The sequence below is a fragment of the Coptis chinensis genome, chromosome 2, assembly GCF_015680905.1.
Source record: "Coptis chinensis isolate HL-2020 chromosome 2, ASM1568090v1, whole genome shotgun sequence".
NCBI lineage: Eukaryota > Viridiplantae > Streptophyta > Magnoliopsida > Ranunculales > Ranunculaceae > Coptis > Coptis chinensis.
Genome location: NC_141457.1, coordinates 68,566,206 through 68,638,294, shown reverse-complemented (window position 1 = coordinate 68,638,294; position 72,089 = coordinate 68,566,206). Strand labels below are relative to the sequence as shown.

Below are 72,089 nucleotides of genomic sequence, written 5' to 3'. Positions count from 1 at the left end.
GTCTCTTGTGCTGCCTCCTTGACCGCGGGGGGTTCAACAACCTCTGGGGCCTTGGTTGCTGGAGCCACTCCTTTGACTGCACCCCCAGCATTCTGCCTTTTCAGGTTGCGCTGAGGATTTGTTGTTAGGGATTTGACTTCAGAGATGAAGTCCTCTGCAAATTTTTCCTTATAGATCTCCCCTTTGTTGCTGACTGAAGCCCTAACGGGCTTGTTGACTAAGGAGATCTGATTGCAATTGTGAGCATCGAGCTGGTTGTTGCTTCGAAGCTCCATCATGCCTCTGGGGCCAGGGAAGTGTAGCACCTGATGGAGTGTTGATGGCACTGCTTGCATCTTATGTATCCAATGGCGTCCTAAAATAGCAGTGTAAGACGAGTTGACATCCAGAATGGTGAAGTGTGTGTTGATGCTAACTTTGTCTTCACATGACCCAACTGAGACAGGTAGGATAATGTCACCAATTGGGTCAACTAGAGATCCATTGAAGCCATAGAGGGGAGCTATTAGATCTATCAGTATTGACTTGGGCAGGTTCATCTACTTGATAGCTAGTATTATAGAACATGATATCACATGAGCTACCTGGGTCAATCAGGACGCGCTTTACTATCCAGTCACTGATTTTGACATAGATAACTAGAGCGTCGTTATGTGGGAGGCACACCTTGCTAAGGTAGGCTTCAGTAAAGGTGATGTCTCCTGAGCGGCGGCCAGTTGTGCGTGGGGTGGGGGCCACTTGTGAGGAGAACTGGTAAACTTCTTGTAGAGCGCCTACCCGTCTCCTTTTCTCCCTTGTAGACGTGATAGAGTCGTCCTGGAAGGTGATCATGTTGATCATCCTGTTATTATCTCTGTCAGATGAGTGCTAGCGGCGCTCATGACGAGATCGATCCATTGAGCGTCCTCAAGCCTGGGAGCGCTCTCTGTTGTTGTTGCGTGGTGGAGTTCGGCTTCACTCTTTGTGAGCCATGAGCTTGTGGTGCATGTCACCATCGGCAACATCAATATAGTGCTTGATATGCCCTGCCTCAATGAGGTCTTGGAGGTAATGCTTGAGCCCCCGGCATTTGTTGGTCTCATGGTACTTAGCTTTATGGAAAGCGCAGTATGGCTTTCCTAGTGTGTCTTCTGGCCGTTTTACCTCAAGTCGGTAATAGGTTGTTTTTTTTTATCTTCACCAGTATGTACACTATGTAGCTTGGAGATTTTGTAAGCACAGTAAACTCGCGTTTCGTGTGCATCCTGGTACCAGACTATTGTCCTTGTTGTCTAGGTCACTTCTTTGAGGATGGGACAGTGTCTGAGATTGCTGGGACTTTCTCTTGTTCGCCTGCGTGGTCTAAAACTTCCTATAGCTTTATATACTTGTACACGCGAGTGTACAGGTCTTCCAATTTCTCAGGACGCTCCTTCATTAGCGACATGTATAACCACGTGTGTTTCTGGATAGCCTTGGTGAAGGCCAAGGTGGTGAAGGACTCCTTAAGGTTGTTATCCATGGATAGCAACTCGGTCTTGAATCGTCCTAAGAAGGAGCGGATTGACTCATCGCTCTTCTTGGACAGCAGGAAGAGTGAGTCGAGGTCGGCTTTTTTACGTCTATTGTGGATGTAATGGCTAATGAACTGATCGGTTAGCTTCTCAAAGCTATCAATGGAGTTCGGTTCCAGTGAGTAGAACCAATCGAGAGCTCTGTCTTTCAGGCTTGTAGGAAACAAGCGACATTGCAAGTGGTCGAACTCCTGTGCACTATAGAGTGCAAGGCTTTGAATATATCGAGCTACATACTGATCAGGGCACGTGTTGCCATCATATATTGTGAATCGTGGTTGGATGAAATCTTGGGGGGAAGGTTTGCTGAGTACATATGTTGTGAAGGGGGAAGCTCGATATGTCTTCAGCATCTTCTGGATTATCTGAGTGGCGTCTTTCTTCATAGTACTTTGATCAATCCTCTAGGAGAGGTTGTTGATCTGTTAATTGACCTCGTTTATGTCGTCTTCTGCAATGGCACCATTTGGGTTGTGCGTAGCGATCTAATCTTTTAATGCAACATTTTCTTGTTGGAGCAGGGTGATGTTGTCGTTCATCTTGCCCATCTGGGTGGCTAGGTTCTTCACTTGATCTTAGAGGCTTTCCATGCTTCGTGAGCTTGAGATTTTGTTTGAAGGTTTTATTTGAGGGTTTTGTGAACTCAAGAAATTGAGCTACAAATGGCACCAATGTAAAGGTTGGATTTGGATTAACCTTACAAACGTAGGCAATTAGGGAGAGATGGGATTGATGGGTTGGATTTGACCGAGTTCGTGTGGACGAACTGCCTACGTATCAAGTTCTCTCTACTAGGGGGAAACTTGAATCAGGTCAGACGTAGTTCCTCATCCTCTTTATATAGGCAAAGTGCCCGTACCTCTTCCTCTCCCGTGTCAGGTCAGATCCAGGTCTTCAGGTCACTCACGAACCATGATGGCAAGTTAAGGACATTTATTGTGAATTGTGCCTGAAGCTTCGGCCTTGATGGTTGTAATAAAGACATACGTTACGAGCCATTGTGGAACTAGAGGATTGAGTGCTATGGAGGTCGGTTCTGGGTGAGATCATTTACTCAACTCGAGTCACTTCGAAGCGAGCTCGCAAGATGAGTACGTGAGATCGGTTGGTGGTGACATCGCACTGGGCGCGAGTTGAATAGGTTGTTTGCCTTAGTCGAGTCACTATGAAGCGAGCTCTGAGGACGAGGATATGAGGTCGGTTAGTAGTTTTGTATATGCTGGACACATGTGTGATATTCATTGGATGTGAATATTACTCCCTCACAGGGGTGACTTCAGATTGGATTAAGAGGTGACTTCAATATATATATATTGATGGCTAATATCCTTTCTAATTCCAATCCAATTTTTTATTCGGATGCGCAATTTCTTTTCTGAATTTAGAAATTTTAGAAAATCAATAAATATTCAAAAATTTTGGAATCGGCAAAATTCAAAAGGAAACCGGAAATTTGAATTATATAATCGGATTCACTTTTAGGGGAACCATTTTTATCTAGTTAATACATTCATTTAGCAATAATCATTTTGAACCTGCTAATGTATTAATTTAATATATCAAAATATTTTAATTCATCATTCATCAAACGTCCAAAAGACATAATCACTTCCTCTAGATTAGTTGGGTGGTGGTAAACTTACCTTGTTAGTGTCTACCATTAACAAAATCCAAATTGAAGTTTTTTTTGTCATTTTTCTTAATTCCTAAAAGGTGGCAAAATATATGGATGAGATACCCATAAGATTTGTTCGGGGTGGAAAACGTTCCTTCTTGATTTATTGACTGAAATGTGAGAGATTGTACATGCATATTGTAACTTCCCCAAAAGTAAGGTGGTCTAAGGTGTAAGTTATTTGTCACTTATCATTTGTAGTCGTGTAGAGTTAATACATTTATTTAGGAATAATCATTTTGAACCTGCTAATGTATTAATATAATATATCAAAATATTTTAATTCGTCATTCATCAAAATATTATTCTATACGAGTTTGGTTGGAAAAAATGAATAACACGTTAATTTCCTTTTACTTTCGAAAATTCAATGTATCCAATTTCACAATCACTTCCATGATATATGTTCAAACTTAAGTACACATGCAATATATATCAAATATAATATCATAATACATTTCATATATTGTTTGTTAAATTTCAACAACAAATATATATATTTACGAAGCCGAACAGAAATACGTCCAAAAGACATAATCACTTCCTCTAGATTAGTTGGGTGGTGGTAGACTTATCATGCTAGTGTCTACCATTAACAAAATCCAAATTTAAGTTTCTCTGTCTTTTTTCTTGATTCCTAAAGGATGGCAAAATATATGGATGAGATACCCATAAGATTTGTTCTGGGTGGGAAACGATCCTTCTTGATTTATTGAGTGAAATGTGAGAGATTGTAACTATTGTACTTTCCCCAAAAGCAAGGTGGTCTAAGGGCATCTCCAATGGAGGGTGTAAACCGTATAGAGTGGAAATTTTACACTCCAAATATCAAAAAACTCTCTCTAATGGGGGTGCTATACTGTAGGTAATAGTGTATTAGCTAACAGAGAGGGTGGGGAATTCTCCCTCTCGCTATTAGTTAATAAAAAACCGGGGCGACACTCGAACTGACGTCTGAGTGAAATAATTTTCGGACGTCACTTGGAGTAACGTCCCTTTCTAATTCTAAAGTAATTTTTTAACTCAGAGAGTGACGTCCAGTTTAAATTAAAGAGGGACGTCATTTGGAATGACGTCCGAGTTTAAAATCTATTTTTTTTTACACTCTTCTATTGGAGAGTATAGAGTGTGGATATTTATAAGCTATACAATATTATACAATTAGAAGTGTAAAATCCTAATAGCACCTACGTGAAGCCTAGGTGGAGATGTAATTTTACACCCCCTATTGGAGATGCCCTAAGATGTAAGTTATATGTCACTTGTCATTTGTAACAAATAATGTATCAAATAATATGTAATGACAAATAATGTATCAAATAACTTACACATATAATCTACAGCAGCAGGGGGTATTTTAATTGTTTCTCTCTCAAATTTCATTTCTATTATGCGATAAAAAATCCTTAACTTCACGCTCTCTCTCTCTTTCTCTCTCCTCCACTATTGGAAATCGAAAATTGGAATAACCCAAAATTTCCACCCCAAAATCAAACCCAGCTAGGTTAACACCAAGCGAAACCCATCTCCCATTCGTTGTTCTTCAAAACGAGTCAAATCTGATAAAGATCAAGTCTTTGGACTCTCAAAGACGTGCCACCAGGTAAATTGATTTGTTGAGGTTTCATTTGTTAATTTAATGATTTTGATCTAATTGATTGATTGGTTGATGTAGTGTCGACAAAGAACATCTTGTTTGTTGGCTAACTGCAAGAACCAGACAAATAATAATAAGCCTTGTTGTATCAAATATTGCCAACAATGCCTCTTGAATAGGTTTGATTCCAACTTCATTTTTTTTTCATTTCCTTGTTGCAAGATTTGTTTCGATTTATTTACATTCTGTCTTAAAATAAATTGTTTGTTCACTCATTAGTTGTTAAATAAATTTATTTACAAAAGCACAATCTTTTTCGGTGGATTTTATTGGAAATCAAAAGAACAAAGTAACCAGGTTTGTCTCTCTCATTAAAGCACGATTTTTCTTCCTTCAAACCTTCACAGTTCCATTTAATTTTATCATAAATCACTTGTTAGTTCTATTAAAATTTTAGAGGTTTTCAATTTCTGCTATAATTAAAAAGTCAAAGCAATTTCTGTAATGAATATGTAGTATTTTTGTCCTGTCTATAAGGGAGTGACATGTTAGAATATTCTTTAACTATATTGGAATCAATAGCTTGGAATTGTATAAAATATCTCATTCCACGTTGGTCATACAAGCGATATATGTGTTCAGTGTGATTCAAGTGTTATTGCTTTAACAGTACGTGATATTACTTGATGGTAGATGGAATTTGCCTTTAGATACAATGACGAACCTGCATCAAGAAGCAGTATAGTTTGTATCTCGCTTGCAGAATGGGATGACTCCCTTGCGCCATGCGGTTCAGCACTCACTTCAAACAGTTTCAACTGTAAAGACATTACTCAAGTACAATGCTAGTTGTAGTGTCAATGACAACGTAAGAATATCTATGATTTATTTCTACTATGACAAATGTGGACAATATTCGTTTAAGATCTCTTATAAGAAACCCCTTGAGCTGCAGGATGGATTGACTCCAATAAACCATCTCTCAAATGGTACTGGCAGTGAGGATTTGCATGAACTTCTCCATTTGCATCTTGAGGAGCAGAAACAATGCAGAGCTGATGAAGTGTGTGGGGAACTGAAAGCCAAGATGGCTGAAATTGAAGATATAATATCTACTACTACAGGTCTGGATGATCTCAAGTTACAACTCAGAGCATGGACAAAAGAAATGTTTTTGGTTGAGAAGCGCAAGGCTCTTGGGCTCAAGATTAGTGAACTAAGAACACCTCATATAGTGTTTCTTGGTAATCCTAAAGCAGGTAATTGACTTGACATAATATTTGAATGTTTCCATAATAAAGCACCCTTCCAAGTTCCAACTACATAATGTTCTTCCTTCCATCTAAAAGAACTTAATGTTGTGCATGAAAATTTTGGCTTCTTAAGATTTCTTGCAGTAAATTCAATCCCTAGTCCCTACAATAAAATTTATCCATAAGCATTTTTTGAGTTGCAAAATTATACACGGATAATTAATTTAATTGTAGTCCTTCATCTAAATGCAAAATCATCGTACTTGGAAGTTCTAATGTTAAACTAGTCAATATGATTTGTAATAAACCCCAAATAAACTAAAAAAAATTCACATTATTGATTAATCATATTTGTTTTTAAGATTGTTTCTAGTAGGCTAACAGTTGTCATTTTGCACGATAGGAAAATTAGAGGTGGCTCGAACAGTCAGAAGACTAATAAATTTTCTTGAAATTTTACCTACGGACAAAGTAACAGAACTGCGAAATACAAATATCGAGGAAAAGGTATATGAATTTTGTTTTCGTTAGTGTATGTCTGTCATTTCTTAGCAAGATTTATTTAATAGTATTAATTGCAGATAAAAGAAGCAGAAGGAGGAATTCTTTTTGTGGACTTATTATCAGAGGGGAGGCGCTTAGAGTATTGGTTGGAACGTATAGTAAGGGAGTGCATGTCTGCTATTGATAGCGAAAAAATGGTGGTCATATTGGCTGGGTTTAATTAGTGAGGAAATGAAGCATTTGATTTCGTCAAACAAGGAGTTAAGCAGAAGAGCAACCAAATTTTTCGTCTTTAGTGACCACAACAGTGCTGGACTAGCCCAGACTCTTCATCTCAAGATGAATACTCAAGTGAAGGACAGTCCTCTCTATGGATTCAATTGGACCCACTATGTAGTGTGGGTGCCATCACGAAACTCATAGAGAGCGAAGCAACAGAAAAACAGAGAGAAGAATTGAATGGAGTGGATCACATTCTTGCGGATGCCAGACAAAATTTGGATTTTAGACTCAATCTATACACTACAAATGTGGAAGAACTATGCACCATTTCAGTGTTGATTTGCTTGTATGTATAGAAGGACGTTTGTGTCTGAGATCGAGAATTTACTTGTAAAGAATTTGGGTGGTTGTTTCTCAATAACTTCTGACAGTGCTCGAAACAATGTCTATAACTTCTGACAATGTCTCAATATCTATTTCAACTAATGAACATAAGATCACAACGCTATCAATGCCAAAGCAAGAGTTCTCACAAAACTTACAGATACCAAAGAAATGCATTCAAAAAGAAACATAGATTTTCAGTGACAACAAGAACTCCATCCCATCGAGGTATCTTCAGTAATAACAAAAGATGATACTATAAAGAACATCTAATATAAAGAACAAAATGAAAAATATGTTACCATAAAGAAATCCATTACAAGAGGCCAGTACTCATGAGGCCTTGAATTGATTTCATCAGAGGACCACAAGAACTCCACCCCATTCAGGTTCATTCTTGCAGCTTTCCAAATTTCTATCAAATATTCCCCAATTGTCCGTATCTTCTTAAAATCACCTCCCATTTTATTGTTTAGTTGTGCAAACCAATCTGTAACCCAAATCTTCACTCGACAACTGGCAGAAACCAGTTTGTTAACATTTATTGTCTTTAAAATACCCTGGTGAAAAACAATCAATTAAAACTTATGATCATTGTCGTACATGTAGACAAAAAAAATGAAAAAAATAATAATCAAAGAAATAGATTCACAAGCACTGAACTACGGTGGATAATTCACACACAAATACAAACATTAGTTCCCAAATATCAAGCTCCGCAAAATACTAATCACTTAACTAAAATCAGAGGAAATGACAAACAAACGCCCATACTATATTTCACAACAAGAAAAAGAAGAAAATAAGGAATGAAGCATTCATCATTAAAACTCTCACAAAAAAAAAATTAATAACTAGGCAGTCACCAATCAAGACAATTTCATAAACATACTTAAAGACACCTAGTAATATAAAAACACATCTTGAATATATGGCCAAGTTAGCCACTCAAATCAATAATTGTAAATGTTGAACTAGTTCAGACCACAACTTTGAAAATATGGTCAAGTTAGCCACTCAAATCAATAATTGTAAATGTTGAACTAGTCCAGACCACAACTATAGATGCACAACTGCACAAGTCGAGGGTACATCTACATCTACATACAATGCCCACTTAGCAGGCCAAAAACCCAAAAAAGATAATAAAACTAAAGAACTAGAATTATAAGACATATATAATTCTAATCTGCAATTAAAAAAACAGTACAATGACACATTCTATGATATTAAGGATGAAGCATTACTTTGTAAGCAGAAGAATTAACAGTTGAAGAATCCCCAGTGACCGAATCAAAATACAACATATCCAACACAAAGTACCCCGAAGTCCCACTCCCATCTCCATACTGGAATGAATAACTGCATTGAGAGTCTTGAGATGTGCATCCAGCTTCAGCAGTTTGAATAGTCTAATTACATAGACTATCCGCACAAGACACTAATGACGCTGATCCAGAGCTTTGAGGATTATAAAACTCGAGAAGGATCTGCAACACACAAAATACGCTTTCCTTAATACCAACAACAATAACACAATAAAAATTGGAAAAAAAAAAATGAGGTTAATGGAAAGAAAACTTAACACCAAGTCCACTGGATTTGGGGCAACCTTGACATGAATCACAAGTAACCCACAAGATATCACTTCCACTATCAATCTGTACGTAAAATTCTTTAGCTTGAGACCCTAACTTAACTCTTGTGAAGTACAACCTATAAAACCAACCCACCAACAAGTCAAAATTTCCAAAAGTCAACTACCCATTACATTACATAACATGAACAAATAAACCCATGAATACAAAAACGAAACATAATTTATTCAAGAAAATGTTGTAAAGATTACCCAACAGTTAAGGGGTCAAAAGAACCATCAACAGGGAAATCAACAATACCATTTTTGTTATTAACATTAGAACTTTGAAGCATTCTACCATGACGTAAACGATTTTTAGGTTTGAACACTAGTCTTGGGTAATCAAACCCAACAATACTAGTCTTGGGTTTGATTTTTGGGTTATTCCAATTTTCGATTTCCAGAGAGAGAGAGGTAACGGTTTTTTATCGTATAATAGAAATAAAATTTGGAAGAGAAACAATTCAATTTACCAAAATACTCCTACTCTGTTTAGATTTGGGCCTTTGATTTCTGATTTAGATTTGGTGATCCAGGCCTAAATTTTGTTGTTTGATTGCTGTCTACAAAATTGATGTCTGCCTAACCGTGTGTTTGTATATATATATATATACGGTTTGGCTATAGTGACACTCTTAAGGTGACATCCCTATCTTACACCTTTCCTTAACCGTCGGATTACATCATGATCTTAAACAATCTAAAAGCTAAAAACCTTTGGCCTAATACAAAAACAAGTGGGGGTATATCGGTTCTTTTGTACCAAAATCCAAAATTTTGGTCGACTTCTTCTCCACCAACCCTTCTTCTCTCCAGCAAACTTGATCTCTACTTACTAGTTAGCTCAAAATGTTTCTTCTCAAAGCCAAAATTAGATCGACTTTTTCTCCAGCAAACCTTCTTTTCTCCAGCAAACCTGATCGAAAATTTGAAGAACCAATTTGTTTATCGAACTTTACAGGGATTAATGGAAACAAGAGAAGTAATTCTTAATTACCACAAAACAATGGAAACAAGATAAGTAACTCTTAATATTATTAACTCAAACCAAAACTGAAAACCCACCAAAACTGAAAACCCTAATACAAACTACCAGCATTTATATAGACAAAATACCCTAATTACCACAAAACTCGAAATTTTCCAAAAATGAAAAGTTTTGAGATAACCACATATTAAGAAACTACTAACCAAAATAGAACTAACCCAACTGACCAAATTGAAAATGAACTCTCTTATTAAAAGATATAGCAAAAACAAAACTTTCCTAAAACGGCAAAAAACGTGATTTTGAATGCCTAAACGATGGATTTAGGGCCCGAGAGGGTAGTGCCCACATCAAAAGCTGTGGGTTATGCTTATTTTGACGTTTCCAATCAAATATGGCTACGTCCATGTCTTTCCAACTTTGTTGCCCGCTTTTCCAGTTCATTGACATATGCATTGGCAAACTGTACTGCATCAACTATGAACACTAAATGTTCATAGTGTCAATTATGAACATTCAGTGTTCATAGTCCACTAGGAGTATGAACACTGAATGTTCAGTATGGAAACAGTACTTCCCTTTTAGAAGGCAAGGAAAGCACAAAAATTGACATTTTAATTATTGACGTAAACTCTTCTGATGCAAGGTGACAACAGTTTTTATATCTGTGATGTAAACTTTACTATCTGATTATCAAGAAATAGGAAGCTATAATGGTATTGGTGTGTTCCTTCCTTTGCAGATCGGGATTGTCATGTCCCATCCAGACTTTGTGGAAGAGTCTTTTCTTATGTCTATGAAGAAATCTCTTTCTGAAGGAGGTCTCTTTGTCATTAACTTGGTCTTGAGGTCCACAGCTATAAGGGAGACGGTTGTTTCAAGAATTAAAACAGTAAGAACAGATTTTGTTTAGCATCAATATTTACCCAGAGTAAATAGTAGGCATGTTTTGTAAAAAAAAAATGGGTGCCATAACAACAGCTTGGCTACACATATCATTTGGAAAGGTTGGGAACACTTCTATAAGTAGTCCCACCTAGCTCTTCTCCCATGCCAGATGTATTAAATTGTCTGTTATCAGTCTCTAGTCAACATATTTCATTTGCATGTGATAGAGTGGGTGGTTGTTATTTGGACCATTCTGATGGTGCCAATCTCTCTTTGGCTCAACTATGCACCATGTATGATCGTATCCCTGGGATGATTCCTAGTTCATGCAAAGAAAAGACCTACTAGGGACACCTTTGTGACCATGAAGTTCATCCTAGAGCATCTTTTTAAGCATTCATCCTTGGTTGTTTAATGATATAAGGGCGTCAGTTTGCGTCTTCATGATTACAGGTGCTTTGCCTGTAGATCTGCCAACACAATTGTGATCTGGTACTGTCGGAAATCGGGGCTGTAGTGACCTAGACTCAATTTGTTGGTTCCACCTTGAGATTCGGCCTTTAGTTTAGTATCCATGCAGCTTCCCTTGGGAATCACATGGGTTAAATGCCCTTTCCTCTCTCTGCCTCTAGCTTAAGCCAGAATAAACTAATTTTTCTTTCATTACTTTCGGCGGTTAGAACATATATTACTTGGGCAAGGCAGAAGCTGGAGCAGATCTACTTTTATATTTCTTAAAAGTGGTAGGTATTTACTTGGTGCATAACTTATTTTCAGGTCTTCAACGACTTATATTGCCTTCAGCTTAAGGAAAATGTGAATGAGGTTCTTTTTGCCCTTCCCATGGCCCTCTCTGTCAATGAGGCTAGCTCACCCAATGCTACTCTTCAACTTCAGAAGCTGTTAAAGTTAACTCACGCCGAGAGAGGACAAACTATTCTTGATTCCATAAAGAAGATTGATTGTTTGAAGTAGGACGCCAATGAGGCTAAGCTCACCTGATGCTACTCCTTAACTTCAAAAGCTGTTAAAGTTAACACTCCCAGAAGGGCCAAATTGTTGTAGATGCCTCAAAGAAGATTAAATGTTTGAAGTAAGACGTCTTATGTCTAACTTACTGTAACTTGATTTTTGGTAGTCCTTTGTTGTTGGCAATAGAAGAATTCAAGAATTCTGTTGTAAAATCTGTTTAATTTAAGGTCATATTTTTTGTATAGTTATTGGCCTCCATATTTCTGAGGAAGCTTGGGGATTGCGTATCAGAGTCTCACCCAAAAGTTCTTTGCACGGCTTGTTATGTTGGTCACTTTGTCATACTATGGAAATTATATTTCAAACCTTTCTGTAGTTCTTTCCACTTCTTGTTTCTACTCATTCTCAGAGGTTGGATTGGTTCAATGAATTGGTTGTCAAAGTTTTATATAATGTGGCTTGAATTTTATACAATGTGGCTGTTAGAGTTTTGGCTTGAATGTCGCTGTCAGAGTTATATGTAAGAGTTTTAATTTTGGTTGGCTGTCAGAGTTTTAGTTTTTGGTGAACTTTGTAAGACTAAAACTATGTAAGAGTTTTAATTTTGGCTGGTTGTCAGAGTTTTAATTTTCGGTGAACTCTGTAAACGAAACATTATGCTACTATCAGTGAATATAAACTAAACATGCTAAAGAAGAATGCCAACTCTTCTTTTTTTTTCCTACGATGTTACAACTTACAAGTCAAAATGAAAACAAAAAGGATCCTACTTCATGGTCCTTGTATAGTTATATCAACCTCCTCATCTTAACAGAAGACTAATTCCACCAAACACACCATGAACTTGATGAAGTTCTTTAATCTTTGTCTGTAATCAATAGCTAGACCAATACTCTGCATCAGACACCCTGCAGCGAATGCCTCCAGCTTGAGCAATGTGATGGAAACGAGAGACATCATCAGGGCCCATTCCTTAAGGACAACTAACGTAGAAATATGGCTCGAACCCATGAACGTTACAGCAGACGCTATGCCCTAACAATACATAAAACAGAACACTTAAATTTCCCAACATTATCAAAAAATACATCTCTTTTACTTTCTCAATATCTCTAAACTGAATATCTAGTTTTCTTTTACTCATTTAAAAAAGACTCGACATCATGTGATGTTAATTATTATAATTCTACTGTTGGAAATGAAAGTTAAAACCATTAACTCTCGTTAAATCACCATAAAACTTATATCTTTACTCTTAAAACAAGTACCCACATCACAATTCCTCAAAAGTAAACACTTTTCATTAAATTCACAAAGAAAAAAAACAGACAAACCTTCCCTAGTGACACCAAAGATTCTAAGAATAGGCATCAGGACCAGAAGAATAAGGCAATAACTCTCTATTCCTTTCACTAATAAACTCTGAGCAAACTAAAAACTCTAACAAACTAAAAACCTTGAGCAAACTAAAAACTCTAACAAACTAAAAACTCTGAGCAAACTAAAAACTCTGACAGGCTAAAAACTCTGAGCAAACTAAGAACTCTGACAGAGTCGACGTCAATAATTAAAATGTCAATTTTTGTGCTTTCCTTGCCTTCTAAAAGGGAAGTACTGTTTCCATTTGAAAAAAGCAATTTTTCGTTGGATATCAAATTTTCACTTTCATGCTTGGTAACAGCCCCACTATAAGATGTCGTACTATTGGCCAACCCTTGTATAAATTTAATACCATCAACAACATGAACCTACAATAAAATGAAGCAGAACGATTACTGATCCAAAAGTTCCAAATAGTATTCGTACGCAACATTGTAACAGGTCATAATAATACAAGAAAAACAAAATACATAAGCATCAAAAAAATTGAGCAATATGATAACCAAGTAATCCAAATTTTGTAAGTGAACAAGTGATTGTTATAAATATAAAGTTTAGTTGGAAAATCAAAATTTAGAGAGGTGTTTTAATTTAAAAGGATTGGAAATTCAAGAGAGAGAGAAAAAATAGATCAAGAGAGGGAGAGAGAAAGCGTACCTGTTTGAATCCTTCTTCGTCGGTACTTGAAACGGGGGTTGAAAGGAAAGAATTGTACACTTACAAGTAGCTTAGACAAGTTAAAAATCCCAAAGAGCTGGGAATTTCACCAACAAACAGTCACCCTCCATGACACCGAACTTGACGCCACCAATGGAGAATCACCGAATTTGCCAGATTTGTTGTTTGATTTTGTGTTGGAGGTGTTGAATTTGGAGGTGTTGGCTTGGATCTTGAGCAAATTTGGAGAGAGAAATAGGAGAGAGAGAAAACCTTCGTAAGATTATTTGATATTTTGGTGTGTTGATTATATTTAGATCTCTAAGAATATCCAACAGCCGAAATTTTGATGTTTGGATGTTGTTGGAAATTTGGCTGTCAACCTAGCCGGGCCTGTATATATATATATATATATCACTGACTTTTTGCATCGCAAGATTGATGTTGCACTGGAGAAAAGAGTCACCATCAGGTGACAGATACTTTATTCTGGATCAAAACTCATTTGCAAGGGAAGGTATGGTTACATATATAATTTTATGTTTTCAAATTGCAGGGGTTTAGAAGATTAAAAGAACTATAAGAATGATTTAGCGCTTAATCTTGAGTACTGAAGGAAAAGAATGAAATTCACACTACACACTTAACACTTCAGTAGTACACACTTTAAAGTGGTCACGACTTGACCGGGTTCAAAACTTCATCAACACTCAAGTGCCAGATTGATAGCGAAGAACTCGACCGCGCCTCCATTGAAAACGCAGGTGAGACTAGTTAATAACAATTGATTTATTATGCATTTATATTTTTATTTCTGTATTATTTCTATATTTTATTTTATATATCCGTTTTCATTTTGACTTTTTATCTTGTGTTATTCCTAGGAATTTTGTTGTGCTTTACTTTTTGCCAACCTTTGTATCTCCTTATATTTAATGAACTAGAGGATACTAGCCAATATGTCGGCCTGTGGCCGGCTTACTACATTAATAGTTTACTTGCTCAGGCCTATTATAAGTGTATTATGCTATGTTAATAGTTGATTTGCTCCATGCTTTTTGTCATAATCATTTTTAATCCTTCTTGATCGATCATACTCCTCGAATTGAACAATTTACGTCGAATCGAACACAGAACAATATACATGAGTCTAATATCTGCAAACATCCTACTTCAAAACTTGAAGACACCAATACCTCACTTTACCGAATTCTTCATAATACAACAACATCGAAAGTATATCAACCATGGTTATCTGCAAACATATATGACACCACCATATCAACGTTTAAAACCCTAAAAAAGTGCATCTACATAAAAGTAGATAACTTTTAGAGGATAGATAAAAGTAGGATGTATGTGGGAAAAAAAATCATAACGAAATAACTTGTTTTATATTATTTAAGAAAACTATTTATAGTGGCAAACCATAAGATACCTGTGTCTTTGCACCACTACCTTGAATGCTTTATTAAAAGCTTGACATATATGACAATGATTACAGCTTCAAATCAAGAACACACAGGAGTTAGATATGCTCAATGTTTCTCCCTCATAGATAAATAAGTTCTTCACACTACTGACCCTAAGCTAGAACAACTTCAGGCAGTCTGCCATTTCTAGAGGGAACCAAACTGTCATAGTATTCCACCAGGACACATGAAACCATCTGGTGGATTTTCTTTGTTCTTTGCTAGTGTTCGCATCTGTAGAATGGACATATAATTGTTAGGAAATGACTTGCAGCATTCATTTCACTTAAAGGGTTATGATGATATCTCATTACGGAGTTCTCATTACATACAAAAATTTGGCAGATAGAAGTTACCTTATTCCCTTATAAGAATACAAAATCTTGAGGCCTTGATAGATCAAAGAAAGCCATTTTGCTCTTAGTCTTGTCATAGGAAGCTACCTGTAGACGTAGTTGAATTGTGAAAAATCATTAATATTTGTAAATTAAACCAACTATATCCATTATAGATACCACGATTCCACGAACATGGAAATTTATCACACCTTGAATGGGAGAATGTTTAGCCATTTAAACCTTGGAGTCATACTAAGTGCCTTCTTCCCGTGATCAGTATCATTGAGATCTCTCTTCTCCACCAGGGTGGCTCATACCCGCTTGGTCTCGACCCGCTATGTAAAAGTTTGCCCCAGCATTGATCCTAGCCTCCTCGTATGCCATCGCGCACCTTACTCGGACACCTGCATAATGCATGGGGATGGGAAGAAAGAAACCAATGTTGTCTCTGGATCCAGCACACCATCTTCAAGCACATAAAGAATTTTTTTATTTTATTAAGCATGCTAAGTCTAATTGTATATTGAAGGACATGCATTTTCATAAAACAGCAAAAGAGATAAAGATAAGTATAATAAACTCTTAATATAAAATAATTTTGCTGATGGTCACAACTTGTAACACAAAATCACACAGTGAGTAACTAATCTCAACAATCACCTCACTGCAATTAAATTAAGCAACCGCAACCTACAAATAGTGACTTAAATAGGTGCTACACCGTCACAATCCATTAAAAGTTTGAAATCCTAGCCAGTTGTCAATTTGCAATCATTGATTTAGCTTCAACTGAAGGCAACACGCATTGTTAGCCATAACACAGTCTATGTTGGTAGTAATATATAGCAGTAATATCTCGATGGTGCTTGGATGTAAGTTCTGAAAAATATGGAACAGCTCAACCGGTTGCATGTGAAACCTAGCCAATTCTCTACAGCCATTAGCTTCTTGGATTTCAAAGCATCACTGGCAAAGTAAATTACTTAATTTGAGTTTAAATAGCCCTGCTTTTGAGGTAGGTAGGGAAAATAGCGTAAAAAGGTCCTACAGAAAAATTATAATAATAATTAAAAAAAAAATGGGACTGAGTATATATTAGACAATAACAGAGAAGATAAACTAACCTTTACGAACTTCTTAGCATACATCGATAAGCCTTTACCCCTAGACAACAGACTTCTAATCATCTCGGCAGTATGAAGAACCCCATGATGAGAGAGTGTCCTCCCTTCCTTGCTAAATGCAAGTTTTGATTGCCAATGATGAATGATCAAATATTTCACATCGCATTACACTTTTACTTGCTTCTATGAGCAACAAAACTTGAATACCATCAAGATCCATTAACTCCTGGAATAGTGAATTGTCATAACAACCAAAATCGTTATGTAATCATACAAAATTTTCAAAACCTAGCTAGCAACACAATACAATTGCCACTCACCTTGATCAGGCTAAAAATTCTAAACCCAAACCGAAGATAGTTTGACAATTGGTAAGTCGTGTAGTAGGTTAAAACACCCCTCTGCTCATAGAAACTACCAACTCATATTAAAGCACATAAGAATTATAAGCAATCTCCTAATGCGCCATATGACGTGTTGAAGGAAATGCAAATGAGACAACCATTGGAGCTTGAGGAGTCAGATCCACCTACTACACCATCCTTGTATCAATCTGACTTGCAGCTCTTATACTCCATGGCGTTGTGTTCATTGCCATTATATTATTGATTCTTCCAATTAACTGAGATGCTATTGAAGCCTACCTGAAATTTGATGTATATAATAACACTTTAGTTTACATGCACAGTACATATCAATTAATAGCTCTCAGACTATATGTGCAAAGTGGTGAGAAGTAACAACATAAGCACAAACATAAAGAAAAATGTAGAAAGAGTATAACTTCAACAATAAAGGTAATTCCTGCTGAAAATTGATGTGTAGCAAAATAAAAACATGTCTTCTCCCATTATTTTGAAGCAACTTGCCGTTTGTAGCTAGATATTAATGAGCCAACCATGATTTTTTTTTCAAGAATCAAGTCCGACATGCATAAGTGAGTAGCAAATGGCCATCATTGTAAAAGGAAACTCTACTACTATTGCTCTTCAAGAAAAGCACCAAACAATAAACAATCAATTTAACAAAAAGCAAGACAAATAGAAAAATGAGGCAAAATCAGTGAGTTTGTGATTTAACCGCCCACTTATAACCCAAAGAGAAGTGAATCAATCATGCCATTAATATTTTACCATTTGTTCCCACAAAACAGGTTGAAGAACAATAGCATAACAATATCTACACACATAGATCGAGTATTTGGAATTTCAGCCAACATGGACTAGTCACGTAAGGCATTGGCATTTGAAATACATGTGCAGTTAAAAATGTAATGCATCAAGCTTGTTCAAGCCATAGACTTCCATTCTAGTAATGCCAACAACATTGTGCTATAATATTGTAGATCTATATTACTTAGCCATAGACAAATTAATATGGTCTATGGCTACTTCCCTAAATATGGTTTTTTTTATTATGGCTCTTCTAACTTCTTGTATCAAAATGAAACGGTAAGGTTCCACTTTCGTTGCACCAAAAAAAGTAGTAAAGTTATTTAGTTGGGAGACAAAGGAAAGCAGACTTAAATCTGATGGAAGATGAATTGTACAACCATACCTCCTTTCTCACATTGCTTCATTATCATCAGTCCAACAACCTTTCTTTTCGACCCATTTTATATATCTTGCTACTCCATGCTTTTCATGAGTCAGAGAAAACAATCGCAGCGCTAGGGTAAATCAAACAAACAAACCAACTCATCACACAACAAATTAAAACTCGACCTAACTTAAATTGTTTAGAAGTGTTATGGAAGTACTTGATTGATATCTCTGTTGGTTGGCTTTTTGACATGAAATAAATGTAGTATTCTAATCAATTCAATCAGAGATTAAAAACAGATAGTACTCTATAAAGTCAGAAATTTTCATTGGAAGAGAGGAAAAAGAAGAAAATATAAGTTTGGTATAAAGGCTCAAAAAACAAAAAATGAAATGGTGATGGATGTCCAGTAAGTTGATGTGCCATGTGGTATAAGATACAAATTCTAACACCCTTACTAAAAGATGAACAAAAAATAGACAAACTCTAAAAGCTAAATTTCTGAAAATGGAGTTAACCCAACAAAGTTTTCAGCAAGTTATTAAAGTCTCAAATGCATTTTAGGGTATTCCATAAAGAATGTGGACAGTTAACTTTTCAAATGTATTCTAGACATTCCTTTTAAGCATTGCCTACTCTAGACTGGCCATTTGTATCCAACCTTTCAAGCCTCATCAACGTCCAATGCAAAGCTAAGACTTGAAGCTTTATGTAATTCCAGACTGTGTGTGTCGACTCTATAATAATACTCACAATGACTATAATATTGCTTTCATAAAAGGTTATTTTTAATTATTTCATTAATAAATAATCACTAACATAATCTTCTTTGATTTTTTTCCCTACAATGTTATTTAACTAAAATGAAAAGAAAACAATGCTTGTATACAACACACGATTCATTAGTGGTAGAATACTTTAGTTTGAACACAATTAATTCCATTAGTGAGTTTTGTTCCATGATCAGAATGAGCTTGTTGTCATGAAGAAATGTGCATGAAAGGTATATATGTTTACTTAAATATGTTTAGACACTTGTTAGTGTGTTTAACCTGTGAAATGCATTGTGCATTGATTAAGAAGATTAAGCCATCGTGCACAATTTAGTATTCACACTTATATGATCAAAAGATTAAGCCAGAGTTTCCTTCTAGACCAAGATTAGAGTATGATAGCCAGATATAAATTGAAGATCAAGCTGGGATATCATCAAGATCAAACTGAGATCAGAGTAAGTTGGCCAAATATATCAATTTAAAAATCAAGCTGGGATTTCCATCCAAAATTAGTTCATTGCTAGATTAGTTAGAATTAGACGAAAGTTTTCCTTTGTTAATTTACCTGTTCATCCTGCTCAACCAATCATTCAAAAGGATACTTCAGAATACTTTTAGCAAATTTGTCAAAAACCACTAACGATACAGAATACATTGGGTCCTCAACTTGTATCCGAATCATATACCTTTGCACACAAAGGATTTTTTAAGCATAAAATTTGATGCATTGAAATGATGAGTGTTAGATCTAATCATCTAATAAAATGAACTGAAAGTACGATTTAGTCGTACATTGGCTTCACATCTTTAACAAAAGCGTGACAACCTTCGCACAAATCATTGCAGTCCTTGCGTATTACTTTTCTGTCACATTTCCCGTAGCCAGAACATAAACGCTTAAAATCCTATAGCACTTTTGAGATTTTTGCTTCACATACGTACAACGTACCCTGCATTATAGAAAATTATGATAAATCGAATTTGAATGGATTAAACAGCCAAAGTCAGTAAAAGAGCTATGCATAACATACTTTCTAACCACAGTACAATTGGTTCTTTTTACCCTAGCAAAAGCTTTATGTCAAGACTTTTCATACAACGACTGGTGTAAGACAATATGTATGGCGTTACTAATAACTGAGACTTCCTCCCTTCACAACTGAACATGATATACGAACACATGTCATAAGTATATGTTCCATGCAAACGGTGTGAAAAAACAGATAAGTTAGACATGAAATATTGAAGGCTCATTTTTTTTTAATAATAGTATAAGAAAATTGTAACATAAAATTTAACCTATTGAACAGTGAAGATTTGTAGTTATTACCAGCTAATTTCTAGCAAAGGATGCGCCTCTGGGATGTCTAAATTGACATAAACTCTAGTCACACTTGTAGACTATAGACCATATACAAATGTTTAAATATTGTACTATGTAAATACCTGTATAACTAAAATATACCATGTTGGAAACTAAGTATATGCAGAATGGGTCTATGACTCAGTTAATCTTTTAGTAAGAATCTAATATAGGCAGGGTTATTATCGAATATATATATATATATATATATATATATATATATATATATATATATATATATATATATATATATATATATTTACCATTGAAAAGGAAACACTTGTGGATGTAAATACCACAACAGGTGCAGTCGCTGATGAATGAAGCAACATTATAGACCTACAAATACAAAGATAAAGATCATTAAAACATAACAATATACACTTCTATAAAAGCGTCCTAAAACCAATCTAGTATGGTGATATGTTGGGGCCATTGTATTGATTGCTTTTGTCAATTACCAAACAAAATAATGCAAGGATTCACATGGCCCTATGTCTCTTCAAGAAGCATGTAGCAAGCAACCAATTTATGATGAAGCAAAGATGCTTAAATGTTAATGGTAACAACTTCAGACATGCTATTATTGTGATTAAGCTCATATTAATTATACTAATATTAGTTATCCTTTACATAATCATATTCATTCTAGTATGGCAGTAACTACTATTGTAATGTGAAATAAAACCTATAGTACTGTAATTGCACAGAGGTAGACTACTGGCAAATAAAAGATAAAGGCGATTGTATACAACTCCATAGTACCTGCGAGTTTGCAAGCAACATTCTAAAGATCACAAAGTGATCAATGACAGGTAGCTTATGTAAAATCCATTGAGGTAGCTTCTGTAAAATCTCATAAAATTATGTAAGTGTTGTAATACAGACATATAATATTTCAATATTTTCAAAAAAAATGAAACTATGCAACCTCAACTTTAACTTCATCCTCATCGCTAGACAATGATGAAGGTGTTGGAGAAACTTGGATGACAACCTAGATGATCCACATAAGTAGATGATCTGAATCCCCACTAAAGTAGATATCAATTGTTCCTAATACACTATAGTGCACCAAATCCGTAAACAAAAACCGTAAGCCAAACTGAAGTAATTCATTGAGTAATACATATGTGAGTGGTATTTAGTCACACCATTGAAAATCAAACAATCCAAAATATATTTCATGTTTCTTGTTTCCAAAATTCATCACTCTAGAAGATGAACCGCCCCATTATTTCTTATTGGATAATTTCTACTCTCCTTGAAGAAAAATACCTTGGGTTCTTTTAATTTTAAGATAAATGAAAGTAAATAACAATTCATACTGTTAAAAATTAAAAATAAGAAGTTGGAGACCATACCTTTGAAATATAGTTTGTGAAAAGGGTTGGATTGTCCATTGTTGAAATTTTGAAGCCTTCGAGGCTTTACTGTATTACCCTAGTACTACCAAATTGAGGTCTGCTCGAACTAACCCATAAAAACCAATGCAATAAAAATCATATTCAGTTGAAGGTCGTCCATCAAATAAGCAACATAAAAATGCATATTCAATTGAAGCCAGTTTAAGGCTTAAATATATTCATATTCATCAAAACCTTAATGAAGAATATTACCTCAAAATTGGGGTTGATGTTGAATTAGAAGCAAACTTTAGATGCTCACACCCCCATTTATCATTCTTTGAATGAATCTTTGGTTTTGGTGTAAGGTGATGGAGTTGTCTCGTAAAGAAAGGAACTAAGGATATTTAAATGGTCATGAACAATAAACGGATTTGTTCAAATATTTCTAATAAGGTGATCCCTTTGTTGGTATTAATGATGTTTTAACATGATGGAGATTTGAGATGTACCTGCCAAAGAGCTCTAGCCTCAACCATAACGTTCCTTGGAATGCCAATGTCATCCCAATAAGCGCTAATGGTAGAACATCGGCAGTTCTATATATAGCCAGAGACTGGCCCATCCCAACCTGTAAAATAAAATTCAATCCAAAGCTACATTAGTATATAAAGCAGAAAAATAAAGGCAATGGCTCAGTATATAAAGAGATTGTGGGTTGTTCCTTCTGTACCTCATGATCACCTTCCATTCTAACCTTCTTCGCTTTGACACCAAGTGAATTTGAGAATTTAACCGACATCATTGAGAGCAAAAAGTGGTTATGGGCTATATGGCCGATAAAAAATGGCAAGGAAAACCTACCAAAGCTTTAAGAATAGATAATTTATTTTGAATCTAAAGTTTCTCAATCAATGTCGACTATCAAAATATAGTGCTAAATTTAAAAAAAGTACTTGATTTTCACAAACTATTCAAATTGGGCCTAAAAGAGTTTGACATTGTTCCTATTAATACCTCCTGGTTTTGTAAGGCATAGCCTACCTTCTTGTTCTTATTGGTTGGTGTCCATAGATCACGCTCACAAAATGTTTAGGCAACAATTTGGACAAATAGGAGAAAACTTATTTGGAGGCTATGACTTTGTAACAGTTGAATCCTCTATAGGGAGTCCTCTGATTTTGCTTGCTGCTAGCAGCACCATAACCTCCTATAACTGCTGCCAACAGTAAATCCCGTGATCTGATGACATCACCAATCACCTATGAGAGAGGGAGATCGATAGAGATGCGATATTGCTTCCTTCACCGTCAAGTCAATGAGATCCCTTCATTTTTATTTTGAGGTTGAGAACTCGTGGGATTTTGGGTGTTCGTTTTTATTTTTCGATTATTAATTAGTTTTGTCTTTTTGTGCCACATACATAGTAGATCCGTGGGCAGCAAGTGAACTGAATCGCTTGCGTTTTTTGAGAAATCGTCAATGCACCATTCGTGGATAGGAGGATTAGATCCAAGTTAAATTAGACAGCGTGTTATTCGATCTGCCATCTTCTCATGCAACCTGAATTAGTTGCCTGTGCTTTTTTAGCAATATAGTGTGCAAGACAACCAAGCTACTAAAAAGTGCTCTTCCATTGAGCTAAAGATCCATTTCAAGATACATAAGTATAGTGCGCAAGACAACCAAGCCATTAAAAAGTATAAACATAGGGCTTAATTCACAACAAACGTAACATAGAAACCTAAATAGATATAACTAATACCAAAAGAAAATATAAAGCCATTCACTTAGTTCATTTAATTTTAAGTGCGGAGAAAGAAAATTCATTTAGGTTGCAAGAGATACTCTAGATATCCATATGGTAATAAAGCTTGTATTCAAGCATTCATATATAAGTACGTAAACTATTATATGGGGCACATGTACTAAAAACAAATAAAGAAAAGTCAAAATATGGACAACATTTCATATTCAAAAGGACTTTTCAGCTTCAGTATTGCCCAATGATTACATGCCCTTCAAAAGAAACACTATATCTACAATAGACTGCCAATATTAGCACAGGCATCTTTAGGAGAAATGCACCAACCTGACAATATGCAAACTACTAAAATAAATGAATTAATCATGTATAGGAATGACAATACTAAAAGGTAATACCTTGTCAAGCAGAATTGAGGAATCGGTGTGAGAAAAACAAAAATGGTGAAATCGGCATAATCCATGATCATTATTCGGGCTTCTTGGGAGTGAAAACTCTGGAAGTACACTAATAACGGTTAAGCACATGAATACCATCGAATAGTGAATGCAAATGTTAAAATTCTTCGTTCAAGATCAAAACAAACAAATAGTAGTTTATGTGATGCACGCAAGCACCTACAACTAAGAGTATATATATATATATATATTTGAAAGAGAACTGCATGACATATATCAATTGTCTTAGTGTGCAATCCAATTCAATAATGCTTCACACTTTCATTTTCAGTTCACTATGAATATCAAGTTGTGAAAGATCACTATCACCACAATGAAAACATAATCATAACGAACTCATACTCGGTGAGACATTGTAACAAACAATTAGAACTCAATTTAATTCAACACAAACAAATTGTTAACTATTACTAATTGGAAATATAAAAGGTAACATATAATTTGTACTTACGTAAGTGTTGCTATCGAGATTTTCGTTCCATAACCTATCAAAGTACAATAAAATAATAATTTACCACTTAACATATAGCAAGGAAAAATAATAATTGCTATGTAAATTACCACGCAAATTTGGTGTTCAGGGAAACAAATGCATTCTCCATTTCTCCGTAGAGGTACTTTACAGCTTTGTTGCCTGAAATACAAAATAGTCGTGAGGTTGAGAACTCGTGGGAGAAATTTAGAGTTCGTTACAACTTGTGCTAAACTACTCAGTAAGGTGTTAGGTAATAGCTAAGTTATGGAAAAGCTTTCCAAAAGAGTTTAAGAGGATGAAAATGCAAGCTTTTTTTAGATGGTGTAAATAAACACAATACATCAAGAAGCAAAATTAAATTGTAAAGAAGTACATGTCAGTTCAAGCTGCTTCACTCTTTCTTTGTTTTACTTAAAGACTTGAACACTCAATGAATTGTTTCTCTACCTGAAGAGTATTATAAATAAATAAATAATGAATCACAAAACACAACATTCGATCATAACACAATGTTTGCTAAAGAAAATGAGAATGTACTTACATATGCAACTTTAGTGGAAATATCTGCCTCAACTTAAGTATGTGTTCTACACAGTTCGGATGATATAAGTGTTACGTCTATCATAAGTTTCTTCTGCTGGTCAAATCAAAAGTCCAGAGAGTGAGCAAATTGATATATTACAATAGGGGAAACAAACCAAACCACCTTCTTTAGATTGTGGCTATGTAACACATTAGACTAAACAAAAGTTATTTGATTGATAGTAAGCAGTCTCCCAACCCAAAGATACTTAAAAATCACCCAACAGTCCCACACTTACAAAATACAAAAATTACAACAAAAATTTAACCAAAAAAAATTAAGACAATGAAAATAGTATGGAAATTGGTAAAAAGGAAAAAGAGAAGAAACTAAAAACAATAAGGGGGGCATACCTGATATGTAAAAGAATTTGAAAAGACTAGAGAGAAGCGAGACAAAATATTAGCTAGAGAATCTCTAGGGGTGTTTTTAATTTTAGTCATGGGGTTTTTCTTTTTCTCTTTTTTTGGTGAATAGTTGTGGGTTTTTGGGGAGACATCTATCGCCAGTTTTTTCTCACTTTTTTCGTAATACCCCTATGATGTGGATAAGCTGAGAGAGCTCAAAAGGGGACTGCTATTATATCCATCACATTGACAATAAGAATTCAATTCCCTGTAAAAGGCCATGAATAATCAAATTCCATCTACATAATGATAAGAATTTAATTATTCTATCGAGTTTTTAGAAAACGAAGTAGAAGGATAAGAGCTGACATGAAGAAGGAACTAATGACTAAAACAACCATGTAGAAGGTCTAAATCCCCAGATGATTATTAGACCTCATTTATGTCAATAGTTTTCATGAAGCTTGAATTCCTCTCTCATCTGTGGAGGTCAGGCTGCTTGGGACTGGAACCCAAGATAATAACTATTAACCAATGACTTCTTTCCCAAGAAAAAAATTAAGGTAATGAAAATATGTCAGATACTGATCAATTACAATGTTATTTGCACAGGTTGTTCAAACTAAGCCGACGCTTCAATTTATCATCAATGAGAGGAAAGAAATAGTGTAATAGTAGGGAACTTATTCTTTGCCTTTTCCAAGTTGCATGCATAGTTTGATCACGCCAAAAGAAGCTACCTAAAACCCTTCGAGTTTGAAGAAAACCAAAAGCTATGTGGCAATTAATATAAATGAAAAAGATAAAATAAACAATAGATCGTACCTTTTTGCAAAGTAGTAACAGTAGAAGATCTTTAATCGTTGGGCTTTCTTCTGATCGATATTTACTTATTTGCCACCTTTCACAAACCATTGACCAATTGAGAAGAGCTTATTATTACTGAATTTGAAGTTGTAGTTGACAGGCCTTTCCCAAACTCAAAGAAACAGTAAGATATATTATTTTTGAAACTGGGTCATGGGATAGAGGAATACAATCAGTAAAGTTGGTTGGGTAGGACCATGATAAAAAAAAAAAAAAAAAAAATGCATGGTTTATAACGATATACTAATATCACGTAGAACATAATTTAATCTCAAGAAGAAAATTTGCAGCCTAAAATTTGAACCCTAGCATATGCATCATTCAATTGCAAAACAATACTTGGCCCACATTAGTTGTAAAGGAAAAAGCTTACTATATGCTTACTATACTTGGCTCACTATATTCAGAGATTTGGCTCACTGGTTGTAGAGTATTACTTACTTGTTTAGGATTCACATGTACCTTGTTGCTCATTAAGATGGTGATTTTCATAACTAAATACCAATAAACACACGACTATATAGTCGGCAGTGCTATGTGTTGAAAACAAATCTATTTACTAAGTCAATCAAAAAAACATGAAAGAAATAGTGGTGAGAATACTATAAAAGCTAGCTGAAAATTAAATTTCATGGGCCGCAATTCGATTCAACACAAAGGAAGTAGATACAACTCATTTTTTATTTCTGTAAAACTTTTTCTTTCAGCTGTATAAATTTTTTCACAATATAAATTGATTACCTGGACAGTGTGTTAGTCATATGGATAATATTAATATCATAACTGAAGAAACGTGATAATAAGGGCAATAGAATAATGCTATTTTTGTTATCCTTTAAGTATTAACAGTGATATATATTAATGCCTAACTCAAAAGGCATCTTCATAAAACCAAATTGTAAGTAGATTCACATATAAGCCTATGATCAAATAGAATGAAGATATATAGATGGCGCACCCTAATCATTTTAACAGTCTGAAAACCAAGCGAAATTTTTTTTGGTTAAAATGGATTTTTGTTGAAACACAATTGAACTTATTGTAGATTTTAGTTCCGGTGGAATCAAGGGGTCACATGTCTATCACGGTAGTAATTCATGGATAATTAGAATTAGCAAACACTAAAGCTAACTGCACATAGCAAGTTATGCAGACAGCCTGGAAAATCATTACATGTCAAGTCTTGATATATATTTAGTTACAAAAAAGTCAGATGCATGTGAGGTGCTTGTAATTAATTGCATGCCACATTTACATATATAAGGACGTAGAGCTGGTGAGATAGACGCATCAAAAAGACTTGGGATATCTTGAATTTAGCATAGAATAGATTGTTGTCATAAATTACACTTGAACCAATCCCACATTTTAATGGAATTAATAATAATCTCCAATCAAGATTTTCATAAAAAGATAAATGCAAAATAGCCCAATGTGTAGAAAGAATAAGTTCACTGAAAGCATTAATAGAAAAATAGCAGAGGATCTATTGACAGCCATGTGTGACCTTGGATACTAACAATAACAAAAAAATACAGTAAACATTAGTAGCTTGCGACATCTAGGAACACGCTTGTATACAGGTCTAGCATTTAGGTACAATCATCACTTATATTTTTTTGTTTTTGACAGCTTTTGGAAATCCTAATTATACATTAACAACTAATGCTACAACAATAGCATCAGTTCCATATGCAAACTCATATGAATTAGTCAACACCTATACTTATAAAATTCAATCTAGCTACAAAGAAAAAAAAAAAGATATTTAAATTCACCAAAGCATACCTTGTATGACATTTGCATCTTTTTTCTCTCTCCTCGACGAAAGAGAGAACATGGAATATGACTTGCCAATGACTTCCACCTCCTAACAAAGCACTGAAAGTCCACAAATAAATGAACTAATTAGTGCAAAGCATTTGAGTAGCTAATACAAAGGCGGACAACTATGGCAAGTCGGCATACTCCATTGAGTTCTAAGATACCAATTACATTTGGTGTCATGTGTGTAGTGTGCAAAACTTAATCTAGACACTCAAGGAAGCGAGATGTGGAATGGAGTTTTGTGTATGCTCATCATCCTCAAAACAATTATTAGTGTGACCATTACTAATACCTTCCCAAAACTCCTCTACAACCAAACAATAATACATGATACCTAGAAGATTGCTACCTAATTCAGTACCCTCTAATATCATTGTTACTATGTGACTTACATTTTAAGTAACGGTTAGCTGAAATAAGCTAAGCAGTGGATGCTTTTAGATATCTAGATCCTACAGGCTACATCTAAGTTGACAATTGATGAAAATGATGCTAAATTAAAAGGATTTAATTCATAATTTCATACCCAGCCTTCATATGGTTATTTGGATCACAAGTGGAGTAACCTATGAAGTAGAAAATCCAACCCACTGTAAAAACCAATCCAAGAGCAGCAGCTACGAACAGTTGGATGTTGAAGTTCACCAAGACCCAACACCAAAAAGAACACTAGCATCATTTCCAAATAATTCTGATGTCCTCTCTGCAACAAAATAATTCACAATCCTCGTCACTACCTATTTTACATTTTGTTACGTTGCTTCCAACTTCAGTCACTATACCAACAATCTCATGCCTACACCAAATAAAAATTTTATTATGATGTGCTAGTGGTGATTGTGACTTGTGAGTGCTTCTCCGCTTATATCATGATCACTTGTGATTGTATATTGAAATCTTAGAAAATGTCGGATTACCCAGGGATAATAGGATATGCAGCATTGCCCCATTCATTCTTAATGGAGTGAAGGTCAGAATGACAAATTCCACAGTACAGTATCTTCAGGGTAATATCATTGTCCCCGTTAGCCCTGAAAAAAAAACAGGTGCAATTGTGCATGATGGCTACTTATAATTTCTTCACACATAAACAATTGACTATAGAAAAGACGTCCAAGTAGTGCGGTTTAACCTATAATCAAGCATATTATATGATCAAAAGATTAAGCCATCGTGCACAATTGCAACACTATATAATCGAACTGTGTGACAATCATTCGTGGTGTGAAGTTGAAAATCTTTGATTGAATCGATTCCAAAATCACAAAAGCACAATATGAAAAAATAAATTGCTGGAAAAAAACTCACAATGTTGAAGCAGAAGTAACGGAGAGTTGAATTGATGGTTGATATTCTCAACAAATTGTTTCATCTTTGCTGAAAACGAAATTACCCATTCACTGTTTCACCTTCTTTCTTCAAAACCTTTTTTTGTATTTGGAATTATTTTGCCTCACTGGATTGAGTGAGAGGAATCTGAAAAGGGAGATTCAAGGAAAAGAGCCTGAAAATGAAGGGTTTTGTTTCTATTTTTGGGTTATTATTTCTGCGAACAATTTTGAATGGATCCTTGGCAAATAAATCGAAGTAGCATCTCTAAGATAAGATATGGGGAGAGTTTTTGGTTTTCTGTTCCTATTGTCAAGAGTTTTTTTTTTTTTTTTTTTTCTCTAGTAACAACCGAACAATTGAATAGAGAAAATAGCATAGATTTACTTTTTTTCCAGCCGAACTTTTGTGAAATCCGACGTGTCCAGTTTAGAGTAAAAAGGGGACTGACGTGTTTCACTAGGAGCATTCTCAACTATTCAGTATTAATGGTCTTTAATACCTCATTACGTACCTACACCTGATCCAATTGTATTGGACACGCCATTCCCGGACCCTCTCACACTACCTCCGCATGATCCGTTTGCATTTGACACGCCATTCCTAGACCCTCCCACACCACCTCCGCATGATCTATTTGCATTCAACATTATTACTAGACCCTCCCATACCTCTTACACCTCTGTCTTCTGATGTATCTCCACTTTCTTCTGTGGTACCAGAACCAACTGTCCACACTCTGCACTTCACCTCTCGATGTTCCTTACCATGTCCTGTATTGGATCCTGGTTAAGTTGGTGTGGTCTTGTGTTCTTGTTGTACGACCTTTTCATAAGGCAGGTAAATGTGGGTAGTAGGACGATGGATGTTGAAATTCGGATTGATTGTGTAGTTGTGGCCGAAGATGGTTTGTCTATTGAGTTGACACCCTTGAATAAGTCAATATATAATCTAACATGTTGAGTATGTATTAGTTTATACTAGATTTTGGATTCGAGCATACGCCCGGGATCTATTAAATATTTTTTGTGCTGAAAAGGCTTTACAAAATGTCTCACACAAATTTTCGAATCAGAATATATTTATTGAAAATAAGCCAAAATACGTCAATGAGCAGCGATTATGGTGCATAAGTACTTGAAAACTAAGTAATCAAACTGAGATAGCCTCTTCACTTTGTGGTTTAGAATATTAATCCGTAATTTTCAATAGAATTATCTTAAACTCAATCTAGCTTGTATAATAGTTTTCTTAAATTTATGGTGATTTAGTGGCAAATTTTCGAATCAGAATATATTTTTATTGAAAATAAACCGAAATACGTTAATGAGCAGCGATTATGGTGCATAAGTACTTGGAAACTAAGGGATCAAATTGAGATAGCCTCTTTACTTTATGGTTTAGGATATTAATCCGTAATTTTCAAATGGAATTATCTTAAACTTGATCTAACTTGTATAATAGTTTTCTTAGATTTATGGTGATTAGCAGTAAATCATCACCGCTCGCCTTACGTACTAATGTGTACAAATCACTAAAATATCTATCAAATCACTAAAACAGATTAATTGTTTCTATATCCTCAAATAATACACTACTCCCACTTGAAAAGATTTATCACATGAACGTGTTCTACGATGAATTGATGAATACAAAAAAAAATTTCTTTCAAGAAAATGCGTTCACTTACTTAGAATATTCCCCCAAGTATTTTCTCTTTTTCTAGGTGATTGTTTATATACATGAAAAATATACTTATTCAATTCCAACATGAATAACAAAGAAGATCATGTCGTTCTATGTCTTTCGTCAATGTGAACATGTCAAAGTGTTAACGTAAGATTGGGAGGGTAAAATAAGTAATAGCCATTAATTTTCAGATTTGAACAATCTAATAATCAAATGGATGGAAGAGAAGTGTGCCTTTCAAATAACATTCTCTTTTCAAACTTGAAGCTTCTAACATACACCTTGAACTTATAATAAAATGCTCAAATATTTTATCTTATTCCACCTTTTTCCTTATTTCTTATAATATATTTATCAATTCTCAATATTTCTGCAAGCACATTGCAAAACAAAGTTCGGATGAAGAATACCACAAAGTTCTTCCAATATTGCACTAATATTGAAAGGGTTAAGTTTGATGGTATCAATAAAGTGCCACAAAAATAAGTATAACAATAATTCACATAAATGCTCTTCACTCTTTTGGACCAAATAATTATCATCCATCAATTATCAGTAGAACACTCATAAGAATTTTTAAGCTTCGATATATTTTACTCCAAAATTATTAAAATTCCTACAACCAAAAAATGTTTAGGTGGCTCGATCTCTTTGCAACCAAAGTTTGTTACATATCGAATAAAGGTTGTTGAGCTATTACAAGTTCAACTGCAGTTCCATTGCTTTGAAATGCTCATCACAATGCAAATTCAATAATAACTTTCTTATGCAATACCAAGAGTAGCTCATATAGGACATCATATTATTATACAACTTGGCAAGATCCTACTCCATGATAATATGGACATTCTATAAGTATCCACACCCATTTATGAAGTTAGAGAGGTGAAACATACTTGGCAGGATCCTACTCCATGATATGAACATTCTATAAGCATCCTGACCCATACTTTTTAGCACTATCACATCTTCCTGCACTTAGAATGAGCACAAATTTTGAAATTTTATATTTAGCACTATCCCATCTTCCTGTACTCGGGAAAAAAAAGAACAAAACTTAGGAAACCAAAGACAGCCACCTCGATTAGTTAATTTAATCCTTGCTCCTGAGTGAAGAGTGAAATGATTTCACTCACCATATCTTGTATTTGTTATAATAGTCAATTCCAATTTTTGTTCCAAGAATTGAAATGAAATGTAAGAAGGTTGTATATATTCAGTTAAAAAAAAGTCAATGTATTATTTATAAATGAAATTAGTTAAGTACATATATTTAAGGTTTTGCTTACCATTTGGGCCCTAAAGGAAACCGTCTCAAGTGCCAAATATAAATTTTCTTTTGAGTTCATTTGTGTTCCCCGATGATATCTAAATACAAAATCTAGATTGTTATAGTCATCTCTTATTGTGATGGAAAAAGCTCTATGGATTCACATGTAAACGTATTTTATTGCTCTATATACATTGAATAGAAAAATAACATCACATGCATAACCATGCATTACATCTACCTGTCTTCCAAATATGACTATCGATGATCGTCCGATCCTTTTATATATAGTGTTCTTAAATCGATAGAAGTACAGTTCTCTACATTAATGAGAAAGAACTTGGGAGAATTTGCACCTTGGCATTTGATCTTATGTTAACTTTGACATTTTCTGAATCGAGTGTTCGAGTGTATGTATGTAAGAGGTTGTGTTTGAATGATTATTAGATATATCTTTAGATTGTCTAAAGAAATAATGTCATACAAAGAAGTATAAATCAAATGTGCAAATAAAAGCACCCCTTCATAATAAGCCGGTGTTCTTTTTACAGGTCTAGACTTTCAATATGTATTATCATATTGTAGCCTACATGTGTTTGAAAATCAGAATGAGATCCAAGAAAAAAAAACGAAAATGAAGAAAAGTGCATATGTTAAAAATGTGAGAGTGCGTGATGGGCATTCGGACACTTACTCGGGAAGTATATTGGTCTACTTCTTAAGAAGTTAATAACCAACAACAAATGCAAATTCCATATATATAAAAGGGTTATGCGAATAACATTTTGAGTATTCTAATTCGGTATATCTCACATAATCCTTAGAGAATGTGAGGAACCGTCGGAAACTGATTTTACACCCTAAAATAAGTTATTAGAGCATCTCCAATAGGGGCTGTAAACCGTATAGAGTGGAAAGTTTACACCCCAAGTGTCAAAAAACTCTATCCAATGGGGGTGCTAAACCGTAGGTAATAAGCTATTAATTGATAGAAGGGGGTGGGGAATTCCCCATCTCGCTATCAGTTGATAAATAGCCTGGGTGACACTTGAACACACGTTTGAACAAAAGAAACATGCAGACGTCACTTGGAATATCGTCCCTATCTATTTCTAAAGTCACAATTTGAAAATTTTAAACTTGGACGACACTTGAAGTGACGTCCCACTTTAATTTAAAGAGGAACGTCACTTCAAGTGTCATCCGAGTTTAAAATTGAACTTTTTTACACTTCTCCATTAGAAACAATAGAGAGTGGATATTTATGGACTATACAATAATTTGCAATTGGAGTTGTAAAATCCTAATGGCATCTAGGTAGAGCCTATGTGGAAGTGTAATTTTACACCCCCCATTGGAGATGCCCTTAATTGAAAAATATATAGTGTTTTTTAGACCGCGCTAAGGATATATTTGAAATAAGTCGGTGTTTTATCATAAATACTAAAATTGTATGATTTGTAATATGAAATTAGCTTATACAAATCACTTATTTTTTAGCAATTTTTTTTATTTGATCAAATATATAAGAATTGGAACACTAAAAATGTTTGATTAGTAATAGGAAATTACCTTCTACAAATCACCTATTTTTTAGCAATTTTTTTTATTTGATCAAATATATAAGAATTGGAAATACACTCAAATTTTCCAAATATAAGAATTAGAAATACACTCAAACTCTCCAAAGAGGTTCCATGTACGTGGGATTGTAGGCTATTAGAAAATTAATAAAATATATAAGAATTGGAAATACACTCAAACTCTCCAAATATAAGAATTAGAAATACACTGAAACTCTCCAAAGAGATTTCATGTACGTGGGATTGTAGGCTATTAGAAAAGACTATCTTTCATATTAGAGTGTCACATTGGAGAGAGAAAAATCTCTCTTAGAAGTCTCTGCTTTAGTATATTGATAGTATATATTATTAACCAGTTTTAGAGTAATTTTTTAATGTTATAGTTTTAATTTTAAAGTTATTTTTAACTTCAAAAGTAATTTGTTTTTTGTTTATTATCATTGTAGGCCTTTTGGCTATACATAGTTAATAAACTCGCTTTTGTGTGAGTGGTGCTGTGAGAGGGTTGCCATTCATCCTAACCTTAAAAAAAGAATTTAAATTTGCAAGTTCTGGGTCTTAGTTTTATTGTTAAAATGGATCAAATTGTGAAATCAAAGAAAACATTATATAATTTCTAATTGCTATTTTGTGTTTTTCTTGTAAGCTTTCATCCTAACCTTAAAAAAAGAATTTAAATTTGCAAGTTGTGGGTCTTAGTTTTATTGTTAAAATGGATCAAATTGTGAAATCAAATAAAACATTATATAATTTCTAATTGTTATTTTGTGTTTTTCTTGTAAGCTTCTTTTACTCGGGTCGATTATCCTAATGATGCACCTGACCTTGTTGCACCTACCATTGCACGATGCTCAAATTGCATGGGAACCTGAGCATCTCAATCTTTTACCTAACATTGCTCAAATTAGAAGGAAATCTTAGCGTTAGATTGATTTGCCTTACACATTTATTGCCGATTAAGTGTTGTACAAGTTTGCAAACCATGCTACGCACTGGTATTTTTAAGTCTCTAATCTCATCGCGTAAACATTAACATAATTCATCAAGCAAACACTATCAATCTATTATAATTAGTCTCGCTCTTTGAATTCTCATTCTAATTCAAATCTAGTATAAAAACAGTTATATAATTTCAATGAAGTGAGTGAGGTTTTTCTAAATTATATTGAAAAAAAGGGTGATTTGTGTGATCCTATAAATTAGGAATGTCCATCTTGCTCGAAACCCGTCCGAAACCTGAACAAAAAACCCACACCGAACCCTGCCCAAACCCAACAAAACCTGAATCTAAACCCAGACCGAAATACATAGGGTAGGGTTTGGTCACACTCTCTAAAGCCGAACCGACCCGAGCTCAACTCAATAATTTAGCCTTAAACCCGTTAAAATGGTTAAAAGGCCCGAAATTGAACCCGGACCGAAATCAAACCCCAAATCTAGTTTCAATTACCTACCACTAATCTCATATAAAAGAATGAGTTAGAGAAATATTTAGATTATGATCTCATTCATATTTACAATGATGAGTTATTTAATATATTGGATTATGGAAAAATTTATGTTGGGTTTTCCAATTTTTTCGGCAATTGTACGTGATCATGTATTTATAGTTCCTTTCGAGTCCATCTATTTTTAAAACATATGAAAGAATTTTGCTCGAGTATATGTGATAATTACTTCCAAATTCATTAAAAGTTTTATTTGGTTTGAAGGATTAGCGGATAGCCGAAGAAAGAATAAATGTAGATATATATTTCAAATGAGGTTTCTTATTGTCTTCTTTTTTAATTTATATCGGGTTTTATTCTAATCGAAATCCGAATATGTGCCCGATGGTTAATATAGGGTTTAGGTAGAATTTGGTCACACTTCTCTACAAAATACCCGACTCTGAACTTGACCTGTTGAAAACCGGTCCGGGTTCAAATAACCCAATACCAATTCAAACCGCAAAACATTGGGTTCCGGGTTGGATACCTGTTTGGACATCCTAGTATAAACAACTGCATTAACCCGACCCAACCCAACCCAACCCAACGAACCCGAACCGAACTTGGAATATGAAACTTGGTTTTGGTTAGGCTTGGGTTGACCAGTATGACCACTCACGGTGTTGTAAAATTATCCGTTTTATATATCATCTCCTTTTCCCTCTCTCTCACTCACACTCTGCCCATCATTTGCTTCGAGAGATGGAGTCTTGTTTATCCACGTGCTTAATGCAAGCTCAAGCTCATATACCACTCTCACATCATTCTTTATTTCCTTCCAGAAGAAGAATAAATAATAATTCCTTTCTCTCACCTCCACTTTCATTCAAACCATCCAAGTTTGTCTGCATGGCGGTAACTTAATATTTCCCCTAAACATTTCACTTCAAACTTTCTTTTATTACTGTCTAATTCTATTCTGGTTTTACTTATTAGGAGCCTTATTTGATTACCAAGCTGGATTCTGCTGAGAAAACTTGGAAGGAGTTATCGGTAATTTAACTTTTTAAGGATTTTTGGCTACTGGTAGTTGTAGTTGATTGTTTTTTATTTTTTTAAAGTATGTTTGTTTGTTTATAGATGAGGCTGGCAGAGCCGGAAGTCGTATCGAATCCTAGTGAGTATCAAAGGTTTGCACAGTCTATGTCTGAGCTTGATGAGGTACTTACTACTACTATACATTTTACATGGATGTGTTTTTTATATTGGTAAAGTTGGAGTATATTTTGTATAGTCAAGAAATAAGATAGAGATATTCTACTAAACAAGTAGAACAGCGAAGCCCAAAGTGGAGACAAAGTAATTTTATTACTAATGGTCCAAAGTGGATATTCATAGGAATACATCCAACCTCCCCGAGAGGACAACAATGCTAGCAATATCCCTATCTTTCGTAGGCACTGTGAATGCCCAAGTCCCAACCAAAATGTCCATAATCTAACTAAAGGATATCATAAATGGGGTCATTCTCAAAGGTAAAGATTGCATAAAGTGTCGGGAGTGATGAAAGAAAAGGTGTCTTGTCTAGTCACATAGCCTCCCAAAACCTGATCAGAGCACCATACCCTATCCTAAACCTTCACTTTGAAAGTCATGAAAAGTTCTCCGGAATCCATTATGTTGAATTTGAATCTGCTACTGTCAAGTCTTGCTGCTTCTTGGCTGGTTTTATGATGTAATCTGATTATACCCACCACTTCTTATGGTGTTCCACCGTGTTGCAGGTTGTTTCGACTTATAGATTGTTTAAGGATTGCGAGAAGCAACTAGAAGAAACAAAAGGTTGACTGACCTCTCTGTATTGCTTGAGCTGCTAAGGCATTTTTTTTAACTGTTGGTAAAAAAAAAATTCTTTGTCGACAGAGTTATCAAAAGAAGATGTCAGTGATGAAGACATGGCAGAGATGATTGCTAATGAGGTCAAAACTTTGTCCAGTCAACTCAAAGCGCTTGAGGAGAAACTGAAGGTCATCTCTATCGTTGTTGATCTAGCTGATATAAACTTTTGTACATCGGTATTTCTTTATGTGGCTGGTTTTCCCTTGAGTATAAAGTGCCTTAATTTGTCAAAGTTTTGAAATTTTGATACCATATCGTCGCTAGGGATTATTTGTTTAGGTGTTTCTGTTAGTTTTCAAAAGTTTGGGGCATAGGTCACAGGGATCAATATGTTGTTCATTCACTTAATTGTGTCATATCTGAGTTTGAAGGTCTACTCTTTATCCTTCTTTATTTTATTGAATATTCTACATTCTTAGTAAGTGGTAATTTACACATTATCTTCATCTAATAAGATGGATGAAGCTTTCCTAACTCATTAAACGAACTGGTGGATATTGTCAAGTATTGACTGGGTTGTGGAGGTTTTTTGGGTGAATGTGATATTTAAAAAGTATCTAACAAAATTTTATCAGTATACATTTATACAAATATTGTTGTGTGTATGCATTACTCGTATTAGGCGACGTTGGAGTGTTGGACAACGAATGTGCCGCAGTGTTTTTCCCCATCTGATGATGACATTGTCTACTTTGTTACTCTTAACCATAAAAGAACGATATAATGCTCTATATTTCTTGAGAGTGTTATCTATATTGTGACAATTCTAATCAGGAGTAAAATCTGGTTATGTATGAGTGTGTGCGAGAAAAGAGACAGGATGTAAATATTCTACTCACAGTATGCATTGTTGATTGACAGCTACTGCTACTTCCTAACGATCCTCTTGATGAACGAAACATCCTGCTTGAAGGTATATGTTTCCACTTTGCAACTTCGCTTCCATATTTATTAGTACTGATCCCTTAAAGTACGTATCTAATATCTTAGATATATCTTTTCATTTATCAGAGGATTCAGAAATTATGTTCTATGTCCTTCCTACTAGTCCAACATAAATGAAATTCATCATCTATGTTCCTCTTCTCGATACCATTTGTCATTATTTTGGTTCTTTTACTTATTTGTATTTGTCATTATTTGCCGGGTATACAAAATGTTAACCACATAATTTTTAAGGCTTTGGAAATGATTCTTGAAATCTATGGTTGCAAAGAAATTTGAGGATGTGGGGTTGAGATTGTGTGTGGAGGATAAAGTTTTATCTAATCCCGTGTTAGTGTTAGTGGTTGATGTTGGGTTAGGATGGTCATTTTGGTTGTAAATAAATAGGATTTGAGATGGCTAAGCGCCTAAGCCAAAAGAGGCAGACATCAAAATGTGTAAGAGGTAAAAGTTCAAGAGTGGCGAAAAAAGAGGATTTTTGTACTTCACTGATTTTAAAAATGAGTCGACTCTTATTCTGCAAAAGCTTAAAACTTATGGTGTTTATGCATGTAGTGAGGTTGTCTGGAGTGTACATTTGGTACTGTGTACGTTACAGACATAATGGTTGCTTTTCCTTTTGTTTTAAATATGGGCCTCAGCCTTTGATAGGAATAACATCAGATGCTTGTGACAGACAGACTCATATGAAGACTCTCTTTTGTTCTATTATCTTTCCACTTCTCTATCATTTTCTTCTACTTCCCTGCCTTTTACTTACAATATATGTACCTGTACATGTGTGTGGCTGTGTGTGTGAATGGTTTTGGAGGGAATTAGATGCTGGAGAATTTTTTTGTATTCACTTAGTTGTAGGATGATTTTTTTGTACCTTCTTAACTTTTATCATCTGTTGTGCAATTATTGGTGTCTTTTGTTGATTTTGCAATTGCATCCTCTTTTATTGTTCTGGATAAGGTCCTAAAATCTTCATGTGCTTGACTTCAAGCTTTCTTTGTTGCAATTTTTTATTTTATTTTATTTTTTTCAAACTTAAGCATCTTAACACGAATTTCTGACTTATGTCAACTTCTTCTTTTGGAACTTTTGATTTTACTCTGTTTGTTTGTTTGTTTGTTTTTTTTTATTCACCGCTGTAATGTACTTGCATATGTATATAATTTGTGTTTGGGATGCATTCTTGTTTGATTTTTTTTTTTTTGTCATATGTAACTTTCATTTATGTAGTTTTCATGCTAAAGATACGTTTGCAGACATAACACGAAATCATACTCGAACTTCTAGAAACCATTAATAATTATTATTGAATACATGTTGTAATTCAATTGCTTTAAAATGATTTTTTTTTCTTAGAGTACCGCATATTCAATTATTTTCTTGTAAAAAAAGTAATCGTTTTCTATATTTTCTTCTTTCTTTATATATCATATAACAAAATTTGGTATAAGCTCTCAAAGAATCGACATACAAATTTTAGACTTATACAATTCTAACAAAATTTTGGCTTTTCAGCCTGGTTGAAATTTTGATTTTTGATTGACATGTTATATGTGCTGTCTTTTGTTGGGATGTTTAGTATATCCCCACATGGGCTACGTTTCTTTGTTGTCCATGTGTTAGGCTGAAGTAATGCAACATGTGAGGGGATGTGCTGAGATGTATCCTCCCACATGGGATGTTTAAAACCTTGCAGTACTATATAAAAGTTCCTTGGCTGTCTCCTCATCACCAATTGGTTTTGAGTTGGATGCTCCAAAGTTTAAGATCATTAAAAAGGTGACTTGTCGTCAAAAAGATCTCGTCTAAAAGCTCTTTCATTCTTTTTGGCAGTGAGGGCCGGTACTGGTGGTGATGAAGCTGGTCTCTGGGCTGGTGATATTGTAGGTAGATGGTACATGTTACTATTATCCTTCTAACTAGTGGGTAGCAGTATGGCATGTATTTTTCTGTTGGATTTTATTAACTGAACTTTGTTAGTCATTTCTACAGTTCAAGAAAATTAACTAGTGAATTCGTAAAGCGCATTTTTGTTCCCGAATTGATTTAGATGGGAGCTTCATTCCTCTTACACACTGTGTCAATAAACATAATTTTCTTTTCAAATAACATATAATGAAAACTTTTTTAGATTAAGAAAAGGGGGATAAAGATAAAGAAATGGAGAATGTGGACGTGAGTTTCGCCATTTTGTTAAGTTGTATATCTAAGAAAAACTTATATGACTCTGTGACTTCCTTTTTGAAGCTATCCACCAGTCCCAGTATATATAGAGACAGCTCTGAGGGTGGGTGTTCTTCAGCTCGGCCACTTGTCTGGCAGGGCTAATGGTTTGCCTGAGACTTCTATAAGCGATAAAGTGGGTTGGCTTACTGCAAAGACAAATAAAATTGCTGTCCAATGCTATTATGTAGGATGGAAAACATTAACTGATGGCAGCAGTAGTCTGGTATAATATTACAGGAAAACAAGAGCAGCAAGAGCTCTTATATGCTAATAACTCTAAGCTGTAGATCTCATAATAATGTTGGGGAAAAGCGACTTATTATTATAGATTCTATATGTCAAATGTAATTGTGGAAATAGCAGAACAGAATACTTCCAACAACAGTCACAAAATATATTCTTAAGTCTTTGCTGATTTATTACTTCATCTATAATAGCCATGCTAAACTTATTATGCCCTTTAAATTGAAATCCAGTAAACGCAAATAAAGGCTGTCTAGATTTATAACAGAGGTTTAATTTAACAAACAAACAAATATTTTCATCTGAATTTCATTTTTTGTTACAAAGTTGTTGAACTTTTGAAATGCTTTATTCCTGTATGGGTTAAGCTTCACCTCTATATTCTTCTGCTGCACGAACATTACACTTTCGGGTATACAATTTAGACTGTGATAAAGAAATGTACCTTCTCGATCTACATATGCATTCTTGACAGTTGATATGAGAAATTGATTTGCTCAAATGCCTTTGTTCCTCGTATAACTTTTGTCCGGCTCATGCTCACATGGTGCGAGCAACTGGCTTCAACTTGGTACCAGTGCGTACTTCCTAACAGGTCACAGTTTGAGTCTCCAAGTCCACCACTAACACTGGGGGTGCGTTTTAATGAATGTTTTCTCTTAAAAGTGTTGTGGTGTTTGTTTACCTCTTAAGTCTTGGTCCCTTTGATATACATTTCTGTGCCCTTCTCCATAATCTCAGTTTTTTGGGGAAACATGGTATGAGTATTGGCTTGTTCCTAGGACATAGCTGGGTTTGAGTTTGCTCAGCATGAGAGCAATAATGCGGGTGTGGTGTGTGTGTGTGTCGGGGGGGGGGGGGAGGGGGAGTGTTTAAGTGTTTACAGGTGTGTGTCAACCATCGTGTGTGTGTGGTAAGTGTACATATCTGCCACATGTGTGCCCATGATCCCTTTGATAAATATTTATTCTGCAAGTCTCTACAGCTTAGGGTTTTAGAGCTACCTGTCTTCCACAAATATAAATTGGTATTTGGTTCTCCTTTAATGTTATTTGTAAGATAACTTTTGTTTTTCTAATATCGTTAGGTCCGCATGTACCAGATGTACAGTGAGCGTAACTCTTTGAAGTATACCCCAGTTTCATGTTCAGAGGTACTCCTTCCAACAAACCTGCTAAACCACGCTTAATGTTTTCAGTGAGCTAACTGACCTCTTTTCAGGCTGACATGGGTGGTTTCAAGACATACGTGATGGAAGTTAAAGGAAAGCGTGTGTATAGCAAATTAAAATATGAGTCTGGTGTTCACCGTGTCCAACGTGTTCCAAGGACAGAAGCACAGGGGCGAGTGCACACTTCAACTGCAACTGTGGCAGTCATGCCAGAGGTATAATTCATTACGTATGTTTTGCATATACTGTAAACAGCTCTCTCTGATATTACTAAGATATTTCCTTTTTAGTTGCTTTTGCTCAATTATATTTTTAACCACCCAGTACCCTACTGGTCAAGCCTTGGGAGGTTGGAACTGAGGTCGGTTTGATTCCCACCTGCACTGGGGGAAAGTGGATCTAAGTTCTTAGAAAAAAAACATGACTACCAAAATAAAAGAATCTACTCAGGTTGGGCAATATAGTTGTTTTATCGATAAGAAAGAAAAACACTACGAAGGTGGAGCAACAGCTTATAAATGTGTCAGCTATATTGTTAGAGTGCAATATTACAATCATCTTGAACCCATTCTACTTTGACTAACAAAATAGAATATCTTAAACTTTGAAGAATTCAACTCCAATCAGCAACGAGTAAAGCAGCCTCAGGAATTTATTTATGTAATTTGAACTAATTGTGTGGTCACCAAGAAAACATTGGAGGCCTGACTTAATTTCACACATCAACTTACAATGAAGGAAATTCATATACCTTATTAATATATAATCGGTTGAGCTAAATAGATGGACTAACATTATTGGGTGATGTGGAGTAAGCGGGACGTTAGGCCAAACTGAAATAGTCTGCTCTGATACCATCTTAGACTTTGGAGCATCCAACTCAAAACCGATTGTCAATGAGTGGAGCTCTCAAGGAATTTATATACTTTGGTGCACAGTATCAGCTGCTGCCTTTGAAGAACAAAATAATGCCTTGTGTCTCTGTAGAAGAGGTCTGAACAAACATACTTTTAAGGACCATGCGAATTTCACGATGAACGAATTTGAGTTCTTTCATTGAGTCAGTTATTGTTAAATGAAAGCCTGACCTTTTTTCCGTCTCTGAATTTTCTAATTAACACTTCTTCTAAAATAAATGAAAAACATTCTTTTGGCCTTGAGAAAACTCGAATTTATGGATTACATTAACCTAGCAAGAAGGAAAATGGATTGCATTGACCTTTATCACTTCAAGGATCAAGGTTATCAGAGTCAGGTTCGTAATCCACAAATCACTGATAAATGAATCATACAGAAGTAATTAAATTGCGCTTTAGGGATGTGATGCAGTACCTGACAGTTTCTGGTTGTATTGGTTTGGATGATTTCCGTTGTTTTGTTCTTTTATTTTTATCAGGACAATATATCATTACTAATATGTCGTAACTTCCTGCAATGTCATTTTTCAGGCCGATGAAGTTGAGGTGGAAATTGATCCCAAAGACATTGAGCTTACAACAGCAAGGTCGGGTGGTGCTGGAGGTTGGCTCAGAGCATTGTGATTATGTTTTGGTCGTGTTGACAAATAACCCATTATATACATTCTATGCCCTGTGCACACCACTTTTTCCCACACCAAAGATTTCTGTGTTCAAACTCTGATTCATGGGATTTGTATTGTAGGGCAAAATGTAAACAAGGTGGAGACAGCTGTAGATCTCATGCATAAACCTACAGGAATCCGTATCTTTTGTACAGAAGAAAGGACTCAGTTTAAGAATAAGAATCGTGCGCTTCAGTTGCTACGTGCAAAACTGTGAGTTTATAATTACAAAATCTCTTGGATTGTCTGATAACATCTAAGTTGGTGTTTGCTATGAAAGTTTTCTCGACTTCTTGTATAGTATATTAATATCTGGTAAGAAATGATAGGATATATCTGGAACTCTAGAGCAAAGAGTAACTTCAGAAAGCCAGGCAGGAGGTGGCCATTTACTTAACACTCTGAACACCTACAGTTGTAAACCTGAAAACCTAATACATTGTGGTGGACCAGTTTCTGATATGCAGTAACTAATATTGTAAATGGGTAAGCCAAAACATGAGGTTAATGCAAGTAAGAGCGCATCAGCTGCTATTACGCTATTGCAGAGCCACATACTTGTTATGGGAGGTTGAACAATTGGTTATTGCAGAGCCACTTTCTGGTCATGGGAGAATTGAAGAAGTGCATATGGGCCAGATGTTGAGGCCCATTGAGGGTCATGTAAGGGTTTTAATATGGAGTACATATGAGCTTGTGTTTTGTGTGGGGCTTGGGTTGGGTTAGTAACTGTAACATATGGATGGGGTGAGATTGATAATGCCATTTTTTGGTTCTCATTTTAGATTGAGTGTTCGTCCTGGGTGTATGTGTCATGCTTTAAAACTTTCTGGAAGTAATGTGGAGCATGAGTCAGTTCCTCTGACTTTGGAGTTTGGACATTAGACCTTGTTTTTGTTTGTTGTTTTATTAGCTATCTGGTTGCCAAGGTTGTTTATGTCTTCAACCAATCCTTTGTTTCAAATGACAGGTATGAAATTAAATTAAAGGAGCAACAAGAGATGATAAGGAACGAGAGGAAATTACAGGTTTGGTTTTTCGGACTCAACAATAGTTTATGGAATGAGCATACAACAATACGAGAGTCTTTTGTATATACAAAGTTGCAGAAGTAAATCATGAAGAGTCTAAACGTAATAAACCACGTAAGGTGGTGTTTTAGAGAAATGGCTTTATTGCTAAATACTTGAAAACACACTTACAAGATGCTTTCGACCTACCACGTTTTGATGTAATAGAATTTTTTCTAGATTGAAGTTTTATTTCTTTTCTTGTCTTTTTTTGGATGAATAATACACTAATTGATTTTAACCAAGGAGCAAAAAATTCAAAAAGATAAAATGCCAAAAAAATGGAATGTCGAAGTGACATCTCCGTGAATCTATGACATTTCAACTAGGTTGACACCCCTAAGGCCATTCCTCATGTTACCCAAAGTAGAGTGAAGGGGGATTGCACTAAAAATTCAGAAACACCCAATGCTACAAAGAGACATAAATTATCTCTGGTTGACCATCAAAATGATCAAGCATTCACATACCGAAAGACCAGTACTGGCTGACAATTATTTCTCATAATCAGTACACTCTCTGGGTGGTGATGTGAACCTGGAAGCTTGGATTCTTCCTGATTTACCTTGTCAACTACTAAACCTCCTAAAAGAGAAGACTCCAAACAATGGCACAAAACCTGCTATATTAGAAGTTTTATTTCAGGGAATGAGAGATTAATATTCTATAATTGACAATTGCTGTGACATTTGTGTTTGCTCTTGTATGTGCTGTGGTGTGTGTTTTCCCCTTGCAAGGCCCACGGTCCCTTTGATACAGATTGTCGTGGTTTCATCAGCTCGGGCTTTTTGGACAAGTGAATTGCTGAATGAGGCAGTTGGAGTGAGACTTAGTTGCCATGATTTGAGATGGCTGGCTATTTTCATCATTGTTCAAAAGTTCCTTAGAAGTAAATATGTCGCATGATTGTTCAGATCATTTTGAGTTCTTTATGAGCTGCATGCTTTTAAGTATACTCGAATAAATATGTAAATGAAACATAAAAAGTTATAAGAATTTTATGTTTGGTTTTAGTAGTTCTCTTTTCAAATACTGGACCGTTTTTATTATTGTATCCATGAATGATGAAGTAGATTGTGTTTTTCAATTGTTATTTTGCATTGAGTGTTCTCATAATGTGGTATATTCCAATTGCAGGTTGGTACAGGCGCTCGTGCTGAAAAAATCCGGACATACAATTACAAGGTGCTCTTTTCTCTGTTTATTCTCCATCGTCTTTATTTTAATTTTTTTTTAGCTTAAAATCATTTTCAGAGCTACTTTTAATTACATACACTAGGTGTTATTTAGTTTTCTATTTTTCTTAGAATTTAAAATCTACGTTGTAGCTCTTGTAAGGCTATAGATAAAATGGTAGGTCTTTGGCCATTATTAGGGTTGAGAACTAATCCTTGTGCTTGTTTCCAGAAGAAGTTCTTTGTAATTCTTATGTAAACATGGTTGTCAAACCTTAAAATCGACATAGATGAAGGAATTTGGTTCCACGATCATACCAATTGCACATGAGTGCAATTTTCTCCCTTGATTGAAACATCATAGCCTTCTAAATGGTTAACCACGAGCGTGGTGAATATACCTCATTAGTAGTTACTCTTTGGCATAATCTTGCTACCAGTAAGAACTTTTCAATAAATAAACACATTCACAATCATTTATATCAGCATTCTTGACCTGTTGTGATGTAGATTAAACTGGCGGAAGCTTCAGTTTATCAAATCTATTCTTGAAATAAACAAAACAACCAAAACTAAAACAAATCTTTATTTCTCTCTGAAATATTCTCAATAACACAACTCTCCCAGAACCCTAATTACAATCCCATTATTTATACTAATCTTAAAAACTATAAGTCAATAAGAACACAACATGTGTCAACAACTAAACTAGTGGGCTCACGACCCATGGGCTTGGACTCAGCTAAGGGGCGCACACTTATAACACTTGACATACGAACTAATGCTCTGCATCATTCTCCCCGGGTTGAAAAGAACTCGTCTCAAGTTTGTATACGCAATTGACTGATGAAATTCGCTATAGCTGATGCCCATCACTCTCCCGCTGTTCAAACGAATTCGACCTCGAATTTTGCCCAGATAATTACTCACAAGAATAAGAATGCACCATAATGTCTCCAATTGTAACTTTAGATGCACATAACTAAAGAGTCTTGTATACTTAATATCAAAATCCTCCCAAATTGGATCGGCATACTCAACAAAAAGATTCCCAGGCAAAGATGGAGTAGGCACACAAAATTCAGATTTATTTGCTCCGTATTCATCAAATATGGGTGGTGTATCTAAAAAACTATCATGTTCCTCTTGCACAGAATTAGGTCTTCCCCCACGCTGAGGAAGAATAACAGTTGGAAGATTAAAAGGTTCACGAACTAATGGAGGAACCTCGACTGGATAGTCATGCTGGAGCCATTGTTCAACTCGTTTCTGGTCTGCTGTTGCAACTGTATCAGTAAGACCTGGGTGAGGAGTCGAGAGACCAGACCGAATATCAAAAGGACGCAGTGGTTGGTATTGGTCTACAACCTATTCTAGCAAGATAGTATCTGTGGGTGCTAGAAGTACTGTAGTGTCTGCTGGTGCAGTAATAGTGACCAAGGTAGGAGGCGAGAGTACTGTAGTCACAATAGGCGCACCCACCACTTCAAGACCCTGCGGCGCTGGAGTAGTCTGTAACCTAGAAAATTCTTGTTGAGGATAGCTTGGCATAGGCGCATATCCCAGATTCGGGTTAGGCACATACTGTGGCACAGATTGATACTGACTAGGATTCCAAGACCGATAATAAGGAGAATAACCTTAATACATCATTTGCTGCTGATAGAGATTTAGATAATAACCGAATGGCATGGAAACTGGCGGTGTCTGAAAACTTTGAGAAGGCGCCATTAATGGTGGAACCTGTGACGGCTGCTGAAAAGGTAAACTAACTTCTGGAGAAACCCTAGAATTTTGTTGTTGGGTGGCTAGAAGTGCATTCAAGGCTTCTTGCATAGCTTCAAACTTGGCGTTCAAACCCTGATAATTTTCTTCTAAGTGTTCCATCTCTGGTTTCTTGATATACGGCATAAAAATTAAAACTTTGATCTTGAAAGAAGACAAAGACAGAAAATTAATTTTCGGATGAACAGTACCGATGAACAGTAATACAAAAAATTAAAACGAACAAGAAAAAAGGAAAATTGGATTTTACTCAGGAACGATTCGTGCTCCGATACCAAATGATGTAGATTAAACTGGCGGAAGCTTCAGTTTATCAAATCTACTCTTGAATTAAACAAAACAACTAAAACTAAAACAAATCTTTATTTCTCTCTGAAATATTCTCAATAACACAACTCTCCCAGAACCCTAATTACAAGCCCATTATTAATACTAATCTTAAAAATTATAAGCCAATAGGAACACAACATGTGTCAACAACTAAAATAGAATAACTAAACTAGTGGGCTCATGACCCATGGGCTTGGACTCAGCTAAGGGGCGCACACGTATAACACTTGACATACGAACTAATGCTCTGCATCATGTTTAATTAGATGTGAATAGGAACCGATGGAACTTTTGAAAGATGAATGGGCTGCTTTGTTTTTTTTATTCTTACTCAACAAATAATTTGTATTGACTTAATGTTGATAGGACAATAGAGTCACCGACCACAGGTTGAAGATGAACTTTGAGCTGACATCCTTCCTGGATGGTGATATTGAAACAGCTATTCAGGTGTGTGTTGCCATATTTTTTTATGAAATCACTAGTCACCTTGTATTGGCAAATAAATTAAAATATTGTATCAAATTGTTAAATGAAGAAGAAATATACCAATTATTCATGAAAATGACTGAAACCTCCCAATATATTTATTCAGGAGCTGAATAACTATGATTGTTCAATGTGACTCATATTACAATGGAGGACATTTGCTTAAGACAACTTACACCAACTAATGTATGTCGTTTGCAGTCTTGCATTACTTTGGAGCAGAAGGAACTCTTGGAAAGCCTTGCTGAGTCTGTAGTTGCACCTTCAGGCTAATCTACAACTGTGTTTAGTGTGAAAGTGAAACTTAGGGTCGCCGATCAGGAAAATGCTGGCTGCTCTCGTGAATATTTCTTACAAATCATACCATATGACGTTGATCTAGGACTTTTGGTTCACCAAATTCGTTTATCATGTATATTAGTTCTGTGATTCTGTAGGCATCTTTTGGAATAGCTGTGCTATGTAAAGCCGTATTTTTTCGAGGATTGTAAAACCTCCAGAAATTCAGCTCACCTAGGCGTTATTTACTTTCAAAGTTGAGGTCAGTTAAGTTAGAGGCATCACACAGGTGGATTGTTGGATATGTAGTTGTTGTATTGTGAACACTTGCAGGTTATATCTAGGAGATATCTTCTTATACTTCTCACATTTTCAGGAACTGTTTTTATCTCTTTTTTTTTGTTACTCGTGTCCACCTCCTACGAGTGCTCTTTTATTTCAATACTGAACTGATACTGAACTGAGCAAAGTGCGAGTGATAAGTCTTGTTTAGACCTGGGATGAACATCAGTACATAACTACATACGGTGTATGTATGCTTCAGTTTCACAAGAAGAGATGACCAATTATAACGAAAAAAAAAGTTAAAAAGAATAAATTAAGAGAAAGACGCAACTGTTAAAGCGCAACACAGATTGACTCCTTTTTCCTTTCTGAAAACAATATTTTGGCAAACTACAAATTTCGTTGGACTTGCTAGTGAGAGATTATAAATCTGTACTTATCCTGAAATATCGGTGTTATGAGTTTTTCGATCACCTACTAAAACATATCTTCATTCTTTACATATCTTTTCTTTCTTTGTGTTTCCATAAAAGTAAAACAAAATATTAATTTTCAATTAAAAATTAAAAAAAATTAATAAGAAAAAATTCGCTCTTTGGCACTTATTAGCGAAAAGTCTTCTAAGCACCCATCCACCATCTTTTAACTAATAATGATTAACTTTGGTTAATTAAAATCTAACAAAACATTTATTTTATTCTCTCTTCAAATCATTCCATGTTTTTTCTCTACAAATCTTTTATTTATTTGGTTTTCTACAAAAAAACAAGAATAAAACTAGTGTGCATCAGGAGAGAGAGTGGTGTATTGAATCTATGCCACTCATAACAGCAAAAAGTACTGGTGTATTGCTCAACAAAGTACTGTCCAAGGGCCTAGAAGCCTGCGCACCTTAAACGTCCTCAAAAAACAATCTACAGTAAAAAATTTGAAAAATTATTGTCAGTAAAATGAAAAAATAAATAGAAAGAAAAAACTTTATATAATAAAATAAAAACTACTCTAACATTTATGTAGAAAAAAAAACGCTTAAATTTTAACATAATTATTTAAAAAAAAATGAAATGCAATTACAAATTACAACTTTATTTCAAACCAAAATACCGATGATAATAGCCAATAAAAAATAAAATTGAGAAATTCGCGTTGTAATTGAAAGAAGGAAAACCCATTGAAAAATCTGCAAGATATATATATATATATATATTTTTTTTTTAATTGAAAATTAATATTTTATTTTATTTTTTATGGAAACACAAAGAAAAGATATGTTAAGAAAAAATGGGACGATTTGGAGAAAGAGTAAAATAAATATTTGGTTAGATTTAATTTAACTAGAGTTAATAAATAGTTAAAAGATAGTGGATGTGTGGTGGACTCCAAATTTCATTCTAAATCAGTCTTAACTAGATTTTGGACCCAGGCATACGCCCGACATCTTTAAGATATTTCGCTTGAAGTAAAAAGTTTTTTTTTTTGGTGCACAAATTTTTGAACATTTTGGAAATTAATTGGTAAATATTAAACCAGCCAATTATGATAAAATTAAACGTGAGAACATTGCAGACTTAATCTTGATTACTCGCCATCCATTGCAAAATAACTCCTCTAAGCAGCTCTAAGTACACCACTATTGCCCGACCTATCGTTTAACAATCAGTTTTTCATTTTCATTTGCTTCATTCCCCCTTCATCGTTTCTTCATCCTTCATGTAAGCCTCAATACTAAAGAAGCTTATATTGCACCGCCCTTTTGCATAATTCTCTTGATCTTGGCCTCATTGCGTTCATACCTAATCAAGTTCATGTCGTCCCATATCTTTATCATTAGAAACATGATAATGTAACCTCTAAATTTGATTTTGGAGAGGATGAGGATGTATTATAAGCTTTTTATTATATTGTAACTGTGATAGAACTACTTAATATTTTTACTAATGGTGCGGTGCTTACTCAACGTATAGAACAATATCTTCATGGATCCTCCTTATTAAATCCTTTGATATGATTATGATTGTTCTATATGTAGAAATCTAGAGTTGACAGTAACATTTCTATAATTGTCGTATATATATAGAAAGACAAAGTCAATTGAAAGAAGTTTTCTAGTAGTTTAGATATCTCTTAATTAGAGTTAGAACATGTAACTTTTCGATATTAGGTATTCTGGATACCATTGCTCACAAGTCACATTGTGCTAAAAAAAATTAGATCCTTACAGAAATGACGAAAAAAGTAAAAAAGTTCATTGAAGATCAAAGCCCAAGTATAGAACAGAAAACAAACTAAGTAGAACTGCTGCTAGAATTAAACAGAATGGCAACCAACATTTTGTGATTTCTAAGCTTTGACTTGCCCATAAAACTTGGACTTCTCCACCATGGTCAAACTTTAAAGTGTATAAATTTGAGCTTGATTTTCTCCATGGCCGGTCTTGAAGTCTACTTCAACAGTGATTGTCTCATAGTAACAACATGCTTCTTCAGTCCCTCACAACAGCCCTTTATTATTAAGTTTGGGGAAAATTAAACCTCCCATCATAGTAATGATGTCCTTCTTAGTCCTATCGTACTCACTATCAACAGTATGCATGTGACCCATGATAAGCCTTTCCAAGCTTGTATATCTTTTTGTTCATCTACGTATATATAATAGTGATACCCATTCTTCTATACCCTAGCTATAGAGAATGAAACTCTAGCTGGATGTGCAAGCACCAATACATGCTACCTTCAGCAAATCCATATGAGTATTGCTAAGAAGGCGACTAACACCCCATTGAGTCACCACACACTCATAGCCTATGAAACACGGACAAACCTCTTGGCAGGCTGTAAATATGCAGGAGAGGTGGAGAAAGGGGAGCAAACTGAACGAACCCAGCTTCAAAACTTATCGATATTTACAGAGACAAAGAAACTCGAAAGTAAGTAGTACGATCGATATTCTTATACTATAGTAGTTTTCTCCATAATTCTTAGCTGATGGTGCAATGGTAACTGTTAAGGGTGCAAGATTAGAGCAGGGATCGGGTCGGATATGGCTATATCCGAATCCGAATCCGAATAGTTTCATAATATCCAAACCCGAACTCGAACCCGATTATATCCGAAATTTAATATCTGAACCCGACCCGAACCTAATTATATTTGACTAACCCGATCGGATAACACTAAAAATTCAAAAAAAGCCCAAAAAATATATTCGAACCCGAATCCAAACCCGATAGACTCAACCCCGACCCGAATAAGTAAACGGATATAAAAATCGACCAGAACCCGAACTATTTGGGTTTGGGTTGGGTTCGGGTCAAACCCGACCCGATTCCCTGCCCTATGCAAGATCGGTCAACTTGCATTACTGACTCGACCATTTCCTTTAAATGGCTCCAGAAATGGTCAAGCTTCTGGGCTTTTAACTCTTGCTGAACATCTCCGTCTAGTTTCTCATAGCGTACCAAGGTGTTTGAAAGAGTACCAAACTAAAGCTAGAGCATAAACATGTACAGGTAGTTAAATCAAATGAAACTATAGTGTAATTAAGTAAATTGAGCTTATGTCCCTTCATAGGAGTGAGTATACAAATGCCATGAGAAATAATATAATTTGTTTATACTTTGATCAACTAATTAAGGTAGTTCTGCTGGCCATGCCATGCCATGCCTTCAATATAACCAAGAGAAGAGAAAAAGATCATCACTGCACAATGCACATTATTGTGGCATAGGGTTTTCCCAATTCTTTGTATTATGAAAAAACAATGTAAATCGATCGGGCAATGGTTATTACATGACCAATTAGTATGATCGCAAATTACATTCAATGCAAATACTTTAGATTCTTTAATTTTTATATTTATTTTCTCGCAACTAACGAAAAATGTACATGCTTATGTTGATCTTTAATTCCAACATACCAGGAAATAAATATCAAATTCCGAAATGTTAAATATTGTTACGAAATAATGGAAAAATAATTGGGGTCTTACAAATAGCTTTTTCACTTTGTTGTTTAGGATATTAATCTGTAATTTTTAAATGGAATTATCTTAAACTCGGTCTAGCTTGTATAATAGTTTATTAGATTTATAGTGATTTAGTGGTAAATCATCACTGCTCAGCTTACGTACTAATGTGTACAAATTACTAAAACAGATTGATTGCTTCCATATCCTCAAAAAATACACTACTCCCACATACAAAATGGGGTAATTATAAGATTATGTTTCCTATTTTTTAGGAAATAATTGATATAAATTTAAAATTGAAGGAGGATTCCTATTTTTGAGGAATTAGGAATTTGAATGCTTTAAGCAATTCGCAATTCGCAATTTTATAATATTATGTTTCCTATTTTTTTTAGGAAATAATTGATATAAATTCCAAATTGAAAATGGATTCCTATTTTTTAAATTATTTCCTATTTTTGAGGAATTAGGAATTGGAATCAATTGATGAACTCTTATGAGAGAGTGCCAAGTAGATATCCATGTCACCACAACTCCATTAGAAGAGGCCACCTAAGAGAGAAAAGTCTATCTCTCATATTAGAGTGTCACCTAGGAGCAAGAAAAAATCTCTCTTAGAGGTCTCTATTTTAATATATAGATAGTAGATTTATATTTATCTTGTAGTTATCCTGAAATATCGGTGTTAGGAGTTTTTTCGGTCACGTACTAAAACATTCCAACTCCATTTTCGAAAAGGTGATGAAGTTTAGCGCTCTTTAACTACATAAACAAATTGGAATTCAAATTTGGTACGGAAATGGAAACATCTCTATATATAAATATTGCATCACTGTTTCCACAGAATCCATATTTCTTAGACCTCAACTACAAGATAAATCTAAATTAAGACCGATTTAGAATGAAATTTGGAGTCCGAGTTCAAAAGATTAGGATCTCTCGCTCACCCAAAAGTACAACAAATTTTGCAGCTTGCATGCACAAACAAATCCAAACACATTGTTTTCAGAAAGGAAAAAAGAGTCAATATGTGTTACGCTTTGACTTAGAACACCAAAGCAAAAGTAGATCAACAGTTGCGTCTTTCTCTTAATAGTTATTTTTTATTTTTATTATTTATTATTATTATTATTATCGTTATAATTGGTCATCTCTTCTTATGAAACTAAAGTAGGCATAATTTGCTTCTATGCGCTTAGGAGCGAAAAGTCTCCTAAGCACCAATCCACCACACATCCACTATCTTTTAACTATTGATTAACTCTAGTTAAATTAAATCTAACAAAATATTTATTTGACTCTCTCTCCAAATCATCCCATTTTTTCTTCACATATCTTTTCTTTCTTTGTGTTTCCATAAACATAAACTAAAATATAAATTTTCAATAAAATTTTTAAAAAAATTAATAAGAAATTTTTTGCTCTTTGGCGCTTAGGAGCGAAAAGTCTCCTAAACACCCATGCACCATCTTTTAACTAATAATGATTAACGCTGGTTAATTAAAATCTAACAAAACATTTATTTCATTCTTTCTTCAAATCATTCAATTTTTTTCTCTACAAATCTTTCATTTATTTGGTTTTCCACAAAAAAACAATTTACAGTAAAATTTTTGAAAAATTATTGTCGGTAAAATGAAAAAATAAATAAAAATAAAAAACATTGTATAATCAAATAAAAACTACTCTAACATTTATGGGAAAAAAACGCTTAAATTTTAACATAATTATTTTAAAAAAATTAAATGCAATTACAAATTACAACTTTATTTCAAACAAAAAAACCGATGATAATAGCCAATAAAAAATAAAATTGAGAAATTCGCGTTGTAATTGAATGAAGGAAAACCCATTGAAAAATCTACAACATAAAATTATTTTTTTAAAAAATTTTAATTGAAAATTAATATTTTATTTTATTTTTATGGAAACACAAACAAAGAAAAATATGTGAAGAAAAAATGGGATGATTTGGAGAGAGAGTAAAATAAATATTTGGTTAGATTTAATTTAACTAGAGTTAATAAATAGTTAAAAGATAGTGAATGTGTGGTGGACTCCAAATTTCATTTTAAATAGGTCTTAATTTAGTTATACTGAAATTGTTAGGAGATTTTTCGGTCAGTTACTAAAACATTCCAACATTCTAACTCCATTTTTGAAAAGGTGATGTAGTCGCACTAAGAAACAGATTTGAATTCGAATTTGGTACGGAAAATGGAAACCATCTCTCTATATAAAGACTGCCATCACTCTTTGAAGCCCATATTTCTTAGATGTCAACCAAAACACAAAAAAGGAAACAGAAGTAATGGCAGATAGGTTATCCGCAAGTGCATCACTACCATCTATATGCCCTGACGCTACGAAAAGAAGAGTGGCCTATTTCTTCGAACCTTCAATAGGCGACTACTCATACGGTGATGAACACCCAATGAAACCCAACTGTATTGTCATGGCGGATAACTTGATCACCCATTATGGACTCCTTGATTCAATGGAAGTACATCGTCCTACTCCTGCGAGTCGAGAAGCCATCACACAATTTCATGACCCTGATTATGTTAACTTTCTTGCTTCTGTTTCACCAGAAATAGTACAAGATTATTATACCCATTCTAGGAATTTGAAAAGATTTCATGTAGGTGGACGTGGAGATTGTCCTGCTTTTGAAGGTGTGTTTGATTTTTGTGGAGCTTCGGCAGGTGGTTCGATCGGTTGTGCTGCTATATTGAATTTGGGGAATGCGGATATTGCGTTGAATTGGTCTAGTGGGTTACATCACGCTAAGAAGTGTGAAGCTTCTGGGTTTTGTTATGTTAATGATATTGTTTTGGGTATTTTAGAGCTTCTGATAAGAACTTAGATATGAAAAACAGGAGATTGGAAGAGAAATGGAAAATACGGATAGAAAAGAGAGTAAAAGGGAAGAAGAAAAGCAAGTAATATTATTTTCTGCCCTAACTCATAGTCTAAGTCACACTTATATAGTGTGCACACATTACAACAGGCCTAGGCCCATAACTAATATACTGAAAGAAATACTAAGTTACTGATCCTATCATTCCACCCCATCTAGAAAAAAACAACCTTGTCCTCAAGGTTGGAAGGATGGAAACCTGGAAGCAAAGGAGTTCCACTTTTCCCAAGTTGCATCTTCTGGAGAAGAACCTTCCCATTGCACCAGGACTTTAGTAACAGCCGAGTTGTTGTTTTTTACCATTTTTCTATCCAAGATAGCAAGAGGTTTCACTTGGATCACTCCTTCATCGGTAATGGGAGGTAAGTCTTGCAGTATTATGTTGGAGGCACCGACCTTCTTCTTGAGGAGTGAAACATGAAACACTGGGTGAATTTTACTGGATGAAGGGAGCTCCAGTTTATATGCTACTGGACCTATCTTTTGAAGCACTTTGAATGGCCCGTAGAATCGAGGAGAGAGTTTAAGATTTCCACGCATTGATATTGAAGATTGGCGGTAAGGCTGCAAACGTAGATAAACCCAGTCACCAACCTGGAATTCTCTTTCAGTTCGGTGTTTATCAGCAGTCAACTTCATGCGTTCTTGGGCATGTGAGAGGTTGTCCTTTAAGAGGCGTAAGATACTATCGCGATCACGGAGAGTCCGATCAACCTGATTGACCTTGCAAGTCCCAGGAGTATACAAGTGAATGGAAGGTGGAGCTTGACCATACACTGCTTCATATGGTGTCATTTTTGTGGAAGTGTGGAAACTAGTATTGTACCAGTATTCTGCCCATGGTAACCAACGTATCCACTGACGTGGTTGTAAACCACTAAAGCACCTTAGATAAGTCTCCAAACATCGATTTACAACTTCGGTTTGTCCGTCGCTTTGAGGATGATAAGCAGTGCTCATACGTTGTTCCACACCATGAAGTTTGAAGAACTCAGCCCAAAACCGACTAGTGAAGATAGGGTCTCTATCACTGACAATAGTCCTTGGCATTCCATGAAGCTTGAAAACATTTTCTATATACGCTTGGGCGACTTGTGCTGTTGTATACGGATGTGTGAGGGGGACGAAATGAGCTGCTTTGGATAACCTATCCACTATCACAAAAATACAGTCCTTGCCACTGGACCGAGGCAAGCCTTCAATAAAATCCATTGAGACATCGACCCAAATCTGGTCAGGAATCGGTAGAGGATGTAATAACCCCAGAGGTGAAACTGATTCGCTTTTATTGCGCTGACAAATCTCACATTCAACAATGAATTGTTTGATTGCTGCTCGTATACCTTTCCAGTAAAAAATGCGGGATACACGCTTGTAAGTTTTAAGGAATCCAGAGTGACCAGCCATAGGGGATGAATGCATCAATTGTAAAGCTTCAATGCATAAAGGAGAAACTGCAGATAGGACAATGCGCCCTTTGTATCGAAGAACATTATCGCCCACGAAAATAATTTGGCTTAGTAATTGGTTCAGATTGAAGAATCTGAATAACCTTTTGAATATGGTTATCGGAAGCATAACTATCCTTGATAGCATCTAACCAAGAAGAAACTGGAAAGGAAATAGCAGATATCATACAATCCTCATGCATACGGGATAGAGCATCGGCTACTAGATTTTGGCAGCCCTTTTTATAGACAATTGTGAAGTCATATCCCATTAATTTTGCAGTCCACCTTTCTTGAACAGGAGTAGTTAGTCGTTGATCTAGCATGTACTTAATACTCTTGTGGTCTGTGTATATGGTAAAATGATGCCCAACAAGATAAGCACGCCACTTGGAAACAGCATGGAGAATCGCTAGCATTTCTTTCTCATAAGTTGATAAACCCCGATGTCGATTGGCCAACACCTTACTAGTAAAAGCTATTGGTCTCTGCTCCGGATAAGTACAAAGACCAATACCACTTCCACTTGCATCACTTTCAATAAAAATGACTTAGAAAAATCAGGCAAAGCCAAAATAGGGGCTTGAAGTCATAGCGTGCTTCAATGTTTGTAAAGCCTTCGTGGAGTCCTCGGTCCATGTAAAGGCCCCCTTCTTTAATAATAATCGAGTCAATGGCGACCGATAAGGCCATAATTGCGAATAAATTTCCTGTAATAACCCGTAAGACCAAGAAAAGATCGAATGCCTTTGAGTATCGACGGAATAGGCCAATTCAGCATGCAAGCTATTTTTTGAGGATCAGCTGCCACACCTTGTTCAGAGACAATGTGACCCAAGTAACTTACTTCAAGAGTTGCAAATGAGCATTTTTTTGGCTTTAAGAATAATTGGTGAGCTCGCAAAGTACTGAAAACGACCTCCAAGTGTTTCCAATGTTGTTCCAGATCTGCACTATAAATTAGGATGTCATCAAAAAAACCAAAACAAAGTTCCGCAAGAAGGGCTTAAATACCGAGTTCATGAGGCATTGAAATGTCGAGGGTGCATTTGTGAGACCAAAAGGCATAACTAGAAACTCATAATGACCCTCATGTGTCCGAAATGCTGTTTTATGAATATCTGTGCCATGCATTCTTACTTGATAAAAAGCAGATCCCAAATCAAGCTTTGTAAAATATTTAGCACCGTGTAATTCATCGAGCAATTCATCAATAATTGGAATGGGAAACTTATCTTTGATGGTGATGTTGTTAAGCTTCCGGTAATCCACGCACATTCGCCATGTACCATCAGATTTCCGAACTAGAAGGACCGGTGAGGAGAATGGACTAGTGCTTGGACGAATAAGGCCAGAACCACCAAGCTCATTGATAATTCGCTCAATTTCTGATTTTTGAAATTGTGGATAACGATAAGGACGAATGTTAGGTGGTTCGCTGTTGGAAAGGAGAGGAATTCGATGATCATGACTTCGAGGTGGAGGTAGATGTGATGGTTCCTTGAAGATATCTGCATACTCCTCAAGGAGATGAGTAAGTGGAAGTGGAGAATTGTGAGCATACTGTTTTGGAGAATCATTGACATGGAATAAGATACCATGATCACCACTGTGAAGAATCTTCCTAATAGAGTTCAGGGAAACAGCTGAAATGGGTTTTGTAGACATTCCTTGAAGTTCATAGTCTTGGCCTTGAACGTTAAACCGTAACCAAAGTTTCTCAAAGTCAAATGTTACAGGACCAAGAGTTCGCAACCATTGTGCGCCCAAAACTACATCACATCCTCCTAGTGGAAGAACAAAGAGATCAATGTCCGTCGGAAAACACCCTATCTTTATAAAGACATTGGGACATTTGCCATTACAAGAGCGCTGCCCACCATCCGCCACCATTACTTTGAATGATTCTTCATTCATTTGTAATCCTCCAACTCTATCCACAACACGAGGATCAATGAAATTATGTGTACTTCCGGAGTCTATAAGAATTGACACTGGTTGCTGTTTAAGGACTCTCCTAACCCGAATTCTCTGTGGTGTTGGTGTACCTCCTAAGGCGTGAAGAGATATCGCTGGATGAACTTCTGGTTCTAGAACCTCTGTTTCAACTTGAACAGGTTGTGTGATCACCGTTTTGTCTCTTCTTCCTCCCCAGTCCCCTTCCATAAGAAATAATTGTTTGGACTTGCATAGATGGCACGGACGAAATTGTTCATCACAATTAAAAGCAGAGCCCTCGGCTTTTTTTTCGATCGACCATCTCTATCGGAGTAAGTCGCTTTATCGGAAGAGATGATGTTGGAACTCTACTGTTTGGAGAGGAACTGTTAAACGGAATAGAAGATGTCTGAACTCTACTATTTTGAGAGGAACTATTAAAACGTCCAGTGGTTGTTCTCCATTGTTTCCTTAAACCAAGAACCTTCTCTTACGCGCTTTTGCCTTAATGTCAATAGCTTGCATCAAAGAGCATGGACTTAACATTTTTACCTCGGCTTTGATATCGTCACGCAACCCTCCAATAAAACAATCGATCATGAACGACTCAGGAAGTTTTACTGTGAGGTTCGAAAGTCGCTTAAATTCATCTAAATACTCATGGACAGAAGTTTTCTGTTCTAACCGAGCTAAAAGTTCTCCTGGTTTACTAAATTACGCACCACAAAAACGAATGAAAAGTGCCGATCGAAACTCTTCCCATGACCAACTCTGGATTAAATCTTCTACCCAGTGAAACCATTGTATTGCCTTCCCTTCCAAATGAAAAGAAGCCATAGAAATTTTCTCATGTTCTGGAGTATGATAATGCTTGAAAACAAATGAACGCGATATACCCAATCGATGGCGTCTTCCCCATTGAAACGTGGAAATCAACTTTTGTTAAACGGGTTTGTAATGAAGAAGTAGTGATTGATGATGGCAAAATTCCGGGTTATTGCATATGTTAACGGATGAAGGCAAAATTCCGTGTTGATTTGATGAGTTTCTAAATGGGGTTGTTTCATGGCTTTTACTCAGATTCTCACGAGTAGTTGTTGCATTGAGTCTTTCAAATCCGAGAAAAATGCCCTTCTGCTTTGTTTGAAAATCTTGGAATTGGAGGTGTTGTTCATGTAGATTAAGTAGGGATTGTCTTGTTTCTTTTGTTGCTCGACATTCCTTCCATGCGACCAACAACCTGGCTAATTCGGACTCGATCTAACAACAACAAGAAATTTTAGTGCAGCCTACGATATAAGGCTCGATACCAAATGATAAGAACTTAGATATGAAAAACAGGAGATTGGAAGAGAAATGGAAAATACGGATAGAAAAGAGAGTAAAAGGGAAGAAGAAAAGCAAGTAATATTATTTTCTGCCCTAACTCATAGTCTAAGTCACACTTATATAGTGTGCACACATTACAACAGGCCTAGGCCCATAACTAATATACTGAAAGAAATACTAAGTTACTGATCCTATCAGCTTCTTAAACATCATGCTCGCGTGTTGTATGTGGATATTGATGTTCACCATGGAGATGGTGTTGAAGATGCATTTTACACTTCAAATAGGGTGATGACTGTATCTTTTCACAAGTATGGGAATAACTACTTTCCAAGTACGGGCCATCTTGAGGAGATTGGTGTAGGGGATGGGAAGTACTATTCCGTTAATGTTCCTTTGAATGATGGGATTGATGATGAGAGCTTCCAAGGTCTATTTCAGCCTATCATTCAGAAAGTTATGGATGTCTATGGGCCTCAAGCGGTTGTTCTTCAATGCGTGCGGACGCTTTGTCTGGAGACAGACTAGGTGTTTTCAACTTGTCTCTGAAGGGTCATGCTAAGTGCCTCCAGTTTCTTAGATCCTTCAATGTCCCTCTTATGGTCTTGGGAGGAGGCGGTTATACCATCCGTAATGTTGCCCGTTGCTGGTGCTATGAGACTGCAATTGCGGTTGGTGTAGACCTTCAGAATAATCTGCCTCAGAATGAATTTTATGAGTACTATGGCCCGGATTTCACTCTTAATGTTCCACCCAGCAATATGGAGAATCAGAATTCACCGAAGGATTTAGAAAAAATCAAGAACAATATACTTGATCGACTTTCAAGAATAGAGTCTGTTCCCAGTGCACCGTTTCAAGATAGACTACCTAACAGGGAAATTCCTGAGGCGGCAGAGGAGGATATGGATCAAAGGTGAAGAAGAAGTTGCTATTGGTGAATATTTTGCATCTGATGCTGAAGATGACCAAACACCTCGACTTAACAATAATCTCCGTCTTGATGACCAATTTGTGGCTAATTCCTGTTCAATTGACATGGACGCCAAGTAACCAAACAACAACTTACCATTTTCCATTGATTTGGATGATCTACATGTGGATGGATGAATAACGCCACTTCAAATCGTTCAAATACGTACGTCATTGATGAAGATCTTGCTATTCTGTACACTCTCACAGTAGCATTCCCATTGGAATGGATGTAAGAATTTTCTACAGTCTATATGTTTAATTATGTTTCCTGTTTACAATTAACAAGTATAATGTAAATTGTTTAATTATTATAATCCCGATATTATGTTTAAAACATAATTGGATTGGATATTATGTTTAAAACAATGTTTAGTTCTTTTATTGTTTGTTTTCCGTAAGTTTGATATTTTATGAAAAGTGTATGTTTTGCTCTGTGGTTTAATGTGTGTTCTTCTCAACGTGAATATTTTAAGTTGGTTTGGATATATAAGAGCTTAACAACGTGGTTGTGCAAATTATTGATTAAAGTGTTTCTTAAAGTTGCGATTATTCAGTATAAACAAAGGATTTCTTAAAGTGGACTAGTGGTGCAACTTTTGCAACCTTGCAAACATAGAGAGGAATTAACAATCTCTTCGGAGTAGAAAACCATATGAAGTACAAATGGCGGCAAGCATCAATAGCAAGTGTCTTAATCCGACTTCCATATGCGTGCATCTTGTGGATCCAATTTTCCAAAGAAGTTATTTGTAGTGTTCTGGGTAAACTCTCTAAGATCACTAAGATTGAACTAATGTTTGAATGAATATTCAAAATTGAGATTGTGAGGGAGTAATATTCACATCCAATGAATACAATACATGTGTCCAACATATACAAAACTAACAACCAACTTTGTATCCTCGTCCCCAGAGCTCGCTTCATAGTAACTTGACTAAGGCAAGCAACCTATTTAACTCACGCCCAGAATAATGTCACCACCAACCGATCTCTCATACTTGACCTGCGAGCTTGCTTCAAAGTGACTTGAGTCGAGTAGACGATCTCACCATGAAGCGACCTCACTAGCGCTCATTCCTATCGTTCCACAACGGCTTGTAACGTAAGCCTTTATTGCAACCATCAAGACCGAAGCTTCATGCACGCAGCTCATTGATTCTTCATAACTCGCCTTCATAGCTCATAAGTGACTTGAAGACCTGGATCTGACCTGAAGCGAGAGAGGAAGAGTCGCGGGCACCTTGCCTATATAGAGGATGAGAAACTACGTCTGACCTGATTCAAGTCCCCCCCCCCCCCTCAGAGAGAGAACTTGATACGTAGGTAGTTCGTCCATACGAACTTGGTCAAACCCAATTAACCAATCCATCTCCCCCAAATTGCTTACTCCAGTAAGGTTAGACGAAACATAACCTTTACAGAGATGATGTAAAACTGAGCTTTTGTATTGAATAACAATGGCGGTTACAAAGTCGTACTCTCTCTCCCTATTTCGCTCTGGTTTTACAAGTTTTTCTGTAATGAATTGCATTTCCTTTTCTTTCTCTTGATCATCACTTTATATAGTCTTCCAGCTATAGTGGTTGTTTCGGCAGTAACCTGCTTCAACACAATGAGAGCAATGGTAAAGAACGCACTAAAAAACAGAGGAATTTGATGTTGGGGGAGATGAAACTGAACCAAGATATATAATGGTTGCCTACGTACCCAAGATCTATTCTATATGGATCAAGTTTCAATGTAGTTCACATTATGAGAACAAATAGTTTTTGTATGAATGAAGAGATTGAGTCCTACGAGGACTGTGTTTGTTTTTGTCAAAAGAATTCTTATCTCTTTGAACCTCTATTCTTATATTCTACAATAATGAACCTAGACATATTCATAAATAGACCAGTTATTGGGCGTAGCTAAGATTAAGCCCTTGGGCTTAATTGATTTGGGTTGGATTCGTGGGCTTCATGAGCCACAAAGTAGGGGTCTATACATCGCCCTCTCTTTGTTGGATGGGCAAAGCCCATGTAGCAAAGAAGTTAATATTGAAAAAAGAATCACTACAAGAAAATTGAGCATTGGCCACCGAGACAATAAAGCTTTAGCCACGGACAATAGCTGTGGGTGGGCTACAACGGTTCTTCACCGTGGGAAAATCTTTTATTGGCCGTGGCAAAGTTCATGTATAGTTTAAGTTTTGACAGATGTTTGGCTACGATTGTGTCCTTTTCTCTATACACCGTCAGATTAGAACTTGTATTCTAATTTCCATTGATTTAGTAAGGGGAGCATGACCTAAAAGATTTAGAGACTGAAATAACTCCTGACGGTTGAAGGAACGAACTCGTTGCCTCTCGTTCACCACTCTCTTCACTCCTCTAAGAACTCATCTTCTCTTTCTTTGTTCTCACAAAGGAGGACCAATTTATTCTCAACGAAAGAACCACCGCACCAGTGTTGATTGACACTCGTTCATTTGGTCAACAGGTATTTTCTTCTTCTCAAGTTTTACTTCGCATTATCAAATACTTTATTTTTTCTTGTTTTATGTTTAAAGGTGCTACCTTTGTTCCCCCACCAACCTGATTTATGCATTCAATTTTTTATAGGTCTGGGGTTAGGGATTTTTGTGTTTTATAAAGGTTGTTGTTTTTTGTTTACATGTATTGAGTTGATGGGATAGGGAGCACTTTGGATGTGAAATTATGCAGCAAATTTAGTAGCACAAGCTCAAACTTGTGTTAGAACTCGATGAAGCTTTGATTTGTATCCTGTGACTCCAACTCTTTCTAATCGTTCTTTAGTAAAATGTCCCCGACCACTATAATTCTTCTTCGGATTTGGACGGTTAAGATATCCAAAAGCAAAATAACTCATGCCCATATGCTTCCTTGAAATAGGACGATTAAGATAACCTCATGCTCAATATTGTTCAAAGTTCAAACAAATAGCATATTAATTAATTGAGACTAACTAACTACAGTTTTCTTGGGTGCCTGCTGGAAGCGAATTCGTTGAAGATGGTTCATATCTAGTAAGGTCATTTTATTTTATATTTTATTTTAATATATTTGATTGTTGATTGGGGCATGTTTTTAATTACAGAGTTTTGAAAGTGAGACTAGGCAATTGAAATTGCTTAATCAGGTACTTTATGATTCATCATTGCTACTATTGTCAGATCTTGTTTTGATTTACTTTTTATTGATAGGAAGCGGTAAATACACTGAAAGAACCTTTATGATTCATCATTACAAAACATGCCCAATGTGTTTAAATAAGTCTAAAAAAAAAAAAAAAAAAAAGACTAGCAAGTCTTAAGTCTTAAACTACATTAAAAAATCCATAGATGTAGAAAACTTCACATTTGTTTACTTCAACACCTTCTCCTTACTTTCCTTTCTCTATTAAGCCTTTGCCTATGTATACACTTTACTGTTTATACCCTCCGCTCTCTAATAATCTCTAACTTTTTTTGTCTTAAAATGTTCAAAGTATCTTTTATTGTTATTTGTCTTACCTTGGTTGCTAGTGTTTTTATTGAGGTTTCAGTTGCAGAGCATGAACATGAGCCTGAAGTTGAGTTCTATGAACTCAAGCAAGGAGATTTCTCTATTAAGTTTACATAAAAGGTTTGCTGCTGTTTTTAAATAACTTTTAAATAAGGGTCTGTTAATGAATTTGGGGTATAAACCTATAGAGGCAAACCTAAATATGAATTAATGTCTTCGTTAATGAACATTTTGATTGCAGAATATTATAGAACACTTCTGTTCACTTCTTGGTCGACTTGAATTGGAGGAGCTAAATTTACTTTGAATGGAATCACTTACCATTTGATAGCTAACGACGGCAATAATACGCTTCATGGTGTATACTCACCAAGGGTTATATTTATTCTTCCTTTCATGTCTTCTTAGATTCTTTAGATTAATTACGCAAGTCTCAAATATTTCAGATCGTTGAATGTGGTTAATGTCATTAATTTATGCTTGATGTGTAGGTGGGCCTAATGGATTTGGTGATATGATCTGGAGAGTGAGCAAGTATGAAAAGATGGTCGTGATCCGTATATCACTTTAACCTACGAAGCTTTGATGGTGAACAATGTAAGCTTCACTTCTGATACTTGTCTTCTGATCTCTCTTTTCCTTTGTCTGCTAAAATGCACATGCAGTTAATTAGTTTTTGTATCCATTCTTACAAACTTGTTTCAATTTAGAACTGTAACTATAACAACCTTCTCATTACTGATCTGAATACCATATACATCTTCACACTCATATTAGACTAGTAGCTAATGCTATAGTACTATCAAATCCTTACAATTGATGAGATAGTTCAGTGATTAGAATGGAGTGTGCCACATGACAGTGTACATTTCTAATGCCTTCAAATATATATATATATATATATATATATAACGGGTTTCCCTGGGAACTTTTCTGTATATGTAACATACAAGCTGCTTGGAGAGCAAAAGTTAAGTGTGATAATGAAAGCCAAAGCTCTAAACAAGCCAAACTCTAGTGAGTATGATCCTACACACTTATTGGAACCTTAGTGGCCATAACAGCACAATATCCTATCAAATACCTACACATTTTTCTTGCTTTGTTGGAGCGTGTTATGCATTGTAGTAATGCATGCAATTGATGGACCAACTTGGGCAATGGACATTGTTTTATTTTCAGAACATTTTTTTTGTTTATCGAATTTCAAGATTTAGAGTCTAAACTTGATATATTTTGTTGTTGGTTAGATTCTATTCTTATAGTTTAGGAAGTAACTTTGCTGAATTGACTATCCTAATTGCACTATGTTCTTATTGTAGTGTTGCAAACAACACAACAAGTGATGCATTGGGATGACTAGGATGTCCGGATCATATTAAACTTGTGTTGGTGATAGAGTTGATCAAACTAAGTCTGGGATTTATGTTTTTTTTTTTTTGGTAGTATATGCCAACTTCATAGAATTTTTTTTGTTGTACTAAATTGTTTTTTTTATGTAGTTTGGAATCCCATATAGGGCACACTGTTTGTAAAGTTTTTTAACACATTTTTCAGTTGCATAATCAAATGTTGAATAATTAAGGATTATGGTTTTGGCATGTCACATTGGAATTTGGTTGTAGAACATTATGAAGTTGCAGGTGTAATTCGGAGGGACAGAAATCTACTGTTTTTTTTTTAAAAAAATGAAGAGGTTTGCCACGGCTATGATCCGTGGCCAATTCAATGATAATATACCATCAAAGTGACTTGACCACGGCTATACAACACTATTACCACAGCTAAGCGCTGTGGCCAATGGACTTCTTTGCAACGGCTTAGATCCGTGGCCAAAAACATACCTTTCCCCACAACCATGGGCTATGGCCAAAGATTAGCCACAGGCGCATTGGCTACAGTCCTGCAACAGCTATAAGCCGTGGCTAAAGGTCTTTTGCCACAGCTTATGACCGTGGCTAATACTCGGTATTCTTGTAGTGAATGGAAGAACATCGATTTAAAAGGGAAAATAATAATAATGAAAAAAAAATAGAAAAAAAATGTTACCAAGTATTGGCGTGCGGAATCTCATTGTCAAAGGCGACAATAGGCGATGACAGTAGACGAAAATTATTGGCGACAAAAGACGAAAATAATTAGCGAAAATTATTGGCTGAAATTATTGAAGGAAATTATTAGCGAAAATAATTGGCGGAAGGGCGGAAGTTATTGGCGGAAGGACGGAAATAATTGGCGGAAGGGCGGAAGTTATTTGCGAAAATTATTGGCGGAAGGGCGGAAATAATTGGCGAAAATTATTAGCGGAAATTATTGGCGAAAGGGCGGAAATAATTGGCGAAATTAATGGCGGAAGTTATTAGCGGAAGGGCGGAAGTTATTGACGAAAATTATTGGCAACACCGCATATGCAACTCACTTTATTGGCAATACGAAAATAAATAATTCTAAAGCCCCTTCTATTTATGTCATCTTCCAGCTCTCTCAATGTTTCCACCAAAACAGAGTCCATTTCAGTTGTCCACATAACATGACGACGTGGTAGGAAAGTTGGCATACCTGTCTAAATAAGTATTAACACCAAATATTTATATATGTAAATATTTCATATAACTAAATAATGTTTAACAAAGAAAAACACAAACACTAATAAACAACCATCATTAACACATCAATTATCTCAAAGATTTAATAAATTAAAGGACTACTTAAGCAATGTAACCATCTCCTAATGCCAGCTAGGAATAAAAAGTTTAACGAACCTAAAACCCATAAATCCTAAATGTTAAACAAGTGTTTTCCACACTACTTTATTCTACTAAATTGTAGTTCCTTAATTTATACCAAATGCCAACTAAAATTGAGCTGGATATGGCATCGGGTTGTAATTAAACTTCCTAACGAGCCATTGTTGACGTTGACGTTGATGTTCGTCCATATTGAGAAACATTCTTCGCTTCTCAACATCTTGAGCAAACCACTCCATAGCTTCAATTTTAATGTCTTCATCCACATCAACAAAGGCTTTTAAAGCTTCCCTCACAGGAGCCCAGAGAGAATTATTCATTTCATTTGTCGACTCCATAACACCTGCAATGCGACCAATTTCCTTACACATTCTAACCATCTCACGTTTCACCCCTGCAATCATAGACCGACGACCCTTTAGTTTGTCATTTGGTTGAGTAAGGATTGGGTTGGATGAGGACGAATCAGAAGTAGGCGGCATTGTGTCCTCATCCCCAACATTATCATCGGCATCCTCCATGTTCACATTGTCTTCTGTATCATCATTAGCATGTCTTCATCAGCCATGGTTGTAGTTGTCTCTCTCAAGCCATTTGCTTGATCATTCCCTACCACTTCAAGAAGTTCTGCATAATTCTCAATTCCCTTGCCCCTTAAGTTTTTTCAAATGTTTCATTCCCTGTCAAATATGAAATAACAAGTGTTAAATGTTTACTTCTTATTGGATATTGGGAAAAATACACGTAATACATAAAACTAATACCTTCAAAGCATCAGTCCAAACAGACTCATCGGCAGTAACAATTTTCTTACAATCATCCCAGCCAAAACCACTCAAACCTAGTAATTCCTGCACTCTGCTCACAATTTTCTTCCATGTCTTCAAACGGTTTCTAGCATTGGTACTCATGATTTTCATTCTGCATATGTGCAACACATTGTTAACCACCGCTGTATATGTTACAGCTTTCCATCCCCCTTGGCCTTTGTTACCAAGCGATAGTTGTTCACGCAACGTGTCCAACATCACCTGGTCCATCTGGTCATTCCAAAATAAATGACCGAATTGTTGAAACTCTGGTCCAGATTTAGATTGGGATTCCATACCTATTTAATAAAATAGTTGAAAATGTATTCATCTAATTTAGAACGTAAAATTAGTCATATTAATTATTACCCGACCCCAACAAATAAATGGATAAAAAATGAAACAAATAAAGTTGCTCAAAATAATAATAAAAAAATACTATTAACATACCACAAAGATGAAATTTCATAAAAAAATATTTATCATAAAATCATATCATATAAAGACAAACTAATTATTTCTATGAGGGGGGCGTTCATTCCACACTGTCGTTGTAAGTTGATTCCTAAAATTTGTCCAATCATTATTTGGTTCAAGTGCTGCAATTTCCTCCTGGTCATTTACTAAATCATTGTGTTGCTCCTCAGGCTCGTCTACCCATTCATTGCCATTATCATTTGGATCATCATCTAGTATTATGTTATGCAAAATACAACAAGCAAGTATTAGCTTTATCTATGTATCAACAGGATAAAACGGGGTTGTCCTAAAGTAAGCGAAATGTTTTTTTAACAACCCAAATACACGCTCAATCACATTGCGCAAAGATAAGTGGCGATAGTTGTATAACGTACTCCTTGGCTGTTTCTGGTTCTCGTCCTAGACGTTCATCCAGATGATATCTAGTCCCACGATAAGGCGTCATAAAACCAGGAGCGTGTGGAAAACCCGCATCACCAAGGTAATACTTGCCTACGAATTGAATTTAGGAAAATATATGTGAACATGAAATCAATTATATATAATAAGTTATAAAAAAAAAATACAGTTAAGAGGTATACCATTTGGAACAATTAGCTTGTCTCTAACTCTTGTTAGAGAGGATCTCAACATCCTACTGTCATGAACTGATCCTTCCCACCCAGCTAAAACGTATGTTATCTTCATATCAAAAGAGCAAGCAACCAAAACGTTATGTCTAATATCACCCTTGCGGTTGCGGTAATGTGGTTGGTCATCTAAGGGTACCATTGCTGGCATGAAAGAACCGCCTAGTGCACCAACACAATCCTATAAGAAATTTAAATGTGAATGGTCTCTAAGAATTTGAGTGCCCTTAAACTTTATGATGTACATAACTAATATTTACCTTGAAATATCTCATGGCCCAAGGTCTTGGGTGTACACTATGACCCATTTGTGGAGAAAAACTTGCACGTGCAGGCTTCACAACTTCTTTTCCAAGTTTTAGGATAGCTCGCAAGACATTGTGAAAATGTCGATGCACTGTTTCAGAAGATCTTATGACATCAAATGCACTGTGCCTAATACGTGTGTCGTGGCCAACAATGAGAAGGAATAGAGCCACTTGCTCCTCTACATCAACCCACCTACTAGATTGCAAACCCTTCCCCTTTAATCGTGCACACAACCTATGAAATGCAAACCTATTCATTTTGAGCATGTCATAACAATTGTTATCACTTTCCATGTAAAGCCTCCTAAGAATTTGATGTCTCTCTAAATCCCTATTCCTAGATGGTTCTCGATCTATGTATACAGTAGACAATCCAATCTGATAATAAATCCATGTAACAATACAACAAATCCATGTAATAGCTCGGTAATCGTTTGTCATTTTCCTACATTTCCAGAGCATATATACAAAAGTAAGTAACAAGTTATGAGAAAAAAAAATTGTTAACAGTAGAGCATATCATCACTAATTATTTGACTTCAATATTATTTACTTATTATTTAGTAAGTAAGTAACAATGTGATTTCCAGTTTTCCCATCTAAAGGTTTTTAAAACAAGTTCGTTACAGTAGATAATTAGTTACCTTATGCCAATATAGACAGAAGGTAGAGAATCAGATTTTAACTTTTAAGGTAAGCAATGTCTCTTGTTTAAACCATACTAACAAAAGGATGTAAAGTTCCATGCTGGTTTTAAGTATTATAGACTATAGAGATATTGGCAGTATAAAAACAATCTTCATGGTCATACCATGGTCGAGGGTAGACCAGAAATATAGGGGCATACCAAGTTCAAGTATGTTAACATTTAAATTTTTATCTCATATTCTAAACCATGCATCTCTCTCTTAACAGTTCATTCTCACTCATACAAGGTCCACACTAGTCCTCTTAGCAAATCCTAAGTCTATTCAACCAGGCCAAATATTTTACTTGAAAGGATAACTCCCAAAAAGGATAGGCCGCAAGAATAATACAAGGCATGAACCAAAGCACTAATCAACTGTTTAAAATCTAACAATATAAATCTATATGACAACCTCATCTTGTCCAGCTAGATATAAACCCCAAAACCCAGTTGGGTTCTCTGATTTTCCAACACACATCTAATATACTTTATGATATTTGGTGACTAAGCAAGAAATAGAAAATAGATGAGTTTGCTTTCAGTGCTCTCTAGTGGGAAGTTAATTAACACTACATAATAAATCCAGCCTTCACTAAAGCCTACAACGAACCAATAAGACAACTCAAGTCTCTGTGAAGCCCTACCACCCAACTGCCAGAGAACTAAATTTATTTCTTAATGACGTGCCTGCTACTAAACTCGTAGTTTAAACAGTTTGATTGAATCCTAACAATTTTAAGGACACGCAGCTTGGAGGACCAACTTGGAATGTAAAGCTTTTGAGAAGGGATGCAAGAACTGCAAGTCAACGTGCCGCTAACACTAGCATTCCTCCACCCCTACGAACCTCATCTCAAATTTCCGGGCTCAAGGTGTCTCTGTCAGGGACCTGGTAGCCTTATCAGGTATATATGCAACATCTCAAACAGGCACACACTGACACACACACCTTAAAAATACTAAAAGTTGTTTCACTCTCGAACAGCTACACACACTATAGGACAAGCAAGGTGTACAAGCATCAGCGACATAATTTACAATGAAACCAATAACATTGATGAAACCTTTGCAAGGACAAGGCAAAGAAATTGTCCAAAGACTTTACCCACAGGAGACAACAACCTAGCACCACTAGACCTTCAAACTCCTACATCTTTTGATAACAACTACTACCACCCAACTACTAAAAAGCAACCTAGAAATCAGTTTGTACACTGTACACATATCACCTCACAAGAAGATAGTTTTTTTTTCTTGAGAATACAAAAAGTGCACTTGAAGATTGGAAAGTGTTTTTTGGTCAAGTGGCGTCTATGCAGTTCATTTAGGAGTTGTTTTTAGCATTCCTCATTTCTAAATTGTTTCCATAAATCCATAGTTATGGTCAAAATCTTAAATACATTTTAACCCTTAATTACAGCATAGTATCCCTATCCGAGATCTTCCTACTTTAGCTTTCCCAAACGAATGTTACATAAATAGACAAGATCATCTATGAAGTCGTAGAATCTATAGTATCTTTTGATTAAGTACAATCTTTTGTTACATTCTAAAGTGACGCGAGAATATCCTAA

The 72,089-nt window shown here is 35.4% G+C and overlaps 2 protein-coding genes, 4 long non-coding RNA genes and 2 pseudogenes across 10 annotated transcripts in view; 4 read left to right on the top strand and 4 right to left on the bottom strand.

The window, feature by feature from the left end:
- Positions 1–4,689: 4,689 nt before the first annotated feature.
- Positions 4,690–7,266, top strand: LOC147517391 (uncharacterized; annotated as a pseudogene). Its single transcript, XR_015211424.1, has 6 exons — positions 4,690–4,831; positions 4,904–5,004; positions 5,519–5,693; positions 5,781–6,084; positions 6,482–6,585; positions 6,660–7,266. The product of XR_015211424.1 is annotated as an uncharacterized LOC147517391 (transcript).
- A 94-nt stretch (positions 7,267–7,360) lies between these two features.
- Positions 7,361–9,415, bottom strand: LOC147517390 (uncharacterized). Its single transcript, XR_015211425.1, has 4 exons — positions 9,038–9,415; positions 8,775–8,904; positions 8,436–8,678; positions 7,361–7,748 (listed from the first exon to the last, which is right to left on the bottom strand). It is a non-coding gene; the product is annotated as an uncharacterized LOC147517390 (long non-coding RNA).
- A 2,949-nt stretch (positions 9,416–12,364) lies between these two features.
- Positions 12,365–14,483, bottom strand: LOC147517389 (uncharacterized). Its single transcript, XR_015213857.1, has 3 exons — positions 13,713–14,483; positions 13,273–13,423; positions 12,365–12,710 (listed from the first exon to the last, which is right to left on the bottom strand). It is a non-coding gene; the product is annotated as an uncharacterized LOC147517389 (long non-coding RNA).
- Positions 14,484–19,563: 5,080 nt separating this feature from the next.
- On the bottom strand, positions 19,564–29,724 carry LOC147517388 (uncharacterized). Of its 3 annotated transcripts, XR_015211423.1 has the most exons (16): positions 29,304–29,724; positions 28,913–29,026; positions 28,522–28,791; positions 27,957–28,049; positions 26,127–26,270; positions 24,913–25,005; positions 24,745–24,818; positions 24,458–24,530; positions 24,348–24,381; positions 23,837–23,934; positions 22,407–22,433; positions 22,186–22,304; positions 21,692–21,800; positions 21,093–21,173; positions 20,591–20,666; positions 19,564–19,914 (listed from the first exon to the last, which is right to left on the bottom strand). It is a non-coding gene; the product is annotated as an uncharacterized LOC147517388 (long non-coding RNA). The 3 variants fall into 3 exon arrangements; XR_015211422.1 differs by lacking the exons at positions 19,564–19,914; positions 20,591–20,666; positions 21,093–21,173; positions 21,692–21,800; positions 24,745–24,818 and having other exon boundaries at positions 22,107–22,304; positions 26,127–26,202; XR_015211421.1 differs by lacking the exons at positions 21,093–21,173; positions 24,745–24,818; positions 26,127–26,270; ... (2 more) ...; positions 28,913–29,026; positions 29,304–29,724 and having other exon boundaries at positions 24,913–25,154.
- Positions 29,725–36,007: 6,283 nt separating this feature from the next.
- Positions 36,008–48,847, top strand: APG3 (Peptide chain release factor 1). Of its 2 annotated transcripts, XM_086589607.1 has the most exons (15): positions 36,033–36,211; positions 36,293–36,349; positions 36,437–36,517; positions 37,081–37,138; positions 37,220–37,323; positions 38,057–38,108; positions 39,971–40,020; positions 41,694–41,759; positions 41,828–41,992; positions 43,226–43,298; positions 43,440–43,572; positions 44,330–44,387; positions 45,567–45,614; positions 48,086–48,169; positions 48,410–48,847. In XM_086589607.1, exons 1-15 carry the CDS (start codon positions 36,059–36,061, stop codon positions 48,479–48,481), a joined length of 1,254 nt encoding a protein of 417 aa, XP_086445733.1. In that variant the 5' UTR covers positions 36,033–36,058; the 3' UTR covers positions 48,482–48,847. The 2 variants fall into 2 exon arrangements, with proteins under 2 accessions (XP_086445731.1, XP_086445733.1); XM_086589605.1 differs by lacking the exon at positions 48,086–48,169 and having other exon boundaries at positions 36,008–36,211.
- Positions 48,848–55,049: 6,202 nt separating this feature from the next.
- Positions 55,050–61,780, top strand: LOC147517386 (histone deacetylase 6 pseudogene; annotated as a pseudogene).
- Positions 61,781–64,890: 3,110 nt separating this feature from the next.
- LOC147517385 (uncharacterized) lies at positions 64,891–66,295 on the top strand. The gene is made up of 3 exons (XR_015213856.1): positions 64,891–64,974; positions 65,096–65,451; positions 66,177–66,295. It is a non-coding gene; the product is annotated as an uncharacterized LOC147517385 (long non-coding RNA).
- A 2,977-nt stretch (positions 66,296–69,272) lies between these two features.
- Positions 69,273–72,089, bottom strand: part of LOC147517384 (uncharacterized) — a 6,676-nt gene continuing 3,859 nt past the window's right edge. The window contains exons 2-3 of the mRNA XM_086593577.1: positions 69,780–70,272; positions 69,273–69,700 (exon numbers count right to left, since the gene is read on the bottom strand). Coding sequence (XP_086449703.1) covers positions 69,440–69,700; positions 69,780–70,272 — 754 coding nt within the window. The 3' untranslated portion in view covers positions 69,273–69,439. The remainder of the gene's footprint in view (positions 69,701–69,779; positions 70,273–72,089) is intronic.

Coding starts and splice junctions, on each gene's coding strand:
- APG3 (XM_086589607.1), top strand. CDS start 36,059: ATGGAGTCTTGTTTATCCACGTGCTTAATGCAAGCTCAAGCTCATATA. Junction 36,350..36,436: donor AAACTTGGAAGGAGTTATCG/GTAATTTAACTT, acceptor GTTTGTTTATAG/ATGAGGCTGGCAGAGCCGGA. Junction 40,021..41,693: donor GTCTCTGGGCTGGTGATATT/GTAGGTAGATGG, acceptor TAATATCGTTAG/GTCCGCATGTACCAGATGTA.